Genomic DNA, 72,089 nt, shown 5'->3' with positions numbered 1-72,089 from the left:
GTGTGCATCTTAGTTATGCAGAGACTGGGTGTAATGCTTAAACCTTTTAAGTAATGAAGCGCCCTTTATCGAAAAACAACGGCACATTGGATGCGTTGGAGCCGACCATCTGCTAGCAGGAGGCCGTCCACCCAGCGGCATGCAGGTAGGCCTGTGACGACTCTAGCTTCACCTTCACATGCTCGACCAGGTCTGGTTTGCTGATTCTTTGAACTTTTGTTACTATCGACATCTAGAGTGTTTTCCTAATTTTCGTTGGCCTTTTTTTGCTGCACAGAAGAAATTCACCTCGACCACTGTAGATCATGTGTGTCGGTGTTGAGTAACATATTGTACTAGGTATAGGTCCCCGTGTTTTGTCAGGGTTGTACCTGTAATTGTACATGAGTCCGCCTATATATACATGAGCAGCCGGCCCTATTGGTGTTGTGTAATCTCCAATACTTCTCTACATGGTATTAGAGGCCCTCCGACCCTGACCTAGCTGCCGCCCTTCCCCTTGGGCGCCGCCGGCCCCTCCCCTCCCTAGCCCTAGCCACCGCCCCTCCTTGGGCGCCGCCGGCTCCACCCCACCCCTAGCCCTAGCCGCCGCCCTCCCCACCCCGGGCGCCGCCGCCCTCCACCCCAACCCTAGCCCTAGCAGCCGCCCTCCCCACCCCGGGCGCCGCCGGCCTCCCTCCCACCACCACCACCGCTTCCGCCTCCCACCACCACCACCGCTTCCGCCATGGCCGGTTTCTCCTCCTCCGGCTCCGACCCCTTCAACTCCTCCTGCTCCGGTAGCAGCAACCCCCGGACCCTCCGTCGCCATCATCCGCGACATCCCCATCGCCGAGCGCGTGCCGGTGACGCTCTCCACCACCGCTGCCAACTTCTTCCCGTGGAAGACGTACTTCGGGCTGCTCTTTCGCGAGTATGATCTCCTCGATCGCGTCGACGACACCATCGACCTCCTCGCCATGCCGCACGACCCCGAGTGGCTCGTGATCGACGCCACCATCATCCGCTGGTTCTACCAGACCGTCTCCAACGACATCTTCCGCACCGTTGTCCGCGACGACGACTCCGCACACACGGTCTAGGCTAAGATCACCGTCCTCTTCACCGACAACAAAACCCAGCGGGTCACCTTCCTCCAGCAGGAGTTCTTCGGCACCCACCAGAACGACCAGTCTCTCGACGAGTACGTCCTCAAGCTGAAGAGCCTCTTTGACGAGCTCCGTGACTTGGAGTTCCCGATCGATGACAAGATCATGCTCTCCACCCTGTCGGTGGGTCTCGGCGAGGATCTCAGCAACGCCGCCTCCAACCTCACGCTCCTCACCATGCCCACCTTCGAGCAGGTCGTGGCCTACCTGTGCCTCGAGGAGCGCCGCCTCAAGCATCTCCGGGCTCGGGCGGACCATACCGCCTTCGTTGCCGGCTTCTCCCGCGGTGCCCAGAATCCCGCGCCTCGCGCCCCCGCGCCTCGCCCCACGGGTCCGCCGCCGGGTTTCCCCGCAGCCGATCACCAGGCCGGTCAGACCGGCCCCTGGACCGCCCAGTCCGGTCACCAGGCTGGCCAGACTGGGTCGTGGACCAGTTGTTATCACCAGAATTTGACCGGATCAGAGGTGGGCCGCGATTACAGATGGGTTTGAAGAATATATATGGAAGAAATACATGAATCGGCCTGGTATACAAAATTTGAGCTAGTTTGCCCGTGTATCTGTAACATAGTAGGATACGTGTCGGTTAGATAGAGTTTGGCTCGTGCACGGTTCGGATTATTCCCACGATAGAAAGTCTACGGACTATAAATATGTATCTAGGGTTTATGAAATAAACAACAATCACGTTCACCACAAACCAATCTAGGCGCATCGCCAACTCCCTTGTCTCGAGGGTTTCTTCCGGGTAAGCATCATGCTGCCTAGATCGCATCTTGCGATCTAGGCAGTACACTGATGGCGTGTATTTCACACGTTCGTTGGGGAACCCCAAGAGGAAGGTATGATGCGCACAACAGCAAGTTTTCCCTCAGAAAGAAACCAAGGTTTATCGAACCAGGAGGAGCCAAGAAGCACATTGAAGGTTGATGGCGGCGGGATGTAGTGCGGCGCAACACCAGGGATTCCGGCGCCAACGTGGAACCTGCACAGCACAACCAAAGTACTTTGCCCCAACGAAACAGTGAGGTTGTCAATCTCACCGGCTTGCTGTAACAAAGGATTAACCATATTGTGTGGAAGATGATTGTTTGCAGAGAAAACAGTAAAACAAGTATTGCAGCAGATTTGTATTTCAGTATTAAAGAATGGACCGGGGTCCACAGTTCACTAGAGGTGTCTCTCCCATAAGATAAAAGCATGTTGGGTGAACAAATTACAGTCGGGCAATTGACAAATAGAGAGGGCATAACAATGCACATACATGTCATGATAAGTACAGTGAGATTTAATTGGGCATTACGACAAAGTACATAGACCGCCATCCAACTGCATCTATGCCTAAAAAGTCCACCTTCGGGTTATCGTCCGAACCCCCTCCAGTATTAAGTTGCAAAGCAACAGACAATTGCATTAAGTATGGTGCGTAATGTAATCAACAACTACATCCTCGGACATAGCGCCAATGTTTTATCCCTAGTGGCAACAAAGACAAAGACAACCTTAGAACTTTCTCACATCGTCCTGTGTCAATGCAGGCATGAACCCACTATCGAGCATAAATACTCCCTCTTGGAGTTAAGAGCAAAAACTTGGCCAGAGCCTCTACTAATAACGGAGAGCATGCAAGATCATAAACAACACATATGTAATAACTTGATAATTAACATAACATGGTATTCTCTATCCATCGGATCCCGACAAACACAACATAGAGTATTACAGATAGATGATCTTGATCATGTTAGGGAGCTCACAAGATCCAACAATGAAGCACAATGAGGAGAAGACAACCATCTAGCTACTGCTATGGACCCATAGTCCAGGGGTGAACTACTCACTCATCACTCCGGAGGCGACCATGGCGGTGTAGAGTCCTCCGGGAGATGAATCCCCTCTCCGGCAGGGTGCCGGAGGAGATCTCCAGAATCCCCCGAGATGGGATTGGCGGCGGCGGCGTCTCTGGAAGGTTTTCCGTATCGTGGTTTTTCGCATCAGGGGTTTCACGACGGAGGCTTTAAGTAGGCGGAAGGGCAGAGTCGGAGGGCTGACGAGGGGCCCACACCACAGGGCGGCGCGGGCCCCTCCTTGGCCGCGCCGCCTTGTGGTTTGGCCACCTCGTGGCCCCACTTCGTATGCTCTTCGGTCTTCTGGAAGGTTCGTGGCAAAATAGGACCCTGGGTCTTTGTTTCGTCCAATTCCGAGAATATTTCGTTACTAGGATTTCTGAAACCAAAAACAGCAGAAAACAGCAACTGGCACTTCGGCATCTTGTTAATAGGTTAGTTCCAGAAAATGCACGAATATGACATAAAGTGTGCATAAAACATGTAGGTATCATCAATAATATGGCATAGAACATAAGAAATTATCGATACGTCGGAGACGTATCAAGCATCCCCAAGCTTAGTTCTGCTCGTCCCGAGCAGGTAAAACGATAACAAAGATAATTTCTGAAGTGACATGCCATCATAACCTTGATCATACTATTTGTAAACATATGTAGTGAATGCAGCGATCAAAACAATGGTAATGACATGAGTAAACAACTGAATCATAAAGCAAAGACTTTTCATGAATAGTACTTCAAGACAGGCATCAATAAGTCTTGCATAAGAGTTAACTCATAAAGCAATAAATCAAAGTAAAGGTATTGAAGCAACACAAAGGAAGATTAAGTTTCAGCGGTTGCTTTCAACTTGTAACATGTATATCTCATGGATAATTGTCAACATAGAGTAATATAACAAGTACAATATGCAAATATGTAGGAATCAATGCACAGTTCACACAAGTGTTTGCTTCTTGAGGTGGAGAGAAATAGGTGAACTGACTCAACATAAAGGTAAAGAGAATGGTCCTTCAAAGAGGAAAGCATCGATTGCTATATTTGTGCTAGAGCTTTTATTTTGAAAACATGAAACAATTTTGTCAACGGTAGTAATAAAGCATATGAGTTATGTAAATTATATCTTACAAGTTGCAAGCCTCATGCATAGTATACTAATAGTGCCCGCACCTTGTCCTAATTGGCTTGGACTACCGGATCTTTGCAATGCACATGTTTTAACCAAGTGTCACAATGGGGTACCTCCATGCCGCCTGTACAAAGGTCTAAGGAGAAAGCTCGCATTTTGGATTTCTCGCTTTTGATTATTCTCAACTTAGACATCCATACCGGGACAACATGGACAACAGATAATGGACTCCTCTTTAATGCATAAGCATGTGGCAACAATTATTATTCTCATATGAGATTGAGGATATATGTCCAAAACTGAAACTTCCACCATGAATCATGGCTTTAGTTAGCGGCCCAATGTTCTTCTCTAACAATATGCATGCTCCAACCATTAAGGTGGTAGATCTCTCTTACTTCAGACAAGACGGACATGCATAGCAACTCACATGATATTCAACAAAGAATAGTTGATGGCATCCCCAGAAGCATGGTTATCGCACAACAAGCAACTTAATAAGAGATAAAGTGCATAAGTACATATTCAATACCACAGTAGTTTTTAAGCTATTTGTCCCATGAGCTATATATTGCAAAGGTGAATGATGGAATTTTAAAGGTAGCACTCAAGCAATTTACTTTGGAATGGCGGATAAATACCATGTAGTAGGTAGGTATGGTGGACACAAATGGCATAGTGGTTGGCTCAAGTATTTTGGATGCATGAGAAGTATTCCCTCTCGATACAAGGTTTAGGCTAGCAAGGTTTATTTGAAACAAACACAAGGATGAACGGTGCAGCAAAAATCACATAAAAGACATAATGTAAACATTATAAGACTCTACACCGTCTTCCTTGTTGTTCAAAACTCAATACTAGATGTTATCTAGACTCTAGAGAAACCAAATATGCAAACCAAATTAGCAAGCTCTAAGTATTTCTTCATTAATGGGTGCAAAGTATATGATGCAAGAGCTTAAACATGAGCACAACAATTGCCAAGTATCAAATTATCCAAGACATTTTAGAATTACTACATGTAGCATTTTCCAATTCCAACCATATAACAATTTAACGAAGAAGAAACTTTGCCATGAATACTATGAGTAGAGCCTAAGGACATACTTGTCCATATGCTACAGCGGAGCATGTCTCTCTCCCATAAAGTGAATGCTAGGATCCATTTTATTCAAACAAAACAAAAAACAAAAACAAACCGACGCTCCAAGCAAAGTGCATAAGATGTGACGGAATAAAAATATAGTTTCAGGGGAGGAACCTGATAATGTTGTCGATGAAGAAGGGGATGCCTTGGGCATCCCCAAGCTTAGATGCTTGAGTCTTCTTAGAATATGCAGGGGTGAACCACCGGGGCATCCCCAAGCTTAGAGCTTTCACTCTCCTTGATCATATTGCATCATACTCCTCTCTTGATCCTTGAAAACTTCCTCCACACCAAACTCGAAACAACTCATTAGAGGGTTAGTGCATAATAAAAATTCACATGTTCAGAGGTGACACAATCATTCTTAACACTTCTGGACATTGCATAAAGCTACTGGACATTAATGGATCAAAGAAATTCATCCAACATAGCAAAAGAGGCAATGCGAAATAAAAAGGCAGAATCTGTCAAAACAGAACAGTCCATAAAGATGGATTTTATTAGGCCACCAGACTTGCTCAAATGAAAATGCTCAAATTGAATGAAAGTTGCGTACATATCTGAGGATCATGCAGGTAAATTGGCTTAATTTTCTGAGCTACCTACAGGGAGGTAGACCCAGATTCGTGACAGCAAAGAAATCTGGAACTGCGCAGTAATCCAAATCTAGTACTTACTTTACTATCAAAGACTTTACTTGGCACAACAAAACATAAAACTAAGATAAGGAGAGGTTGCTACAGTAGTAAACAACTTCCAAGACTCAAATATAAAACAAAAATACTGTAGTAAAAACATGGGTTGTCTCCCATAAGCGCTTTTCTTTAACGCCTTTCAGCTAGGCGCAGAAAGTGTAACTCAAGTGTTATCAAAGGGTGGTGCATCTACAGCGGGGTTTGGAGTTTTCTCAACCATGCATAGTATATTAGATACATAAGTTTCAGCGTCTCCCTTTTCATTAGTCTTGGGCTTGCTACTCTCATCAAACAAATTTTCAGGAACAAGCCAAGCATAGTTATTTTCTAGTGCATCATTCATAGCTAGGAGTTTACATGGTATTGGTGCTTTGATCTCCCCACCATCATTAGCATTATTAGTGTACCTTATCCTATCCATGTCCATTTTTTCAAGGAGACCAACAAAATTAGTATGAGAACCAAGCATATTAAATTTAGCGAAGACCTTTCTAGCCTCTCTTGCTAGACCACCAAATTCTCTAAGAAGGGTTTCTAAAACAAAATCCTTCTTTTCCCCCTCTTCCAAATCACCAAGTGTAAGAAACATGTGTTGGATTATAGGATTGAGATTAACAAATTTAGTTTCCAACATGCGAACTAGAGCAGCAGCAGCAATTTCATAAGTAGGAGCAAGTTCTACCAAGTGTCTATCTTCAAAATCTTCAACGGTACTAACATGGGTGAAAAATTCTTCTATATTGTTCCTCCAAATTATAGACCCTTGTCCTACCGGTATGTTTTTTGTGGTAAAATTAAAAGGAAACATGATGAATCAAGTAAAGTAAATGCAAGTAAACTAATTTTTTTGTGTTTTTGATATAGCAAACAAGACAGTAAATAAAGTAAAGCTAGCAACTAATTTTTTTTTGTGTTTTGATATAAGTGCAGCAAACAAAGTAGTAAATAAAATAAAGCAAGACAAAAACAAAGTAAAGAGATTGAGAAGTGGAGACTCCCCTTGCAGCTTGTCTTGATCTCCCCGGCAACGGCGCCAGAAAAAGAGCTTGATGGCGTGTATTTCACACGTTCGTTGGGGAACCCCAAGAGGAAGGTATGATGCGCACAGCAGCAAGTTTTCCCTCAGAAAGAAACCAAGGTTTATCGAACCAGGAGGAGCCAAGAAGCACGTTGAAGGTTGATGGTGGCGGGATGTAGTGCGGCGCAACACCAGGGATTCCGGCGCCAACGTGGAACCTGCACAACACAACCAAAGTACTTTGCCCCAACGAAACAGTGAGGTTGTCAATCTCACCGGCTTGTTGTAACAAAGGATTAACCGTATTGTGTGGAAGATGATTGTTTGCAGAGAAAACAGTAAAACAAGTATTGCAGCAGATTTGTAGTTCAGTATTAAAGAATGGACCGGGGTCCACAGTTCACTAGAGGTGTCTCTCCCATAAGATAAAAGCATGTTGGGTGAACAAATTACAGTCGGGCAATTGACAAATAGAGAGGGCATAACAATGCACATACATGTCATGATAAGTACAGTGAGATTTAATTGGGCATTACGACAAAGTACATAGACCGCCATCCAACTGCATCTATGCCTAAAAAGTCCACCTTCGGGTTATCGTCCGAACCCCCTCCAGTATTAAGTTGCAAAGCAACAGACAATTGCATTAAGTATGGTGCGTAATGTAATCAACAATACATCCTCGGACATAGCGCCAATGTTTTATCCCTAGTGGCAACAGCACAGCACAACCTTAGAACTTTCTCACATCGTCCTGTGTCAATGCAGGCATGAACCCACTATCGAGCATAAATACTCCCTCTTGGAGTTAAGAGCAAAAACTTGGTCAGAGCCTCTACTAATAACGGAGAGCATGCAAGATCATAAACAACACATATGTAATAACTTGATAATTAACATAACATGGTATTCTCTATCCATCGGATCCCGACAAACACAACATAGAGTATTACAGATAGATGATCTTGATCATGTTAGGCAGCTCACAAGATCCAACAATGAAGCACAATGAGGAGAAGACAACCATCTAGCTACTGCTATGGACCCATAGTCCAGGGGTGAACTACTCACTCATCACTCCGGAGGCGACCATGGCGGTGTAGAGTCCTCCGGGAGATGAATCCCCTCTCCGGCAGGGTGCCGGAGGAGATCTCCAGAATCCCCCGAGATGGGATTGGCGGCGGCGGCGTCTCTGGAAGGTTTTCCGTATCGTGGTTTTTCGCATCAGGGGTTTCGCGACGGAGGCTTTAAGTAGGCGGAAGGGCAGAGTCGGAGGGCTGACGAGGGGCCCACACCACAGGGCGGCGCGGGCCCCTCCTTGGCCGCACCGCCTTGTGGTTTGGCCACCTCGTGGCCCCACTTCGTATGCTCTTCGGTCTTCTGGAAGGTTCATGGCAAAATAGGACCCTGGGTCTTTGTTTCGTCCAATTCCGAGAATATTTCGTTACTAGGATTTCTGAAACCAAAAACAGCAGAAAACAGCAACTGGCACTTCGGCATCTTGTTAATAGGTTAGTTCCAGAAAATGCACGAATATGACATAAAGTGTGCATAAAACATGTAGGTATCATCAATAATATGGCATAGAACATAAGAAATTATCGATACGTCGGAGACGTATCATACACGTTTATTCGCTATTCATGCGTTGCTCGTGCTGAAGCCTTGTTGATGGCGAGCAACGTAGTTATCATAGATGTTTTAGGGTTAGCATTGTTCATCGTATCATATGCTATCGTCGTGCGACCCTTAGACGTCTAGCCGCCCTTACACCTATCTTGGATGTAAGGGTGGCACCCCGCTTGATCATTATTTAGTAGATCCGATCCATTATGATTGCTCCTTGTTCTTCAAGGATTAGTTTAATATCTGCATAGTTAGGCCTTACAAACGGGTTGAAGGATCCAGTGGCGCGTAGGGTGTAGTTTGCTAGCCCTAGACAGGATGTTCCGGGGATCAACTTCGTGTTGGTTTTTAGGCCTTGTCTAGGGTCGGTTTACGATCACCGTGCGTGGCCGCCAGGCTCAATCACGAGTAGGATGTTCCGATTATGTGGTGAAAACCCTAAATCGTAGTAGGTCGTTTTAGCTTTATTTTGATCAAGCAGGACCACCATCTGATCGTACACCTCGTACGGATCATGGGTGGATCGGCTCCTTGAGCCGATTCACAGGACAACCTGAGAGCCGATCGAGGCTTGTATTTAATGTTTACATGTATGCCATGCAGGAAACTAAGCGAGGCACATCCAACACCTTCCTGACCAGGTATAGGTCAGGTGGCACGCCCTTGCACCAGCATCGGACGTGCGTGCCAGAGTCTTTGCGGGCCGTCGCTCGGAGGGACCAGGGCCAGCCGCAGCCCTGGGAGCCTCCCGGCTCTACCGTGTTGCCCGTCGCTGCTCGCCGGTGGGTTTCTGACCGCAACACATTCTGGCACGCCCAGTGGGACAGTCTTCGACATCAACTGCATCACCATCTACATCTGAGATGGCGGAAGGCACTCCAGTCACGTACGAGGATCTGACCGAGGAGCTCAAGAAGAAGTATGACGAGGTCAAAGCTATCCTCGAAGCCGACCTCATCGGCTCTTTTCACAGAACCCGCTCACATGGCATCAGGTGGAAAGGGTTCTCACCTGAAGGCGCGCTCGATGGAGTGGACCTGTCCGCCCCGTCAGAAGAACGCACCAGGTCGCTGCATCAGGAGATTAACTTCATGGTAGCTCATTCGCTACACCGCCATTCTGAGAGCCTGGTGAACACTTTGGAGCGTGTCGCTCTTCGCGTGATCCAGGAAATCATGAAGCATCAGCACTCTCCGTCAGGACCAGCTCTAGGGACTCACCAAGGAGAGATGCCACTCCAGTCCCGTCCACCGCTGCCATTCGCGTTGGCAGCACCAGAAGTGCCAAATTCACCGGCATACGTCGTCTACAAGATCGGTGGCGACCCTAGTGACTACCAGTTCTTGCATGAGGCGCCTAAGGAGATCCCTCACGGATACACGTGCATATACGTGCCAGACTGCAGTAACTGGGCACTCACAAACCAGACTGCAATAGCAGGGACTTCTGGAACAGCAGGAGGAACTTTGGGAACAGATCTTGAGAAGCAGACGTGGCTAGCTAAGTATGCCACCCCGATAAACCTCCAGAGCCCAACTCCTGCAGTTGGCTCAGAGCTTGAGAAGCAAGCATGGCTGGCTAAGTATGCCACTCCGGCAAATCTTCAGAGTTCGACTCCTGCAGCTAGCACCGCGGATCAGATCAGTACAATCTTGAGAGACCAGTTCGGCATGGTGCCGAAAAGGAGGGCAATCGGCTATTCCAAGCCGTACCCCACCGATTACGAGTTGATCCCACTACCACCCAAATATCGGCTCCCTGAATTCTCCAAATTTAGTGGATCAGATGGTTCCAGCTCAATCGAGCATGTGAGCCGATATTTGGCACAGCTGGGCACGATCTCAGCATCAGATGAGCTGCGTGTGAGGTTCTTCGCACAGTCCCTCACAGGATCGGCTTTCGGGTGGTACGCATCGCTGCCACCAGACTCAATCCGGACTTGGAAGCAGTTGGAGGAGCAGTTCCACATGCAGTACCACTCAGAGGCTTCCGAGGCTGGCATTGCCGATCTAGCACAAGTACGACAGAAGCGCGGAGAAACAGTGTCAGAATACATCCAGCGCTTCAGAAACGTTAGGAACCGATGCTATTCGGCTCGTGTGACTGAAAAAGAAGCAGTCGAGTTGGCGGTGGTGGGTCTCACATCACCGATCAAGGATGTGGCCTCCCAAGCAGAGTACCCTTCACTGGCGCACATGGTGCAGAAGCTGTCATCATATGAGCAGCGCCACCCAGACGTTTACCAGGATAAATTCAAACGTGCGGTGGTCCTGGTTGAGGCAGATGAAGATGAAGGCTCTGCGGGAGATCAGGAGGTAGCAGTGGCTGAATGGACTCAGGGGGCAAGCCCCGTGTCCTGTAAGTGGGTTAAGCCACAAGGTCCTCCAAGAGGGTTTGACTTCGATGTCACCAAGGCTGAGCAAATTTTCGACCTCTTACTTAAGGAGAAACAGCTAAAGGTACCCGAAGGCCACAAGATCCCCACGGCGCAGGAGCTGAACGGAAAGCCATACTGCAAGTGGCATAACACGTTCACCCACGCCACCAACGACTGCAGGGTGTGGCGCCAGCAGGTCCAAATGGCGATAGAACAAGGGCGTCTAATTTTCAGCCAGTACGCCATGAAGGTTGACACACACCCCTTCCCCGCCGTTAACATGGTGGAGTGCACTTACCATGGAGGGTGCCAGCCAGGATTCTCGTGCAACATCAACATGGTAGGACCTGGGCACCACTCTGGTAAGGACGAAGACGAGGGCAGCTGCTCTCATAGCAAGGACACAGAGGAAGCCGTTCCACGTGATCGGCTCCGTCACGATGGCAAGCGCTACATCACAGAGGGAGAAGTGAGGAACGTGAGATATCAGCGACCTCTCTCTGATCACCTCCTCAACAAGTATGTGAGTCAATATGACCAACGCCGGCGGGGTAACAGCGAGGACGAAAGGGATCGTCAGCTGAGGAGACATCGTCGGCATGATCGCGACGAGGAGAGATATGAGCGCCACACCAAGGAAAAGTCGAGAGAGCAAGACGACGTGGATAGGCACTGGGACTGTCCCTTCTTCAGACACTGCTGGGATTCAGGAATGAGCCGATTGCCTACAATCGGCAACTGCCCAGAATGTAGGCAGAAGAAGAAGGATGCAGCTAACGTGTCCGTGTTCAAACGTCTAGGGCCTCTCCCGCCTCCGAACAAGCACGCTGAGTCCTCTCGGGTGGAAGATCTCGAGGAATTAGAAGACGATGATGAAGAAGAAGATAAGTACCACCGGCCAAGGTGGTGCCCTGATGGACTCAGCCGTTCCCAAAAGCGTAGGGTTCAGCGACTGCGTGGTTTGGAGGAAGCCGAAAGGGTATACCTACACACGTTGAGGAAGGCGCGGTCGGATCTAGCCGCGAAAATTCAGCGAACCCTGGACGAGGAAGGTCGGCCACAAAGGAAAGAGTGGCGTCCCAGACAAAAGAAAGCCGATGATGAAACATCGGCTGGCACAAACATGGTGTTCATCCTTCCGACGGAGTTTAGTGCTCCAGGATTAGACGAAGCACCTGTGGCGCAACTTGACTGCCACAGGTCGTAGTAGGTCGTTTTAGCTTTATTTTGATCAAGCAGGACCACCATCTGATCGTACACCTCGTACGGATCATGGGTGGATCGGCTCCTTGAGCCGATTCACAGGACAACCTGAGAGCCGATCGAGGCTCGTATTTAATGTTTACGTGTATGCCATGCAGGAAACTAAGCGAGGCACATCCAACACCTTCCTGACCAGGTATAGGTCAGGTGGCACGCCCTTGCACCAGCATCGGACGTGCGTGCCGGAGTCTTTACGGGCCGTCGCTCGGAGGGACCAGGGCCAGCCGCAGCCCTGGGAGCCTCCCGGCTCTACCGTGTTGCCCGTCACTGCTCGCCGGTGGGTTTCTGACCGCAACACCAGTCCAGCCGGCGTCCAGGCCAGTGAGACCGGCCCCTGGACCGGGCAGGCGGCTACTTCTGGCGGTGGTCGCCGCGGACGTCATCGCGGTGGCGGTGGTGGCAACGGCGGTGGCAATGGTGGCGCCAACGCCACCGCCCCCGCGCCGCATCCACCTCAGCACACCGCCCCTCCGCCATGGACCGCCGGTCACAATCCGTGGACCGGGGTCGTTCATGCCTACTCCATGCCCGTGCCGCGCGCCCCCTACTCGGGCATCATGGGGCCGAGTCCGGCCACCCACCAGGCCTTATACGCGGCGCCCCAGCCCGCCCCGGCCTATGCCGCCCCCTCGAGCTCGGCCTCGTGGGACCCCGCGCTCCTGACCGCCCTCCAGAGCGTCCCCTCCGCTGGGATGTATGGTGGCGGTGGCGAGTGGTTCATGGACACCGGCGCCTCCGCGCATATGGCTGCGCACCCCGGTGACCTCTCGTTTTCTACACCCGCTTCCAGTTCCTCGCGCATCATCGTTGGCAATGGTCATGTTCTTCCCATTACTCACACCGGTTCCGTCTCTTTTCCTTCCACTTCCACTCCTCTCTCTCTAAATAATGTTCTTGTTTCTCCTGACTTGATTAAAAATCTTGTTTCCGTTAAGTCTTTCTGTCGTGATAATCCTGTGACTGTGGAATTTGACGCCTTTGTTTTTTCTGTCAAGGATGGTCGTACTCGGATGCTCCTCCACCGATGTGATAGCCCCGGCGATCTGTACCCTGTTGGTTCGGCCTCCACCACCGCTGGCAGCCCACTCGCCCTCTCCGCCGGTGTCGATCTCTGGCACGCCCGCCTCGGCCATCCTAGCTCCGCCACTCCGCGTCAAATAATGCAAGGCTTCTCCTTTACTTGTAATAAAACGGATGCCCACTCTTGTGAAGCATGTCGTCTAGGCAAACATGTTCGCCTCCCGTTTAGTTCCTCCTCCACAGTCGCGTCTTTTCCGTTTCAACTCATTCATAGTGATGTTTGGACCTGGCCTGTTCCGAGTAATTCTGGTTATAATTATTATCCAGTGATTCTTGATGATTACTCGCATTTTGAATGGACTTTTCCCCTTCGTCGTAAATCCGATGTTGCCGCCACCCTCACTGCCTTCTTCGCCTTCGTTTCCACTCAGTTCGGTCGCCCCATCCACACCTTACAAACCGACAACGGCAAAGAGTTCGACAACATCACCATTCGCTCACTTCTCGCCGCCCATGGCGCTGTCTTCCGCCTCACGTGTCCATACACCTCTCCACAGAATGGTCGTGCCGAACGGATGCTTTGTACCCTCAACGACTGCGTCCGCACCCTTCTGTTCCATGCATACACGCCCCCACGATTCTGGCCAGATGCTCTAGCCACGACGACTCTCCTCGTCAACATCCGCCCGTGTCGTGTGCGTTGGTCATACACGCCGCATCACCTACTCTACGGTGCTCCGCCCGCCTATGATGACCTTCGCATCTTCGGCTTCCGGTGTTATCCTAACACTGCTGCCACCGCCGCGCATAAGCTTGCGCCGCGCTCTCTCCCTTGTGTGTTTCTCGGCTATCCCGCCAACACCAAGGGCTACCGCTGTTACGACCCAGTCTCCCATCGTGTCCTCACCTCCCGGCACGTGTACTTTGACGAGTTGGTTTTTCCGTTTCAGCAGGGACTTTTGGCGACACCTCCTCCGATGCCCCTGGCGCCTGCTGGCCCTCTTGTGGCCGCACGCCGACGACTGACCGCGGCGGCCCCCTCTGCGCCGGCCCCACCTGGTCCCTCGGCGTCTCCGTCGCCCGTGGCGCCCCCGGCGCCCCCATCGCCCGCAGCGCCCCCAGCGCCCCCGTCGCCCCCGGCGCCCCAGTGTCCCCGCGACGCCCGAGGCGCCTCCGGCGCCCCCGTCGCCCGCGGTGTCTCCTTGGGCCGCCTCTTCATCGGCCGGCTCGTCGCCCGCCTCGCGGCCCGTAGCTGCGCCCCCTGAGACCATGCTCACCCGCGCACGTGCGGGCGTGCGGCGGCCGTCTACACGTTACCCCGCCGACCAGTACGTCTGCACGGCGTCCCCATCCGCCGCGTCTGCCTTCTGGGCCAGCGGCAACAGTGTCCTGCCGCATGATGGCGGAGTACCTCCCAGCCGCCCACCCGGTCACCAGGCCGGTCCAACCGGCCCCATGACCGGCCTGGCCGGACCAGAACCCGGTCGAACCGGCCATGCCACCGGCCGGCCCGGTCAAAACCGGCCCTCAGACCGGTGCCAACCGGAGTGGTGTCCAGGGGCCTCCGCCCCCTCGCCCGGTCGGCCGCCCGGTCAAACCGGACCACGGGCCGGCCCACCCGGCCACCAGGCCGGTCCAACCGGCCCCTCGACCGGCCTGGCACCTGCTGATGCGTCCACCTCCACCCTATCACCGGTGCCCACCTCGGCTCGCGCCGCGTTGCGTGACCCGCACTGGCGCGCCGCCATGCAGGAGGAGTACGATGCGTTGCAGCGTAACCGGACATGGGAGCTGGTTCCCCGGCCTCCTCGCGCCAATGTCATCACCGCCAAATGGGTCTTCAAGCACAAGCTTGGCTCCGATGGTACTCTCGAGCGCTACAAGGCGCGCTGGGTCGTGCGCGGTTTTCGGCAACGCGCCGGTGTCTACTTCACGGATACGTTCGCCCCGGTTGTGAAACCGGGCACGATCCGCACGGTGTTGCCCTTGCCGCCTCTCGCGCATGGCCGGTGCATCAGATGGACGTCTCCAACGCCTTCCTTCATGGCCATCTGTCGGAGCAGGTGTACTGCCAGCAGCCCATTGGCTTCGTCGACGCCGAGCGCCCTGATGACGTGTGTTTGCTCTCTCGGTCCTTGTATGGACTGAAGTAGGCGCCCCGCGCCTGGTACCAGCGCATCGCCGGCTTCCTGCATTAGCTTGGTTTCCGCTCCACGCGTTCCGATGCGTCACTGTTTGTCTACCGGACCTGCAACGACATGGCCTACCTGCTGCTCTACGTCGACGACATCATCTTGACGGCCTCCACCGCTGGTCTTCTTCGACAGCTCACCGATAGTCTTCGCGCTGAGTTCGCGTTGAAGGATCTCGGACCGCTCCACTACTTCCTCGGCATCGAGGTTGTCCGGCGTGCGGACGGGTTCTTCCTTCATCAGCGGAAGTATGCCCACGAGCTCCTCGAGCGTGCAGGGATGCTTAACTGCAACCCTGCCCCGACTCCTATCGACACGAAGGCCAAGCTCTCAGCCAGTGATGGGTCGCTGGCCTCCGACGCACCGTTCTACCGCTCCATCGTCGGTGCCCTCCAGTACCTGACGTTGACACGTCCAGAGCTCCAGTACGCTGTGCAGCAGGTGTGCTTGCATATGCATGCCCCTCGGGATGCTCATTGGGTCGCGGTGAAGCGGATTCTCCGCTACGTTTGTGGCACCATGGGCTATGGCTTGTCGCTGCATGCTTCGCCCTCGACGTCGACCGACCTCGTTGCCTACTCGGACGCGGACTGGGCGGGCTGCCCGGACACGCGACGCTCCACCAGCGGATACTGCGTCTACCTCGGCTCGTCGCTCGTCTCTTGGTCCTCCAAGAGGCAGCCCACCGTGTCTCGCTCCAGTGCTGAGGCCGAGTACCGCGCCGTGGCTAACGCTGTGGCTGAGTGCACATGGCTTCGTCAGCTTCTGTCCGAACTCTCTTGTCCCGTTGACAAGGCTACGGTGGTCTTCTGCGACAACGTGTCGGCTGTCTACCTCTCCGCCAACCCCGTTCATCATCGGCGCACCAAGCACATCGAGTTGGACATCCACTTTGTTCGTGAGCAAGTTGCCCTTGGTCGCGTTCGAGTTCTTCATGTACCGACGTCTCAGCAGTTTGCCGATATCATGACGAAGGGACTGCCATCCACGACTTTTCCTGAGTTTCGCTCCAGTCTATGTGTCGATGCCGACCCTTCGACTGCGGGGGGGGGGAGGGGGGGTCGGTGTTGAGTAACATATTGTACTAGGTATAGATCCCCGTGTTTTGTCTGGATTGTACCTGTAATTGTACATGTGTCCGCCTATATATACATGAGCAGCCGGCCCTATTGGTGGCGTGCAATCTCCAATACTTCTTACAATGTGGTCAAAGGGGCGTGGCGCTCTTTCCTTGCCTTTCTAGAACAGTCCCGTTTCATTTCCAACTCCCGGACGCCCATCTCAGAGAGAAAAAAAAAAAGAGAATTCCCACACAACTCTACCTCTCCTCACCTCTGATTACAAGATGCCACTGTGGCGACATGCAATCATGTTTATATGTACTCCCTCCGATCAAAAAATATGTGTGTATCAACTTTTTTTTAGATACAGATCTATCTACAACTAAAATGCGTGTAGATAGATTTCCATTTAGATAAAAAGTGAAACACTTATTTTTGAACAAAGGTATACTATATATGTAGTAGGAATTGTGGTAAGTACACTTTTCCTAAAGAACAGCTAGCTGTTTTGCAATTGGGGAATAGCCACATTTTGGAGCGTCGGATGTCTATCTCTGTCACCAATCTCCGCACGTCTCAGCTTCCTCCCATTTATCTTTTGGGCTCGTGTGGGCTCAGTCAGCATAACTTTACTGGGGTAATTTTTTATTTTCATTTCTGTTCCTTCTTGCTCTCTCTCCGGATGGGAGACGAGCAAGCAGAGGATCCATGGCGGAGAGGTCAGTAGCTACCCCGCAGACGGTGCAGCCAGTGACGGGCGGAGCAGCGCTTCGGGGGCTGACGCCACCGCCTATGAAGAGAGAGTTCGCCCGGAGCCGGTGACATAGGCATTCCAAATGGGCCTGCCGAAGATAGTACCCGGGGTTTACTGAAGGCCCATTACCCGAAGAATAAGAAGATTCGGAAGCCCAAGATATTATTAAGGAAAGTTAGAGTTGTAATAGAAAGTCTTATTTGTAATCTTACGGGATGAGTTAGAAACCTTCCCGGACTTTGTAACTTGTACAGCACGAATCCCTCGGCTCCGCCTCCTATATAAGGGGGAGTCGAGGGACGCAGAGATCATCGAATCATTGTTTCTCAAACCCTAGTTTCGTAATCGTCGAGTACTTTTCGGCTGAAACCTTCGAGATCTACTTGCCCTCTACTTCCAACTAAACCCTAGTCTACAACTCGTAGGCATTGATAAGTTAATACCTTGTCAATTGGCGCCGTCTGTGGGAATTAGAGGCGTCAAGGATCCGATCTCGATGGCACGTTCAAGATCGTCGACTTCATCAACCGCAAACAACGCAATGGATCGAGGTAAACAGATCGCAACTGGTCTTGTCGATTTTGTTCCTCACCCACCCTCCCGTTTGGATGCATATGCACATCTGGAGGAGCCTATGGAGGTGACGTTCGGAAGGTTTCACTTTCGCGTCGAAAAAGAAGGATCGTATCGTGTCGAAATTCCGATTTCGTCGGGATCGTCGGCGGTCGATTCCGATTTTTCAAGTTATACATCGTCAACCGAATCAGGAGAGGAAGAAACTTCGTCGTCACGCTTCATCAGCACTAGGGCAAGAGAAAAACTCGCCAAGATCTTCAGCGACATGTCGTTTGAGTCATCTGCGGACTCCTATATAAGCGATGGCTCAAGCAGTGTCAACAGCTACAGATTCATCGACAAATCTACCACAATGGGCAAGGTCTTCACCAGTCTAAATGATGGTGTCACCAAACCCAACATAGATCTGAATACAAAGCATCATCAGATTTATGTTATCGGAGAGCCAAGCCGTGACCAGGAGGAAACATCTGAGGCTTTCGACGAATTGGAAAATCCATACGTTGATCCCTCTAATCTACGACAAGGTCTAGGCAGTAAATACGTCGGCCCTGAACCTCGCGATAGAGTTCAGCTTCCGCAGGCAGCATGGGATAGAGCCGCAAGAGCTATGGACGGCTCAGAACCAATGGCTACAACAGCCACGCCAGCAGAGTTGCAAGCATATCAATATAGGCTCGCACGAGCTGCAAGGGAATTGCAAAAACAGATATAAGCTTTAAATAGAAGAAAGGAGGCAGCCTCCGCGTCAAGCAGGCGAAGGGCGGAGTTAAGTCGACAATCTGGAACCTCGGGAGATAGCCATAGAGAAGCTCGGAACAGAGCAAGGTCAAGATTGCAACACATACCTGAAGGAGAAAGAGAGTACCTGGTTCAAAATCTCGACATGTCTTTTATGTCGATAGACACAAGAGGGAATATTATCCCCAAGACACCAGAAGCTGGGTATATGGCGACACAAGCCTTTATCCTTGCATCTAGGCCACCTCCAGGAGATCCAAGGGAGGCATTGTACAACATGGCAGTGGCAGGAGCTGAAGCCATGGGAACGGCGTTTGCATCAACACCGCCAGAAGGAGCAGCAAGGCAAAATAGTCCGCGACCTACGGCAGCAGCAGCAGCAAATGTCGAAGGAACAAGTGGAGCAAGAGACACGGCAGCACAAGCAAGGGTAGACAGAGCACGGCAAAGCAGAAGGGAACATCGGTATTCCCTAGAATTAAACGACGAGGATATGTGCGGTTTGCCGTGCTTCACAAGGAGAGTACGAAAAACTCTAGTCCCTTCGGGATTTAAGTTGCCTGATAATTTCAAGAAGTTCGACGGCCTGCAAGATCCAGAGGATTGGCTAGTTGATTACCTCGAGACGGTGAAATTAACTGGAGGGACCAGGGCAACAGCCATGCAAAGCATCCAAGTGCATTTAAGTGGAGCCTGTTATCACCAGATTTTGGCTAAATCAGGAGATGGGCCGTAGGTGAGATGGGCTTGAAGGTTAAACGTGTGGAGGATCTCTGAAGCGGCCTGACACGAAGAAGTTGGGCTGAATTGCCCATATATCTGTATTATAGTAGATCGTATCTTAATGTAGAAGTTAGAATTTTACCCGTGCACGGTTAGGTGCACGCCTGAATTAGAAAGTCCCTTGGACTATAAATATGTATCTAGGGTTTATGGAATAAACAACAACCAACGTTCAACACAAACAAATCTCGGCGCATCGCCAACTCCTTCGTCTCGAGGGTTTCTCCTGGTAAGCACCATGCTGCCTAGATTGCATCTTGCGACCTAGGCAGCACAAGCTTATTACGTTGTTCATGCGTTGCTCGTGCTGAAGCCTTTTTGATGGCGAGCAACGTAGTTATCTTAGATGTGTTAGGGTTAGCATTGTTCTTCGTATCATATGCTGTCGTAGTGCAACCCTTATACATCTAGCCGCCCTTACACCTATCTTAGGTGTAGGGGCGGCACCCCGCTTGATCATCGTTTAGTAGATCCGATCCGTTACGGTTGCTCCTTGTTCTTCAAGGATTAGTTTAACATCCGCAATAGTTAGGCCTTACAAAGGGTTGGAGGATCCAGCGGCGTGTAGGGTGTAGTTTGCTAGCCCTAGACAGGATGTTCCGGGGATCAACCTCGTGTTGGTTTTTAGGCCCTGTCTAGGATCGGCTTACGATCACCGTACGCGAGCGCGAGGCCTAATCGTGAGTAGGATGATCCGATTATGCGGTGAAAACCCTAAATCGTCGTAGATCGCTTTAGCTTTATCTTGATCAAGCAGGACCACCATATATTCGTACACCTCGTACGAATCATGGGTAGATCGGCTCTTTGAGCCGATTCACAGGATAACCTGAGAGTCGATCGAGGCTCGTATTTAACGTTTACGTGTATGCCATGCAGGAAACTAAGCGAGGCATCATCCAACACCTTCCTGACCAGGTATAGGTCAGGTGGCACGCCCTTGCGACAGCATCGGACGTGTGACCAGAAGGCTTTGCGGGCCATCGCTCTGAGGGACTGGGGCCAGCCGCAGCCCTAGTTGTTCCCGGCTCTACGGTGTTGCCAGTCGCTGCCCGCCGGTGGGTTTCTGACCGCAACACATTCTGGCACGCCCGGTGGGACAATCTTCGACATCCACCGCATCGCCATCTACATCCGAGATGGCGGAAAGCACTCCGGTCAAGTACGAGGATCTGACTGACGAGCTCAAGAAGAAGCATGACAAGATCAAGGCAGTCCTCGAAGCCGAACTCATCGGCTCTTTCCACAGAACCCGCTCCCATGGCGTCAGGTGGAAGGGGTTCTCACCTGAAGGTGCACTCGATGGAGTGGACCTATCCGCCCCGTCAGAAGAACGCACCAGGTCGCTGCATCAGGAGATCAACTACATGGTGGCTCATTCGCTGCACCGTCACTCTGAGAGCCTGGTGAACACTTTGGAGTGTGTCGCTCTGCGCGTGATCCAGGAAATCATGAGCCACCGGTATTCTCCGTCGGGACCAGCTCTGGGGACTTACAAAGGAGAGATGCCACTCCAGTCCCATCCACCGCTGCCGTTCGCGTTGGCAGCACCAGAAGTGCCGAACTCATCGGCATACGTCGTCTACAAGATTGGTGGTGATCCTAGTGACTACCAATTCCTACCTGAGGCGCCCAAGGAGATCCCGCACGGATACGCGTGCGCATACGTACCAGACGGCAGTACCTGGGCACTCTCGAACCAAGCTGCGACAGCAGGGGCCTCTGGAACAGCAGGAGGAACGTCGGGAGCAGATCTTGAGAAGCAAACGTGGCTAGCTAAGTACGCCACTCCGACGAACCTCCAGAGCCCAGCTCCTGCAGTTGGCTCAGAACCGGAAAAGCAAGCATGGCTGGCTAAGTATGCCACCTCGGCGAATCTTCAGGGTTCGACACCTGCAGCCATCACCGCGGGTCAGATTTGTACGATTCTGAAAGATCAGTTCGGCATGATGCCGAAAAGGAAGACGTTCGGCTATACCAAGCCGTACCCCAACGAGTACGAATTGATCCCGCTACCACCCAAATATCGGCTCCCGGACTTCACGAAGTTTAGTGGATCAGATGGTTCCAGCTCCATCGAGCATGTGAGCCGATATTTAGCACAGCTGGGCACGATCTCAGCATCAGACGAGCTGCGTGTGAGGTTCTTCGCACAGTCCCTCACAGGATCGGCTTTCGGATGGTACACATCGCTGCCACCGAACTCCATCCGGACTTGGAAGCAGTTGGAAGATCAGTTCCATGAGCAGTATCACTCAGAGGCTTCCGAGGCTGGCATTGCCGATCTAGCACAAGTACGACAGAGGCGCGGGGAAACAGTGTCGGAATACATCCAGCGCTTCAGGACCGTGAGGAACCGATGCTATTCGGTTCACGTAAGTGAAAAAGAAGCAGTCGAGTTGGCGGTGGTGGGTCTCTCATCATCGATCAAGGACGTGGCCTCCCAAGCAGACTACCCTTCATTGGCGCACATGGTGCAGAAGCTGTCAGCATATGAACAGCGCCACCCAGATGTTTACCAGGACAAATTCAAGCGTGCAGTGGCCCTGGTGGATCACGACGAGGATGAAGGTGCTGCGGGAGATCGAGAGGTAGCAGTGGCTGAATGGACTCGAGCGGCAGGCCCCGTGTCCTGCAAATGGGTTAAGCCACACGGCCCTCCAAAAGGGTTCGACTTCGACGTGACCAAAACTGAGCAGATTTTCGATCTCTTACTCACGGAGAAGCATATAAAGGTACCCGAAGGCCACAAGATCCCTACGGTGCAGGAACTGAACGGAAAGCCATACTGCAAGTGGCATAACACGTTCACCCACACCACTAATGACTGCAGGGTGTGGCGGCAGCAGATCCAAATGGCGATAGAAAAAGGGCGGTTAATTTTCAACCAGTACGCCATGAAGGTCGACACGCATCCCTTCCCCGCCATTAACATGGTGGAGTATACTTACCATGGAGGGTGCTAGCCAGATTTCTCGTGCAATATTAACATGGTGGGACCTGGGCACCACTCTGGTAAGGACGGAGATGAGGGCAGCTGCTCTCATAGTAAGGACACAGAGGAAGCCGCTCCACGCGATCGGCTCCGCCACGACGGCAAGCGCTACGTCACAGAGGGAGAAGTGAAGAACATAAGATATCAGCGACCTCTCTCTGATCACCTCCTCAACAAGTATGTGAGTCAGTATGACCAATGCCGACGGTACAACCACGATGATGAAAAGGATCGTCTGGCTAGGGACGACAGGAGACGTCGTCGGCATGATCACGACGAGGAGCGATATGAGCGCAACGCCAAGGAAAAGTCGAGGGAGCAAGACGACGTGGATAGGCACTGGGACTGCCCCTTCTTCAGACACTGCTGGGATTCAGGAATGAGCCGATTGCCTACAATCGGCAATTGCCCAGAATGTAAACAAAGGAAGAAGGATGCAGCTAACGTGTCTGTGTTCAAGCGTCTAGGGCCTCTCCCGCCTCGGAACAAGCATGCTGAGTCCGCTCGGGTGGAAGATCTCGAGGAACTAGAGGTCGATGATGAAGAAGACAAGTATCATCGGCCAAGATGTCGCCCTGATGGGCTCAGCCGTTCCCAGAAGCGAAGGGTTCAGCGTCTGCGTGGGTTGGAAGAAGCTGAAAGGTTATACCTGCACACGTTGAGGAAGGCACGGCCTGATCTGGCCGCCAAAATTCAGCGAACCCTGGACGAAGAAGGTCGGCCACAAAGAAAAGAGTGGCGTCCCAGACAAAGGAAAGCCGATGATGAGACATCGGCTGGCACAAACATGGTGCTCATCCTCCCAACAGAGTTTACTGCTCGAGGATTAAACGATGCACTCAAGGTGGACGACGGCGAGCGCATCGACATGACAGAGGATGAAGTTAGGCTGGTCGTATCCACTGGCCTAACCATGTAGCTGGAGCAAATCAACGAGCAAACGTGGCGAGGCTGATCCTTGTGATCGGCCCCAAAAATTTATGGAGGGACATTACAAAACCTTCATCGAACAAGCAACGTGAAGGCCGATTCCAGCAATCGGCCAAAATTATCCTCACCATCCATCCTGCCTGGGTTCAACATTTGATCCGACAGAGCCGATACCATCAAATCCCTTGAAAGAATCGGCTCGGGGGGCATCCAGGTGGATAAAACACGAGGAAAGCGTCTTACAAGTGCCCAGCAGCCTAAGATATCCTTTGATGATGGGTATTGAAGTATGGGGCCGATACATAAATCGGCCGTAAAAAATTCAAAATTTTTTTAAGCACAGCCGATGCATGGCCATCGACTCAAGAGGTATAACTGTTATAATCAGAGGGTCAATGGAGCAGAAAGTGGGCCACGAAGAGAGACTCTAATGGAAGAACTCCTCAATGGAGTGGTTTAATGGCTCAGATCCTCTCTTCAAGAACAATGCCAAAAGCAGCATGGATGTGCAGATCAGATTAAGGGTGGGTTGCATCAGATCCACCGAAGGAAAGGAGCCGATCTGGCCAGCAAGGCGCAAGGAGTAGACAGAAGAAGCTCGGGGGGCAGCTCACCCTGAAGGTTCTCTGCTCTGGGGAGCCGGTTTTGTTGAAATCGGCTGGCTCTGCGTTATGATGTGAGGCCAATGGCGGCACATTTGGCTGATTCATTACCGTTCTCGCCTTGACTGAGGCTCGGGGGGCAGCTTGTCCTAAAAGACCCTTTGCTATAGGGAGCCGATTTTGTTGAAATCGGCTGGCTCTGCATCATGACTTGGGGACCGATGGTGACACGTTTGGTTAGCCCACTGCTGTTCTCGCCTTGATGGAGGCTCGGGGGGCAACTGACTGCGTAGATGTTCTGTTCTTAAGGAGCCGATTGAGATTTCATCGGATGGCCCTCCATCATGACCTTTTTCAAGGAGATCGGGCAGGTTTGAAGAGTATCACTGAATATCTGAATGTTCAGAGGTGTCGGCTTCAGCATCAAGTCGTTTCAGCAGCGGTTTTGGGGCTCTCTTGAAGGCGTTGGTCTGCCTCGTTGTCCACCAGGGCTCAAAGTCATCGGTCGAAAAGGGTGAAAGATAGATCGTGAAGGATTGATATGTTAACATCAGCTTTTGAGCCTTGATCAAGTTCACGATCACTCCGACGTCAAGGAGATGAAGAATAGATCAGAAGAGACCGATGCATTGTCATCGGCTCATTGAGCATTGGCTAAGTGACGATTGGCGGGATCAGTATGAAGGGAAATCGGCTAAATTAGCATAAAGGAAATCGGCAAAATCAAATTGGGGAATTTCTTCATTGATAAACGAGATTTCTTACATAGAAGAGCTGGTTGCTCTCAAAAGGGAGTACTAAGGGGATACATTGCCCCGCCTACTACTACTGATCCTATGCTAAGGGTCCTATCTACGGGCCGTCGCTGCCCTCGTCGTCACCTTCATCGCCGCTGTCGGCGCTGCTCCCGGCGGGCTCGTCGTCGCTGCTGTAGCGGCCGCCGGCAGGACCTTCGTTGTCCTCATCCTCCTCGTCGTCGTCGTCGTCGCTGTCGTAGTCACTGAGATTCCCCGGCCAGGGGCAGTGGCGCTTGGCCGGCGGCTCGTCGGAGGGGCTGTCGTCCTCCTCCTCCTCCTCCTCCTCCTCCTCCTCGTTCACCTCCTCGGAGGAGGTGAAGTCATCCCAGGAGAAGCGATCGTCATCGCTCTCCTCCTCCGATTCCCTGTCGGCGAGGAAGCGGAGGTCGCTCTCCCCGTCCGTCGAGGACTTGTCATCCTCGGACCAGATGGAGAAGTCATGGCCGGGCTCCTCCCCGGCCTCTATGGCGCGGCGGGTGTTGGCCGCATGGACCTCTCGTGGGTCCCGTTCTGGCGTCGGCTCGTGGGAGGAAGAGGACTCGAGGGAAAGTCCCGATGAGGTGGAGGAAGAAGAAGACATGGTGCGCGGAAGGGCTTTTGGAGTGCTAATGCGGAGAGGATGAGGAGGAGAACTGTTCGGTGCGGTTAAATAAAAGAAGTGGGGATTTAATGTTCGAACAGTTTTCGAGGAGGTGGTGCCAAAAAACTGTCAAATCGTGCAGAGAAGTTGGGAAGGCAAGTTATGATGAAAAATACTGCGACGGTTCTGCTCGGCCACGACATGACCCCTCGGAGAAAAAACAGAGTGGTTTTGAAATTATCATTACCAAAACCAGGGGGGCATGTGTTATCACCAGATTTTGGCTAAATCAGGAGATGGGCCGTAGGTGAGATGGGCTTGAAGGTTAAACGTGTGGAGGATCTCTGAAGCGGCCTGACACGAAGAAGTTGGGCTGAATTGCCCATATATCTGTATTATAGTAGATCGTATCTTAATTTAGAAGTTAGAATTTTACCCGTGCATGGTTAGGTGCACGCCTGAATTAGAAAGTCCCTTGGACTATAAATATGTATCTAGGGTTTATGGAATAAACAACAACCAACGTTCAACACAAACAAATCTCGGCGCATCGCCAACTCCTTCGTCTTGAGGGTTTCTCCTGGTAAGCACCATGCTGCCTAGATCGCATCTTGCGATCTAGGCAGCACAAGCTTATTACGTTGTTCATGCGTTGCTCGTGCTGAAGCCTTTTTGATGGCGAGCAACGTAGTTATCTTAGATGTGTTAGGGTTAGCATTGTTCTTCGTATCATATGTTGTCGTAGTGCAACCCTTATACATCTAGCCGCCCTTACACCTATCTTAGGTGTAGGGGCGGCACCCCGCTTGATCATCGTTTAGTAGATCCGATCCGTTATGGTTGCTCCTTGTTCTTCAAGGATTAGTTTAACATCCGCAATAGTTAGGCCTTACAAAGGGTTGGAGGATCCAGCGGCGTGTAGGGTGTAGTTTGCTAGCCCTAGACAGGATGTTCCGGGGATCAACCTCGTGTTGGTTTTTAGACCCTGTCTAGGATCGGCTTACGATCACCGTACGCGAGCGCGAGGCCCAATCGTGAATAGGATGATCCGATTATGCGGTGAAAACCCTAAATCGTCGGAGATCGCTTTAGCTTTATCTTGATCAAGCAGGACCACCATATATTCGTACACCTCGTACGAATCATGGGTAGATCGGCTCTTTGAGCCGATTCACAGGATAACCTGAGAGCCGATCGAGGCTCGTATTTAACGTTTACGTGTATGCCATGCAGGAAACTAAGCGAGGCATCATCCAACACCTTCCTGACCAGGTATAGGTCAGGTGGCACGCCCTTGCGACAGCATCGGACGTGTGACCAGAAGGCTTTGCGGGCCGTCGCTCTGAGGGACTGGGGCCAGCCGCAGCCCTAGTTGTTCCCGGCTCTACGGTGTTGCCAGTCGCTGCCCGCCGGTGGGTTTTTGACCGCAACAGAGCCGCACAATCTTGGATCAAAAAGCTTCCTCCAGGGTCTATCGACAGCTGGGATAGCTTTGAGGACATATTCGTCAAGAATTTCCGATCCACCTGCAAGAAACCCGCGTCTCTAGAGGAGTTACGAGCGTGTCGACAGAAGCCAGACGAGCCAATGAGAAAATATATCCAAAGGTGGAACATCATCAAAAACTCGGCAGAAAATATATCAGACGAGAGGGCAATAGATGCATTTGTCGCAGGGATCAGGCGTGGAGATTTTGTCGAAGATTTGGGAAGAACCAATCCAAAGACAGTATCTGCATTAATGGAAATAGCAAACAGATGGGCAGATGGAGAAGATGTTGTCCACAACAAACGGCATAGGTCGCCAGAGGAGGACCGCGGTCGAAATTATCAACCAAGGCGACGATTTCCTCGGCAGTACTCGAGTTATGATGCTCCAGGTCAAATCTCGGCTGGTTTCCGAGCAAGTGCAGGAGGAAACAACAGAGATGATTACCAGAGAAGTAATGAGCAACGAGGTGACAATAGAGATGAATCTCAACACAATAGGCAAAATAGCGGGCCAAGGTTCCAGAGGCCTTTTGTGTCTCCCGAAGAAATGATGAACGGGCCGTGTCAGATGCACTTTTTCCTCGACAGCAACGGAAAAAGACAGTCGGGACATCTGCAGAAGGATTGTCGAAATTTCCAGGCAATGCTGAGATATGCAGGGCATGCTAATGCTCAGGCAGCGCAAAGAAATCCTCGAGAACCCAGAAGTGAGGTTCACCTACCACCTCCTCCCGCGATAATAGATGACAATCGACATCAGCTAAGAATAGCGGCGGCGCCTGCACCACCACCTTACGTTGATCCCAACTCTAATGGAGCGGTCTCGATGATTCAGAAGGGAAGGCCATCCAATAGAACTCAGAAAGTAATCTCGCGACAGGTGTTCATGGCAGAGAAAATGCCCCCACCAACAGTTGAGTACCTTAATTGGTCAGGGCAAGACATTGGCTTCACTATAGCAGATCATCCGCAGCAAGTTCCTCGACCAGGGCAGTCAGCACTCATACTACCAGCGGTCATCGCAGGATTTGACGTGTCTCGCGTGTTTATAGATGGTGGCAGCAGCCTGAACCTTATGTACGCAGATACATTAAGGAAGATGAATATATCCCTAGCAAACTTGAAACCAATAGACACGAGATTCCACGGCATCACACCAGAGAAGCCAAGCTATCCGTTGGGGAACATTAATCTCGACGTTCAGTTTGGGACCCGAGAAAATTACAGAATCGAGAAATTGGAGTTTGAAGTCGTAGATTTCCCGTCACAATACCACGCTCTGTTGGTACGACCAGCATATGCTAGATTTATGGCGGTACCACATTACACGTACCTATTGTGGAGGATGCCCGGACCCAAGGGACCAATCACAATCAAAGGAAGCTTCGCCCTAGCCGATAAATGTGACAAGGATTTTCATCGACTGTCAGAAACTTTCGGGATGCAAGCTGAGTATTTGGCATCAAGGCTCATGACTGACTACGACGTGCTGCCAGACGTTGGAAGGCCAAATAAAGAATCAACTTTCAACACTGAGAAAAATTCTAAGGAGGTGCAGATTCACCCGACAGATCCAAAAAAGACGACATCCATCGCAAAAGACATGGACCTCGCATAGGAAAGCGCTCTCGTCAAGTTCCTCCGTGAGAATTGGAAAATCTTCGCATGGTGTCCAGCTGACATGCCAGGAGTACCCAGGGAACTTGCCGAGCACCACCTAAACTTGGATCCACTAGCGAGACCAATCAAACAACCTTTGCGACGTTTTTCGGAACCAAACCGCAAAGCTATGCTGTCAGAAATTGATCGACTAAGAGAAGCTGGTTTTATCAAAGAGCTGCATACAGAGGCCACATGGGTAGCAAATCCAGTGTTGGTGCCGAAGAAAAACACTAAAGTCCTTCGCATGTGCGTCGATTTTACGTGTCTCAATAAACATTGTCCAAAGGATCACTTTCCCCTCCCAAGGATCGACCAAATTATCGACTCCACGGCAGGATGCGAACGTCTTTCCTTCCTGGACGCGTATTCTGGTTATAACCAGATTAGATTAAAAGAAGAAGACGAAGTAAAAACAGCGTTCATCACACCTTACGGAGTGTTTTGCTACAAAACAATGCCTTTTGGTTTGAAAAATGCGGGAGCAACGTATCAGAGGATGATGCAGAAGTGTTTGGCAACACAGATTGGAAAAAATGTGCAAGTATACATTGATGATGTAGTCATAACGTCAAAAAAGGGGACGACGCTGATCGAAGATCTCAAGGAAACTTTTGATAACCTCGACAAATTCTGCCTCAAGCTAAACCCGACGAAATGCTCTTTTGGCGTCCCAGCAGGAGAACTTCTTGGGTTCCTAGTTTCAGCAAGAGGGATTGAAGCAAATCCTGACAAAATACAAGCCATCGTAACGATGAGGAAGCCAACCAAGTTAAAAGAAATACAGCAATTAACTGGGCGAGTCGCAGCTTTGAGTAGATTCGTCGCCAGGCTGGGAGAAAAAGCACTACCGTTCTACGCCTTGATAAAGCAAGGGGAGAAATTCCAGTGGAACGAAGAAGCCAATAGAGCTTTCGAGGATCTGAAACGCACAATCTCGACACCACCAGTCCTGGTGGCGCCGAAGGAAACGGAACCTCTCCTGTTGTACATCGCAGCCACACCCCAAGTGGTTAGCACGGTGCTAGTTGTCGAAAGAGAAGAAGAAGGAAAACTCCATGGAGTGCAAAGGCCGGTATATTTCATTACTGAAGTTTTATCGCCTTCCAAACAGCGGTACCCGCAGTACCAGAAACTAGCATATGGAGTGATTACAACAGCAAGAAAGTTGCGCCACTATTTTTTGGCACACCCGATAATAGTAGTCAATGAAGCACCTCTCTCAAATATACTGAACAATCCAGAAGCTACAGGGCATGTCTCCCTTTGGGGAATAGAACTTTCCCCTCGGGACATCACGTATGAAAAAAGAAAGGCAATCAAGTCGCAAGTTTTGCCAGATTTCATCGCAGAATGGATGGAGCTGCAAAACACGGGACCCCCAGATTTGTCGAGAACTTGGACAATGAACTTTGACGGATCCAAGAGAGTAGAAGGAGCTGGCGCAGGAGTGATACTCATATCACCTGAAGGCGACAAGTTAAAATATGTCCTACGGATGACGTTCCCAAACGCATCCAACAATGAAGCAGAATATGAAGCCCTTATACACGGGATGAAGATGGCGAAAGCTTGCGGTGCAACTCGACTAAAAATCTTTGGCGACTCACAATTGGTGGCTCAGCAAGTTATGAACCAATGTGATGCAGTCAATGATAGCATGATAGCATACAAGGAGGTGTACAATGAGCTTGAGAAGCTGTTTGATGGATGCGAGGTAAATCATATCAGTAGACTGAGCAATGATGAAGCCGACGTCCTCGCAAACATCGGGTCACAGTGCCTTCCAATCCCGCCAGGCGTATTTTGGGAAGAAATAGCGGAGAGATCAACGAAGCCGAAGAAGATGCAGAAAAAAGCAAAAGAAGAAAAAACTTCGGCGTCTTTCAAAGAAACCGTGGAGGACGAAGAGGACCAAGAACTTGTGATGATGATAGAAGTCCCTTGGATGCAAGCGTACATATCGTATATCCTCAGGAAGGAAATACCCGACGATCCAGTTGCAGCAAGGCGAGTTATTCGACGATCCAAAGCTTTCACAGTGGTCAAAGGGGAGTTATATAAGCGAAGTATTTCAGGTGTCTTGCAAAGGTGTGTCACACCCGAAGAAGGAAGAATAATCCTAAAGGATGTGCATGAAGGAATATGTGGTCACCACGCAAATAGTCGAGCTATTGCAGCCAAGGTTTTTCGGGCAGGATTCTACTGGTTGACAGCAATCGAGGACGCAAAAGAGATAGTACGAACTTGCGACGCGTGCCAGAGATTTGCCGCAAAACCGCACTCTCCGGCGGCAGAACTAATGCCAATACCATTGTCGTGGCCCTTTGCCCAGTGGGGACTCGACATGGTAGGCAAGTTGCACAAAGCTTCGCCAGGAGGATACGAGTACCTGTTGGTTGCTGTCGACAAATTCACCAAGTGGGTAGAAGCGAAGCCAATAAATTCACCAGATGCAGCATCAGCAATAAAGTTCGTGAAGGGCATCGTTTTTCGATTTGGAGTACCTCACAACATCGTCACAGATAATGGCAGCAACTTTACGTCGAAGGAGTTCAAGGCGTACTGTGCAGAAGTAGGCATCAAATTGCACTTCGCGTCAGTTGCACATCCCCAAACTAATGGTCAAGTCGAGAAAGCCAATGGTATCATCTGCAATGGCATTAAAAAACGTCTGCTAGGACCGCTTGAAAAGGCTCGACACACCTGGCCAGAAGAATTGCCAAGTGTTTTGTGGAGCATCCGAACAACACCAAACACGGCGACACAAGAAACCCCGTTCTTCCTCGTCCACGGAGCTGAAGCCGTACTACCAATTGAAATAGAGCACGATTCTCCAAGAGTAACAGAGTATGACGAAGAAACATCACGAAAAGTTCGGGAGGATGATATGGATGCACTCGATGAAGCTCGAGATGAAGTACTGTCACGAGTTACCAAGTACCAGCAAGACCTGAAGAACTACCACAGTCGACGATTGCGGCCGAGATCTTTCCAGGTCGGTGATTTGGTCCTACGGCTCAACCAGCAAAGTACAGAGAAGCTCGAGTCACCATGGTTGGGACCTTACATCGTCACGGAAGTCATCGACGGAGGAGCGTACAGGATCAAGGACAAGAAGACAGGGGTTCCCGAGAAAAACCCCTGGAACGTGGCGCAGCTCAGGCGGTTCTACGCCTAGAGCTGAAATATAGTCCTTCTCTGTAAAAATACAATGTACTGAAACGCCCGCGAGTTTTCAGACGCACTCTTTTCCTTTTCGGGGCACCGAGTGGGGCCGGAAAGGTTTTTAATGAGGCGGGCTCGCGGTGCTGCAATATAATAAAGATAGTGGAGATATACTTCTTATTCTTCGACACGCTCGGGGGCTCAACGCCTTCAAGTCTCAAAATACGTACAATATAGACAAACTAGACTTACCGAAATATTTCGCCTTGGTACACTAATACCTCGCCAAATATAAAAATCGGAAGCTAACAATTATAAATATAGTGTACACGTCAAAAATCTTATTGCTTTGGTCCAAGAACCTCGCAACAAAAATATAGAACTTCGACACTAAGATACTCGAGGGCTTGCAATTCATCAATGAAAAAACAAGGATGTCTTATTACAACAGAAGGAAAAATCTTCGAGATGGAAAAAACAGTACAAACTCTAGCCAGAAGGCTCGGGGGCTCCAACAATATAGAGCACTTTGCAATATACAACAAATTTCTTCGGAAATAAAAAAGAAATCAAAAAAGATAGAGACACAAGGTTTTGCAATATGGTACAAATCAGTCAAAGCCTAAAATACTATCTATGGACAAGCCTCTGGTTGTTTTATGTTCAGCATAGGACCCCTTGACGAAGAATTCTGAGTCCATCCGAAGAAGCTCATGTATCATCGACTCGGCCACAGGAGTTACCATCTCATTGATTGTGTCAATATCATTTTTTCGCCGCGATTTCTTGGCCAGGCAATCAGCAACAATCTTCGTCAGGTCTAATTTTGGATGACAAATATTTATCATAATCATGGCGAACCTTGCTCCAGCAGTCAATTGAGCTCGCACAAAATTATGAATGCGGGGAGCATCTCTGAATATCTCCAGCAATTCAGGAAGAGTTTTGGGAACCTCATTTCGAGGAAACAAAGTCTTGTAAATAAGGGTTAATGTTGTCGTGCAAAAATTGAGAAATTCGCGCACTTGGCAAGCACGATCTTGGAACCTGACAATTTGTTGGGTTCGTTCAGGGGTGGCCCAGAATAAACAGCCATGGTTAAGGGAAAGATTGACAAGAAGATTCGTTCTCTCGTTTACTCTTCGATCTTCGGCGGAAGCATCAAGAACCGAGCCTATTAAGCGACAAGGCAAGAAATTTGAAGGAGGGCACAGCAAAATAAAGAGGAGGCATTGTGAGGTTGGAAAAACATACCTAACATATCTGTGCTAGCTTCCAACATTAGCTCGAGCATGCTATTTTCTCGGGTAGTGGCTCCCTTTGCTTCCAATACAGCAGTATCCTTGGCAGCCATAGCCTTTTTGGCTTGTTGGAGAGCAAGTTTTTCTTGTTCGGACGCTTTCCGAGATTGTTCCATCATTGCCAGAGTTTGTTTCTTCATGGATTGAAGTTGTTGTCGAAGTTCTTGCAAATCTTCCGACAAATGTTTGCTTGAAGAACCTTCGAGGGGATTATCATCGACTAGTATTTTCTTCGAGAAGGAAGACGCAGGTGAAGCATCGGCAGAGCAAGGGTTGGTCGAATAATTATCAAATATTAACTGGAAAAGAAAGTCCCAGGATCAATGATAGTACCAAGAGGAATTTCATTGATTTCTAGAAAGTTTACACGGACATTACAAAAGAAATTCTCCAAAGGGACTAACAGGGTAATTGTTGCCAAGGCTAAAATGGCGACAACAGCAAAAGAAATAGAGAAAGCAAAGGAAAGAAAAAGCAAAGGCATTCAACTAGACCTCCGGCCTTGATGAGCTAGGAGTTGAAGATGGCTTGATCCCGAGATAGGCCAGGATTTTCTTCGTGTTGGGCTTGGATGCCTTGATCAACGACCTCCATTTTGATTGTTCTATCTGCTCGGTGTCGCCTACCTTCAGCCAGTCAACAGTTTGTTGACTGTCAGCAACCAAGGCAATAGTGTTCTCAACAGCAACCTTCATGTTCTCCTGGCGCATCTTCAGTCCAAGATCCTCTGGTGGATTGAAGTCCTTGGCAAGGGCAAGGAAAGTCTTAGGCTCCTCTTTCTTCGGGAAGAAGTAGGGGAACAACTTCGACAATCCTGCGTCAGCATTCACCACGCCTTTGCGAATTTCTTGGCCATGAAACTCCAGATAAGACAGTGCGTCAAGCAGAGGATCATTGGTGGGATTCTCAAGGTCAAAATCTTGGCTTGTTTGACCTGCCATAGAAATTATATGTTAGTTGACAGCAAGTAAAAACAAAAGAAAGCAAGTCTTAAGAAAAATAGAAGGGATCAACAAAGTTACCGAGGAAGCGACGATTTTGTGTGTTCAAGCGCTTGAGAATTCCCTTTTCACGGGTGTCCTGTGCGGCTTTGTGCTCGTTTAAAGCAGCTTCAGCATCATCAAGTTTCTTCTGCAGTTCTTCGACACTAACAGCTTTTGCTTTGGCCTCATCAGCCTCTACTTTTGCTTGGCTAGCATCAAGTTTGGCTTTCCTGCGAGCCGTTTCACTTTGCTCCAATTTCTGAGCAAGAGTGTCGGCAAGCCTGTTGGCCTCTGCAAGTTTCTCTGCCAAAATAGAAAAGAACAGTCAAAATTACGACAAAAATAGGAGCAAGAAGATTAGAAACAATGACAGCAAAAAAGTTGTTACCTTCAGTCCTGCTGGCATATTCACGGTACCCAATGAATTGGGATCCAATGCGAACAAGCTCTTTGATCATGGGCTGTCAAAGAAGAACAGAGAAAGAAAATATCGGTACGAGAAAAATATGAAGGCACAAAAATAAGTAAACAGAGGAAATATAGATACTAGCAGGAAAGTCAAAAACTTACATCATCTAAGAGCGAATGAGAAGAGCTACCCAATTGAGGGGCAGGCTCGATGATCGTTTCAACCCTTGTCCTTTTTGGTAAAGGAGCAAGGGGGCTTGAAGGAGGAGTGGTGGTGACGACGTTTTGTTGAGGAGGCGAGGATTCTTCTCCTCCAATTGGCGTCTCCGAAACAAGTAAAGTATGTGACGCGCTCGTCCGAGGAGCCACGTCACGAGTTGGTACTTCTTCCTCATCATCACTGCGATTAAAGATCGACAACATAAAAAGCAAGATGAGACAAAAAACTTCGACTAAAGAAATAAGGGGAAATCAAGGTGACTTACGAGCTGACGAGGGATGCGAGATATGGATCATAAGTTGCCTTCTGACGTGAAGGATCAACTTCTTCGGCTTTGGAAGTGCCGGAATCTTTGACGTCATTCCTCTTCCTTTTGCCTTTTGGAGAAACAGCGGGAGGAGGAGATAGTGCCGACGCAATGCCTTCGGAAGATCCCGCAGATTTTCGAGAATCCACGGGTTCATTCACAAAAGACGGAGCTTCTTGATTGTCATCAGTGAAAATGGCCCTTTCTTCGACTTCTCCACCTTCAGGAAGAGGAGGAAGCGAGACAAGGTCTGGATGATTCTGTGCAAAATAAAACAGGGAGAGATGTCAGAAAAGAAGTTACAAAAAAGATAGCAAAACAACAACAAGACAATAGACAAAGATTACCTTGGGAAGTGGATTGGCGGCGCTGAATGGTGTCACACGGCAAGAAAAAGGGACAGCATCTTTTTTGCTGAGAGATGAAATTTTTCGGACAAGTCTTTCTAAATCCTTGACCTCCAAATTCACCGACAGCCGATCTACGTCCTTGTCGCCGGCATATTTCCAGAGAGGATATTTGCGAGCCTGAAGCGGCTGCACTCTAGTCCTAAGAAAGTACGCAGTGATTTGGACACCCGATAACTCTTTGCCGCGAGTATTTTGCAAGTCGTGGATACGAGCCATCAAGGTTTCTGTGGACGCCCTTTCTTCTTCGGTGGCCTCCGCGTCCCAGGAGCGGCGGCGAAAGATTTTCTCGGCGCCATCAAAAGGAGGGATGTTGTCCTCTGCACATCCATGGTTCTCCTCCTGAATGTACAACCACTTCTTGCGCCATCCTTGAACTGAGTCAGGAAGCTTGACGTCGAAGTAGTCAACAGTGGGCCGAACAGAAATTACAACGCCGCCTATATTATAGGCGACATTGGGCGAGCCATTACGGCGGCAGAAGAAAATGCGCTTCCATAGCGCCCAGTTAGGCTGGACGCCAAGGAAGGCCTCGCAAAGAGTGATGAAAATGGAGATGTGAAGAATGGAGTTTGGCGTGAGGTGGTGGAGTTGCAGACCGTAGATAAAAAGCAGTCCACGGAGAAAAGGATGAATGGGGGCGGACAGACCGCGGATGAGGTGATCGATAAAACTTACCCGGTACCCCATTGGAGGGGTTGGGTAGCTCTCCTCACTGGGGAAGCACAATGCCTTGGGTTTCTTGCTGATCCCCAGCTTCTTCAGCATGTTGATGTCTTGAGTGGAAATTTTCGATCTTTCCCACTCTGCCGCCCCAAGATCAACGGCGGCCATGGAGGATTCCGGCGTGCTGTGCCTTGTCAATCGACGCGGTGGCATCAACAATGGCGCAGGGTTTGCAGTTTGGAGGCTAGGAGCTTAAGAGGTTGTGGATCGCAGGAGGAAATTTGCAGATGAGAGAAGGAGGACGGCGCGAGCGGAAGTGCTCAAGGAGGAAGAAGACGATCTTATATAGGGGTGCGGTGAAATGACGAACCGTTGGATAAGGAAAATGTGTGACATATGATAGCCACGTGGCAACAAGGGTAAAAAAGTAACTCAACGTTGGGGAAGTTACGGTGCGTGCGCCAGAAAAAGCGGAGGACGTGTGTCCCCCACTTGCACGACGTGTCAAGATAGTGGATCAATTGGGCCCGCATGGCAGCGAGAAAAGACTTGTCGCAAATTTCTGACTAGCAATCGTGGCTATCGTCAGCAATAACGTCACCTTGGCAGAAGAAAAAATTCGACTGAACAGCTTCATAAAAGGCGACACGGAAAAATAATGCTGAGCCTTTGATCAAATACAAGTTTTTGATCAAATGCTCGGGGGCTACTTTGGAAAAAAGGAAAAGATCCAGAATGACAAGATAGAAAAGGCGTGAGCCTATGACCAAATACAAATATTTGTTCATAGCCTCGGGGGCTACTCCCATCGGGAACGCTGCTCGCGTGCCCGATGAAATTATAAAAAAGAAAGAAAGAAAGAGAAAAAGAAAGATAGAAGAGCAAAAAAAGTATATTTCGAGTTATAATTAACTCTACATACACTCCCATCGGGAGGGCAATATAAGTCATTTTTGACTCGATAAAATGTGCCATTCCAACAGCCAAAAAAGCACTCGACAATATATTCTCAGAACGCCGAAGTTGCGATCAATTTCTGAATGCCGCAAATTTGCGAAGGTAAGACCCCAGATCCGTTCTGCTGGGCGTGGCATCGCCAAAGACTGCGCTCTGCTACTTTTATCCGTATCAACAGATACGAAGAAAAATCCTAACGGATGCGTTAGGTACCCGATAAATTTTACTGGGACTCGACAGAATGGTAAGACCTTAAGCGGCACCTGTCGAAGTTTACACCAGTATCCCGAGGTCATGTCCAGGGACGTGATCTTGAAGTAGGTTTTTGCGGATTGCCACTAGAGCAGTTAACTAGTACCTGATCCGTCAGATGAACTAGCCCCAACTACCATCATCCCTGTACAATATAGATGTTTATGAGAAGAAATATAGAAAAAGTCGAAGCTGTCGAATAAAAATAAACAGTAGAGATTTTCCTTGACCCTACGATTCAAGCAAAATCTCGGGGGGCTACTGACATAGGCATCCCAAATGGGCCTGCCGAAGATAGTACCCGGGGTTTACTGAAGGCCCATTACCCGAAGAATAAGAAGATTCGGAAGCCCAAGATATTATTAAGGAAAGCTAGAGTTGTAATAGAAAGTCTTATTTGTAATCTTACGGGATGAGTTAGAAACCTTCCCGGACTTTGTAACTTGTACAGCACGAATCCCTCGGCTCCGCCTCCTATATAAGGGGGAGTCGAGGGACGCAGAGATCATCGAATCATTGTTTCTCAAACCCTAGTTTCGTAATCGTCGAGTACTTTTCGGCTGAAACCTTCGAGATCTACTTGCCCTCTACTTCCAACTAAACCCTAGTCTACAACTCGTAGGCATTGATAAGTTAATACCTTGTCAGCCGGCGCTGGCGGCGTCAGGGAGCGGTGTGGATCGCGAGCCCGCTCGAGTTGCGGAGGACGGCGATTCACGAGCGTGGACGGGATGTCGGCTGCTTGCGAGACTGGTACTCCCCCGCCTTCTTCTTCTATTTCAGTGTGCTACGATTTCAGTTTCTATCTAGCTCGTCTGACCGAGGTTTGATTTCGTGCGGTGTCGTCGGCGGTGCTGTCGGCACTCGATCTGCGAAGATAGTGCCACGTTTTCTGAGGCATCAGTAGCTCGTATTTTTGGCTGTAGTTGAAGAACTCTGCGGCTGTAGTTGGGGAGGTCTGTTGTTTGTTTAGGGATATTTGTTCTTATATTTTGGATTTAGTCCTCATTCTTCTGTTGTGTGAGCTCCCTCTGTAATTTTGGTCCTCAGTTTGGTACATAAGCTTGTATTGATTATACTATGGTTTATTTGATTTCAGGGTATGTTCTTCTGACATTCTGGAACAGATTTTCATTTGTTGTGTGCTCACAGTTCGAACAAGTTAGGTTTTAGTTTTTTGTTCGGTATGAGTTTGTCTGATGTATGATTGTCATGCCCCAGCTATTTCCTATATGGACTCAGTCTGAAATCCATGATTCACGGCAATATTTGGATACATGTAGCAGAAGAGAAAGGAGTTAAGAGAAATAAGTTCATAGAGAGATACAAGGGGTAAGGTTCATAGAAATGAGGGACATGTTTTAGTGGTTTGTTTGTCGATGCCGTTGCCTTTGGCATTGCTGGTATTTAAAAGACCCCCTGCGCTGGGTTCAGCCTGGTGCTTTGCTTGGCGTAGGTGGCGTGATGCTTCACAGTTCACATGCACCTAATGGGGAAGTATGAGGCAAGGTCATGAGAATGCTATTGGAATTATGCACCTAATTGATTGTATTCTAGTCTTGTAATTATTATCTTAAGATTGTTGTTTCACAAGCAAAGTATTTCTTTTTGTGCTCTCAGCTTTGTAGAAGTTAGCTGTTGGTTTTTGCTTTGAGAACTGTAAGTGTGTTTAAACTGATAGCCAGAATGTTGAAGCGATGTCTTCTATTTGGGCACTTTTGCTCTGTGTTCGGCTGCAGAAATTGATACTTTGAGTTTGTCGAGGGTGCTCCTCGGCAATGCCCTCCGATAGGGGCTTAGGGTTGATGGAATCCTGCAAGCTGACACGAGACATTGGTACACAGACAAGCGGGGAGAGCGATTTACCCAGGTTCGGGGCCCTCGATGAGGTAAAACCCTTACGTCCTGCCTGTCTGTTCTTTGATTATGATGAAAACAAGTTACAATGGGGTGCCGAATAGTTCGGCTGTGATCTCGTCGAGATGCTAGTAGCTAGGGTAACCTAGTTCTAAGCTTCTGCTGGCTATTGCTGCTAAGATTGATTGTCTCTCTCGGCAGGCCCTCTCCTGGCCTTTATATAGGAGGCCAGGTCTCAAGGGTCCTACCCGAGGACGATTAGGTTTACAGTAGTTTAGATCTAATCTTTCCTTGTTTGACCGTTTCCTGATCTTGTCCGCCAAGGAATCTTCTGACGCACCGACCTAGTGGCCCATCTCGCCTTCTGGTAGCTTCATGGGCCTCCAACTTGTCAATATTAGATAGGGCAATACTGGTTACCCGAAGGGTAATGCCCACGTCAGTAGCCCCCGAGTGTCTAGCCGAAAATAATTCGGGTAGAGACTGATGCATGTTTTCTTCTGATATTCTTCTCCTTCACTGTTCTTGCTCATCTTAATTGTGCTTCATCTTCTTCTTATCGGGTGCGCGTCAGCGCTCCCGATGGGAGTAGCCCCCGAGTCTAGGTACGGATGCTTGCAATCCGTGCGTAGACTCAAGTTGTACCACTCGAATACTTTCCTCTGCCGAGGTCTTCATAAATCATCTGATACATTTTTACGCAAAGGATAATGAGTAACGTGCCCAACTGTTGTTTAGTTAACTACCGATGGCAAAACACCGTTACCCTACACAGAATCAAGTCCCCGGGCATGATCCTGGAGTGCAAAAAATTTCTATCGGGTGTGCATCACGAACTCCCGATGGGAGTAACAGGCCCCGAGTATCTGAGTGCGAGCGTTTTGCAACCCAGTGCTGGCTCAAAACTTTATCCTTTGACTGCTCATTCTGTCGAGTCCTCATTTATCGGGTGCGCGTCAGCGCTCCCGATGGGAGTAGCCCCCGAGTCTAGGTACGGATGCTTGCAATCCGAGCGTAGACTCAAGTCCTTCAACCGATAACTTTTCATGTTTCCTTCGAATGCTTTCAAATTTTTCTTTATGACGTCATTGTTGACGTGTGTCGTTTGTGACCTGATTGACAAGACTTGACCTGACGGGCCCACCCTAGTTCTGCGCAGGCAGTTTTTAGGGCTTGATCAATGCATGCGTGGCGATTGAGGCGCCTCCTCGATTTTCGCACGACGTGGGAATAATGGGCCGCCGGTTTTACTCCTTATTCAGGCGCCACGTGTACAGCCAGATCTGCCCCACTTCCCACGACTCTTTGGGGAGTTATGGCCACGATTGGGCACAAATTCTTACGGGATAAATAGGGAATCTCTCCTCTTTTTTATCTTTTACCTCGCTTACTGCTCATCTTCTTCCTCAAGCCCCCTTGTTCCTCCGCCTCTTCAACAGGAGCTCCGTTCACCATGGGCAAGAAGAAGAGTGGCAGCACCTCGGAGGCGGTCAAAGTCAGCCGCGATTGGAGCGCCTCCGCCATTTCCAGCCGCGACATCAACAAGCTTCGTGCCCTCGGCTTCATCTCCGCATCTGAGGAAGACATTCGTCTCCCAGGTCCAGTTACTCGCCCAAAACCTCCGAAGGGTTTCACCATTATGTTTGCTGCTTTCCTGTTTCGTGGTCTCTCTCTTCCGGCACACGAGTTTCTTCGCTCCCTCCTTTTCTTCTATGGGATTCAGCTCTGGCAGCTGACCCCAAATTCCATCCTTCATCTTTCCATATTTATTACCGTCTGCGAGGCTTTCCTCGGCATTGAGCCTCACTGGGGCCTTTGGCGGAAGATCTTCTATGTGAAACGTCACAATGACAGCAATGGCCCCCCTGTTGTTGGTGGCGTTGGTTTCGTCGTCAGGAAGGAGGTCGATTATTTCGACTACCCGATGAAGGAATCCGTCCAAGGCTAGCGCAACAAGTGGTTCTACCTGCGAGACCCCGCTGTTCCTGGGCGGCGGTCAAACCTCCCCCCTTTTGACGATGACTTGGTGGCTCACAAGAAGAAATCTTGGAACAACGCCCTTTCTCCCGAAGAAAAGGCAACAGCCGACGAGCTTTTCAAGCAAATTGTCATTTTGAAGAATTCAGGAGGCATGACGATGTGCGGTACTGAAGTAGTTTCAGTTTTCCTACAACATCGAGTGCAGCCGCTGATGTCCCGCCCTCATCAGCTGTGGCTTTTTACCGGTAAGAACGACAAGTCGAGAGTTAATTCTGCCGATCTGTCGGCAGAGGAGCTTCAGAACGAAGTTCGTCGGCTAACATGCCTCAGCACCAGGGACACTATTGTCTTGACGTCGGCACGCCCTCCTTATGATTTGAAGCACCTTCCGTCCGAGGTAACCTTGTCATTCTTCGTTTACTGTCATTAATTCTTTTTTCTGCTTGCGCCTTATGTGTTTTTTAACCTTTCGCAGGCTCTCGCTGTCGCCCGATGTTATCCTCCCTCACCCGAGAGCGGAGTGGTATTAGAAGACGACGATGACGACTCCGAGGGAACCGAGGATGCTCAGCATGCCCTTGAGGACAGCGATGTCCAAGAGGAGGAAACTGCTGAAGATGACGCCTTCTTCAGGAGCAAACGTCGCAAGCAGGTACATGATGATCTTATCGCTTCGGCTGAATCAAGTTCTTCGGGAGGAGATAATGATGCCGACGAAGCTGCTTCGCCTCCTCCTGCTAAGAAGGGTTCAACAAGTTTCTTCGTGGACGAAGATGATCTGGACCTGTGAGCATTTATACTCTTTGTTACTTTTATTTCTTGTCACCGTGTATACTAACTGCTCGCCATACTTGAACAGCTCTGCCGATGACGATGACGATGTTCCTCTCGCAAAGAGGGCTAAACTAGCTTCTGAAAGAGTAGCATCGGCTAAGGAATTGAACCCTTCTCCTGCCAAGTCGACACCTCCATCCCGAACGGGTGTAGAGAAGGTCCCGGTGTCGAGAGTTATTCCTTCCGATGATGCTCCCACCCCGCCGGCTGGCCGTGATCACGTAAGTATTTTAATCTGTCAAGCTTTGCTGAATTTCCATCACCTGACTCCTCTTGACTTTTTCCTGGCTGCAGCCAATTTACGCCACAGTCGATGCTGTAGCGGACTTTGCAAAACAATTTACCCGCCTCGAAGCCGAAAACTCCCAACTTCGGAAGGCCGTCAAATCTTCGGCTGATCAGGTGGTCGAAGCCAACAGGCTTGCTGCCGATGCCAAAAGTGAAAATGCCTTGTTGAAGGAAGAACTAAGTCGACTGAAGCGTCAAATGAAGGATGACCAAGATGCCAGGCGTGCAGCGGCGGCTGTGATTGATGAGAAGGAGGGTGTCCTCCGTGATTCTATCAAGGATTTATTGGGTAGAAATCCTTACGGTGCTCTATCCCTTTCTTGATGCTTTCTCCGTTGATTACTAATACTCTCTTTTTCAGAGGCCGCCGATTTAACTGTCAGCCGACGCCATCAGCTTCGGGAGGATTCTACGGCCGACGCCTTGTCACTGGCTGATGAGTCAAATGTCCAGATCCTCAGATTACTGCAGAAGTCCAAGGGAGCACTGTCGAAGTTATACTCGATGATCTTCCCTAAGGCGAAGTTGGACAAGACTCTCGACGAGATGGCTGAAGCCTTCCTTGTCGATCCCTCCGAACCTATAGAGGTACTGAAACGTCGCAGCCGCTTGATTGGTGCAGTTCTTACTTTCCAGTTGCTTATGGGCCACGGGATGGGGTCGGAATTGGAAGAGTTCTCTAAGGCATTGCCTGTTGATGATGAAAATCACCGAGTCGACCTCGAGCCTTTCAAAAGATCGGCAATTACCTGCGCCAACCGGCTTCTGAAGTTGGTGGATGAAGCACGAGCCGAGCCTGCTCCTGAGTCAGCCCCTGTTTCAACGTCGGCTGATCCTTGAACTGTTATTTGATTTGTTGTACATAACAATTGTTTAAATTCGGCTCTGTTGCCAAACATCCTTTTGCCTGTATGATGTGCACTTAATGCTCCCGATGGGAGTTTCTTTTGTATATGAATGCATTGGTCTGAAGTAAGGACGTATTGCAGATTCCCTCGTCTTCTTCCCGTGCCGAGCTTTTTCCGAATCCTTCGGATAATGATGAATCAGGCCTTGTTCGTCAGTTACGCGACCAGGTGTCTAGTCTAAATAAAGACATTACTTCTCTTCGTGCGATGGCTGCCTTGGTGAAGAAGAAGGGAGAGATAGCGACTGCCATTGAACAATACGCTCTTGATGGTCTTCATGTTGCTACCGAAAGCTTGAACTGTGAGTGTTAGCCCGCCTCCTGTTTCTAGGTATAGCTTGAATGTTCTAACATTCGTTCCTTTTCCAGTCGTGGCTTCGGATGCAGCTGAGGAAAACAGAAAGATCCATGAAGAGGTTGAAGCCATGACTGACGTTGCGCATCCGAATCATGGTTTGTGGTTGCATCGTCCGAAGGCTGTCGTCATGGCGAAGTTTAAATATCGGGTGGGAAAGGCGCATTATTATTTTGATAAGTTCCATGCTCATCTTATGATGGTTTGGAACACCTTGTTTCCTCTAGACCAGGCACCCGAAAACTTATCTGCCTTGTTCACCCGATTCAAGTCTCCCGAAAGGATTCGGCTGTTGGTACGGAAGGAACTCCTGGCTGGTGCAGAGCTTGCTTTTGCTTCAATACTGGCATGCCATCCATCTTTAGATTTGGGAGCCGTGGCGAATACTGAGAGGAGCTTAGGCCAGTACTATGATGCTGCTAGGGGTCCTGCTTTCACCATCGTTTCTCGGATGGAGTCCTGCCTTGAGAAGGACCTGAAGTCTCATTGGGAGCGGGGAGTTCGACCATGAATGTAATAGCCTTATTTCCTGCATGAAATCATTTTGTGTAAATTTATTGCATACGTTGTATGCTATATTAATTCAATTGATATTTTGTTTGTCGGGGGCGGCTGAGTGATCAGTTCAGCCTGCTCTCCTGACGACTTCGTTGGATTATGCAACGTTATTGCGAAGCCTTTGCGTAAGTTTTTGCAAGAGCGAGACCCATCGACTTAGTCGAGGGAATTAGACGCTTGGCATCGTCACGCGGTGCACCGGTTTGAGCCTTGTTTTATGATAATGTAACCATCGACTGCAGCACTCGTATATTTTCTCGAGGCTTGGATTGGTTGTTTTTTTCTTTTGTTGTGCCACTAATCTTAGCTCTCGCTGAGAGTATTTAATTAATGACACTGCGTGTTTCTTGGGCCAACGCTCCCGATGGGAGTAAGAGCCGATGGTAGGGGCCTCAGTCGACCTGTTCGGGTGGTGGGGCCTGAATTTAAGAAAAGAGGCGGAAAACCTGATTAAGACTTTATTTATAAAGTAAAGCAACCTTAAGGGCTGTAAAAAACGAAAAACAATCGCGCCCTATGTATAAAATCGTCGCAGGTGTGCAACATTCCATGGATTGTCGACATCTTTTCCTGAAGTTGGATTTTTGAGCCTATATGCTCCTCCTGGTATCACTTCGGTGATGATGTAGGGTCCCTCCCATGGAGACTCGAGTTTCGAGGGTCTTTTTTGCTTTAGCCGAAGTACCATATCTCCAACGTTAAAGCATCGGTTGCGTATTCGTCGGCTGTGGTAATTCCTCAACGCCTGCTGGTATACCGTGGTTCGGGCTAAAGCAACGTCTCTGGCTTCATCCAGTAGGTCAACAGCATCTTGCAATGCAATGTTGGAGGAAGGTTCTGTGTATGCCGTCACTCGAGGTGCTTCGAATCGAACATCAGCTGGTAGGACTGCCTCGACCCCATGTACCAGAAAGAAAGGAGTGTACTGAGTCGACCTATTCGGCGTGGTACGCAAACTCCAAAGTACTGATGGCAACTCTTCGACCCAAGCTCATGCTGCGCCTGTAAGGCGTTTCTTGAGGCCGTCTCCTATTAGACCGTTGATCCTCTCCACCTGCCTATTAAACGAAACCATCGACTGATGCAAATTTCAACTTTATTCCTCTGTCGTCACAAAATTCTTGGAACTCTTTGGAGTCAAAGTTAGTCCCATTATCTGTGACGATACTGTGAGGTACTCCAAATCGACATGTTATTTCCTTGAAGAATTGGACTGCTGTTGTTGCCTTCTGGTTTCGTACTGGCACTGCTTCGATCCACTTTGTGAATTTATCAACTGCGGCTAGTAAGTACGTGTGTCCCCCAGGCGATGACCTCGGCAGTGGCCCAACTTGATCGAGTCCCCATTGGGCGAACGGCCACGCCAAGGGTATCGGCATTAGATTCGTTGCAGGAGCGTGTGGTTTTGGGGAGAACCGTTGGCAGGGGTCGCACTTCATGACCATATCGCGAGCGTTTGCTGCCCACGTTGGCCAGTAAAATCCTGCCCTGAAGGCTTTTGCTACAAGAGCCCTACTTCCTGCATGATGCCCGCAAGTCCCCTCGTGTATCTCGCGCAGCAATGCCCTTCCGTCGTCAATGGCGATGCACCTTTGGAAGATACCAGATATGCTACGCTTGTAAAGTTCACCATTTACTATGGTGAAAGCTTTCGATCGCCTGACGATTCGTTTTGCTTCTAATGGATCCGCCGGCAGTTCCTGTCTTGCAAGATACGCCAGGAATGGCTTAGTCCATAGCGGTTCGAGGAGGAGGACTTGTGCGGCTGGCGTTTCGTTGGTAACTTGTTGCGGGTTTGGTTCTGCATCCTCGGTCGATGGTTTCAAGGGCGTCAGCGCCTTCTCTTTTATCGATCGCTAAGTAATTACTTCGTAAAATACTCCGTCCGGGATGGGAGAGCACATAGAGCCGATATTCGCTAAGGTGTCGGCTTCCTCGTTGCTGGCTCTGCCGATATGCTTGAGCTCACATCCCTCGAACTTGGCTTCCATATTTTGATACAGCTGCCGATAGGCGACCATGTTGTCACTAACTGCGTCGCACAGATTCATCGACTGTTGTACTACCAAGTTGGAGTCCCCGTAGATTTCCAGGCGAGTCGCTCCGCACGCCTTTGCCATCTTCATTCCGTGTAGCAGTGCTTCGTATTCTGCTTCATTGTTTGTCGGCAGAGAAAAGTTCATACGTAGTATATATTTCATCTTATCTCCTTGTGGTGATATCAGCACCACTCCTGCTGCAGCGCCTGTGCTTCGCTTTGACCCATCGAAATACATTACCCATGATCCCGACATGTCGGGTGCCGCCGGTGTCTGGGATTGGATCCAGTCTGCCACAAAGTCTGGGAGGATTTGAGATTTTATGGCCGTCCGGTTAACGTAAGTTATGTCGTGAGGTGCTATCTCGATGGCCCATTGAGACACTCGACCGGTGGCCTCTGGATTGGTCATTATGTTTTTCAACGGAGCTTCACTCACGACGACGATTGGATGCTCTGTGAAGTAATGCCGCAGTTTGCGGGCTGACCTCCAAACTGCATATGCCAGCTTCTGATGATGAGGGTACCTCTGTCTTGCGGGTGTGAGTACTTCGCTGAGGTAGTAAACGGGCCTTTGTACGCCATGTACTCTTCCTGCCTCTTCTCGTTCGACGACCAAGACGCTGCTGAAGACTTGAACTGTCGCAGCGATGTACATGAGCAGCGTTTCCTTCTCGCGGGGGGTTACAAGGACTGGAGACGTCGACAAGATCCTCTTTAGATTATCGAAGGATTCCTGTGCCTCCTTCGTCCACTCGAACTTTTCCGATTTTTTCATCAAATTGTAGAGGGGCAAAGCTTTTTCTCCTAGCTTGGCAATAAACCTGCTGAGTGCTGCCAAACGTCCTGCCAATTGCTGCACTTGGTGCAGATTCTTTGGCGGCTCCATGTCGAGAATAGCTTTGATTTTCAAAGGATTGGCTTCAATTCCCCTGGCCGAGATGAAGTACCCTAGTACTTGCCCCCTGGTACTCCAAAGAAGCATTTTTTGGGGTTTAACTTGATCTTGTACCTATCCAGGTTATCGAAGGTTTCCCGCAAGTCGTCGACGAGGGTGGCAGCGTGCTTCGTTTTCACTACGATATCGTCAATGTAAACTTCGATGTTACACCCGATCTGCTCACCAAGGCAAGCTTGCATGCAACGTTGGTAAGTTGCTCCCGCATTTTTCAGCCCGAAGGTCATGACGTTGTAACAGAAAACGCCGTGCGGGGTGATGAACGCGGTTAGCTCCTGATCTTCTTTCTTCAATTTGATCTGATTATACCCAGAGTAGGCATCGAGGAAGGAGAGGCGATCGCATCCAGCTGTGGAATCAACTATCTGATCAATCCGAGGCAACGGGAAGTGATCTTTCGGACAGTTCTTGTTAAGGCCGGTGTAGTCGATACACATGCGCAGAGTGGTGGTGTCCTTCTTGGGTACCATGACAGGATTAGCCACTCATTCTGATTCCTTGAGCTCTCGAATGAATCCTGCTTTGCGAAGTCAATTGATCTCTTCGCCAATCGCTCTCTGTTTGGGTTCAGAGAATTGACGCATCGACTGTTGCACTGGTTTGGCTGTCGGGTCAACATTAAGGGCGTGCTCAGCGAGTTCCCTGGGGATACCTAGCATGTCGGATGGTTCCCATGCAAATATCTCCCAGCGCTCACGGAGGAACTCGATGAGCGCGCCTTCCTATGCGATCGCGAGGTCAGCCGATATATTGACCGTTTTCTTCGGGTCATTGGGGTGCACCTGCAGTTTCTTGGCTTCCTTTGTAGCGTCGAACTCGTCGGATCTTACGTTTCGGTTGTCGGCTGGGGGTTGCGTATGATCTACTGCTGCGTCGATTGCGTTGAGTTCCTCCTTGGTGCCGAATTTTGAAGCGATCTTCTGAAACTCCCTATCACAGGTGTCTGACCGAGCAAAACTCCCGTGAACGGTTATTGGGGTCCCGTTGTTGCCTGGCATCTTTAGCTTTAGGTACGCATAATGAGGTACGGCCATAAACTTGGCGAACGCTGGCCTGCCGAGGATGGCATGGTACTGGGATTCCCAGTCGACGACTTCAAACTCGATCTTTTCTTTCCTAAAATTGGTGGGCGTGCCGAAGACTACATCCAACGATGTTTTCCCAAGAGAATAAGCGGGTCGAGTCGGTATAATGCCATGGAATCCTGTATCGGATTCCTTCAACATATCGACTGTTAAACCCATTGCTTTCATTGTGTTGGCAAATAGTAAATTTAGGCCGCTTCCTCCGTCCATGAATACTTTGCTCATGTTATACCCTCCGATCTGTGCCTCAAGGACTAGAGTTGCATGGCCGGGTCTAGGAACGGCTTTCGGGTGATCCGTTCTGTCGAAGGAGATGCTTTGTTCCGACCAGTTGATGAATTCGGGTGTGTCGACCATAGCGACTTCTGCATACTTCACTTCCCGCGAGAATTTCTTGATTTCTCTTTTTGAAAAGCTGGTTTTATGAATCATGCTGACCTGCCCACGCGGCTCTGGGAATACCTCGGCTGGTGCATGCTCGTCCTTCTCCATTGGTTCATATGGCTTCTGCACGTATGGCTCTGGCACGTACGGCTCTGCCCGATAGCTGTAGGATCTCGCTCTCTTCTCCATCATGTGGACTCTTGATATAGCTTCACTCCTGAGGTCATCGCAGAACTGACGGATCTCCAAGAAGTGTCGGCAGTTCCTTAACAGGTGACTGGATTTCTCTCGACCGTCCTTTGGGTCGAAATAGGAGTGGAGATAGCATGGTGCATCGAGTTGCTCCGTGGCCATCAGGTGCGGCGAACGAGCGCGGCCATGGATCGATTGCACGCCCTCCTGTTCCCGTTCGGACTGGCGAGGATGAGGCGCTGCACGTTCTTCTTCTCCATAGCATAATTCCCTTTGCCTTTTCTTCCTTGCTGTCGCGAGGTCAAAACTTCCTCGGCTGTTTCCATGCATGCTCCTGGGCGGAATTCCCGAAGTTGCTGCCAAGGTATCCTCTGCCGAAACCGAGGGCCCAAAATCAGACGTATCTGTCGTTGGAAGACGAAGAAAGCCCTTGGGGTCGATGATAAAGTGGACGCCTCCAAAGGTAGTGGTCATGTTGTCACACGATTTCGTAGGAACTGAGTGCGACGTTTTGAGGTGAGGTACGAACTCGAAAGATCCGCAGCGGATCGAATCCTTCGGGTTTGGGGGTGTTGATGACTCAAGCACGAACGCTGCAGATGTGACTGGTACTGCCGATGCCCTGCCTTGTGCCGACAGGCTTCCCACAGACGGCGCCAATTGTCGAGGGTGCTCCTCGGCAATGCCCTCCGATAGGGGCTTAGGGTTGATGGAATCCTGCAAGCTGACACGAGACATCGGTACACAGACAAGCGGGGAGAGCGATTTACCCAGGTTCGGGGCCCTCGATGAGGTAAAACCCTTACGTCATGCCTGTCTGTTCTTTGATTATGATGAAAACAGGTTACAATGGGGTGCCGAATAGTTCGGCTGTGATCTCGTCGAGATGCTAGTAGCTAGGGTAACCTAGTTCTAAGCTTCTGCTGGCTATTGCTGCTAAGATTGATTGTCTCACTCGGCAGGCCCTCTCCTGGCCTTTATATAGGAGGCCAGGTCTCAAGGGTCCTACCCGAGGACGACTAGGTTTACAGTAGATTAGATCTAATCTTTCCTTGTTTGACCGTTTCCTGATCTTGTCCGCCAAGGAATCTTCTGACGCACCGACCTAGTGGCCCATCTCGCCTTCTGGTAGCTTCATGGGCCTCCAACTTGTCAATATCAGATAGGGCAATACTGGTTACCCGAAGGGTAATGCCCACGTCAGAGTTATTCTGTTTTGATCCTAGGTATGGGATTAAGCACGGGATATGAAATGCATTTCCTGTTAGGATAGGATGCTACCCGCTGATTTTTACTCTACTCCATGTTGGAGAGATGCTTATTGAGGTTGTATATTATCGAACTGTACACTTTTTTTTTTGCTTATTGAGGTTGTATTGTATCTAACTGTACACATATATTTGAGTAATAGCTGAACATGTGATTTTGGTGATGGGCTGAAACCTTCAATGGAACTTGATATATAGTGTTTGATCACTTTCCTGATAAGATTCTACTATAAATTAACCTGATGATGTAACTTCATGTGGGATTTCTTGGTGGCAGTGATAGGTTCAACAGAAATGGAGTAACCTTTTCTTCTTTTCAATCTCCTATGGATGCATGCCTTCCGGTGGTACTCTGTAGTGGATTAGATTTTCTCATGTTCTTGACTATATAGTGTATACTTTGGACATTCACCACAATGCAACATTTTTTCCTCCTGTGGTGTTTGTGCTTGTGCTACTAGTGGGGCGTAGCGATATGGCTTTACATGCATAATAAAACCAGGTCTTTTAGAGGCTTCATGTGGGTATATGTCTTTTTTCCGAATAAATTGACGATTGAAATCATAAAGTATTGATGGTTGAAGATTAGTCTTAGCATTAATCTGGCTTACCACATATTACTAGTTATGTGTTAGAATTGGTCACAAATCTTGTTATGGTGCTGCTAGAGGGATGGCGCGAGAGGGCCGGCCGGGGGCCTTGCCCACGGCCGGTGGCAAGAGGGAAGAGATTTCCTTCTTAATTCTTGCTTGATTAGATTGATACGTTTTCTCTCCTTATATAGAGAGGTTTACTTGACCCCTAAGCAAGCGATCCTTATCTCTAATTAACCCTAAGACTAACGGGCTATACCGCCAGCCCATTACGTACTCTAACAAATATGCTTTAAACTCAACCTCAGTTACATAGAATGGAAGATGTGTTTATCCACAGCTGTCTGCCATGTTCTGAAACCAGGGCTCACTGGAAAAACCAGAAGCATTGTGCTTTACAATTATCATATAAGAGCCTTGATATTTTGTTGACTAAGTCTTTACTTGTGCAGTAATTCAATATTCGGCCTTTCTTTCTTCAGCCAAAATGCTGCTTTCTTTGGACGTCATTTTCTATGTTTTTCTGTCAATTTTCGTAGTCTTATTGTTTAGGTTCGGCCTTTCTTTTTTGTCAGTCTTCCTTTCTTAAATGTCACTTCTTTAGTCACTCGATCTCCGACCTTATTCGGTCAAAATGTTACTTTCTTTGGTTCATTCTTTCTTTATTCCATTTTCTTTAGTCTTTCATTATCAAGTTTCTGAGTGTTTTCAGTCACTAATTCTTCAGCTATTTATGTATTTATTTTCTTCAGTCATTTTTTCTTCTTTCCTCAATCTCTGACCTATGTTTTTTTTAAAGTTTGGAGTCACTTTTTGTTTACTCCATTTTCTCCGGTCTCTAACTATTAAGTATTTCAGTTTTTTAATCACTAATTTCTCAGCTTTCTCAGCTTTTGGTTTACATTTATTTCAGTTCATTTCCTCTTCATTCCATTTATGTTTCTCTGTTTCTTCATGTTTGCATTTTAACACTGTCTCTCTTTCTTCATTTTCGTTCTTTTCAGTTTCTCATAATTTGATTTATTTAGGAATTTTAGTACTTCATTATTTTAGTTCTTGTTCACTTTCCTTTTTAGATTATACTTCTTCATTTCTCCTTACTTACTTTCTTATTTTCTCAGTAACTTATTTTTATTTTCTTAGGTTTTCAACATCATAGTCCATCTTATTAGCTCAGTTTTTTAGTGTTCAGTAATTTTACTATGTTGTCCGTGATGGTTCAGTTTTTTCAGCCTTTATTTTTCAATCTCCGTGTTCTTATTCCCTCTGTCTTCATTCCTCAACGTATTTCAGTCTGAGTTTTTTCTCCTTTACTACTTCATTCGTTCATCTTTTAGTGTTATTTTTTCGGTTTATCTCATATTTTCAGTAATATTTCCTCAGTATACTCAAATAATACTTGTTGAATGCTTTTTTATTTCTTTTCTCTCTGTTTTCAGCCTTTCAGTTCTAAGTTTTTTTAAATTTCATTGATGGTCTGTAGTTTTTCAGTCATCTTCGTTTCTTCATTTAGCCGTCAGCTTAATGTCTTTTAGTCTTCTTCGCTATTTTTCTTATTTTCTCAGCTACTCTCTGCTTGAGCATTGAGGCATTGTCTCTTTTCATTGCCTGAAACTCCCCATTTGCATTCACGACCGGATCCACTCCGACCTACAACCGTAGGCGCTCGTTTCCGTCCGTGTGCCACTTGCACGAATCAGGCGCCAGCAGCAGCCTCTGCACTCCTCCTCGATGCTCTCTCTCTTCGATGCTCTATGTCTCTGTTTATGTCTTTCTCCATATATCTTATGTATCTCTTTGTCTCTTCTCCTTTAGTACTATTTTCTCAGTGCTCTCCATCTCTCAGTTTACTCTTTCGTTTCTAGTTTACTCAGTCATTTCATTCTTCATTTGTCTTAGTCACTACTTCATCTTGCAACTTATTCTCGATGTCAGTTAATTATTTCTCAATTGCTCGGGGTTTTCAGGCATACTTTTCTCTTATAAGGTCAATTGTATTGAAGAGATCCAGTGCTCAATTGTGTGCGCCGATTCAAGTCTTTTCACTCAGTTTCATGCTCCGTCTTTCTCAGTTTATTGGTTCATCTTTTTTGATCAGTTCAATTTGCTTAATTAAACTTACCAGTGTTAAGTAATCTTCAGTTTTTAGTCATTATCTAAGTATTCTTTTCTATAATGACCTTAGTCTTCACCATTTGCTGTCTTTCAGTTTCTCAGATTCTCAGCATTTTATTTATCAGTGATCATTTCCTGGTCAATGCATTTATGAGATGTGGTCATATTTAGTATGTGCGCATTCTTCTGCTTAGCCTTGGTTCACTGTTTTCTGCCCACAGATTCTGTTGTTATTTTGCATAGCTAGATTTTCCTCTCGGCTTTATTATCTTCAGTTATTTAGTCTCGCGTTGCTTCATTTTCATTGTGTCGCTTAAGTTTTCAGTTACGTCAAGTGTCGAGTGGCCTCAGCTCTGTATAGTGTTGATTACATTCAATTATGTCAATTAGTCAACTTACCAATCTTATTTAATGTATAGCCGTTAAGGGATTTACACTTGCCCAAAACCCAGATAGTATTGTGCCACACTGATGGTCGTTTTAATGAAAACTTCTAGCACTATACATCCCATAAGTAGCTAGTCCTTCATCTGGGTAGTGCTCAATTAGAAGCTTTTACAGCAAATCTTTCAGATTTATTTTAGGCTTTTCTTCTAGCTAGTTAGGAAACCTGCAAGGGAACACCGATAAATAAATCTTCAGGAGCAACTTGGCCTGCAATGAAAATTGTAGCAGCTCCCAAATCCGCAGCCACTACCAAATCTGGTATGTGTTACTTGGTTCATCAATTTTTAGTTTACTTTTTCTGGAAGGAGTTTGTCATGTTTGTTTTATTTTACACAAGCACATTGTGTTCTTAAATTTCTCTCTTATTCGGAACTCATTATTATTATTACTAGCGGTAGTGATCACCATATGTTTGATGCCCATGTATTGCACAAATTTCTCACCAATGTGTACATAGACATTGACCATTACTCCCACCTATAGTCCACATAGATTCTATTTCTCTCCCTGTATATGTTCTTTGTTGTTTGAGGCTAAATGTTGTATTTGGTAGGTCACTCCTTCCACCGAGAACAGGACACAGTTTGCAAAACTGTACATGACAAAGCACATCATCCAATGACCTCCAGGACAACGGTTAGTCTCAATCCTAAACTTCATGATTCATATGGTCATATGGTACAACACAAAACAACTCATGCACCTATGTATGTAAATGCTAGTTAGCTTGGTTTCTTCATTTTTTTTTTTTTGCTGAACATTCCTATCTGCATTGGTATCAAAGAGTGGGTTTTGTTCTTCACTTATTTTTTATTGATTGCTGGGAGTAATTTGCATGTAGTGTGTTCCAGGAAAGTGCAGCTAAATAAGAGTGTAGACAATAAGGTCTTAATACAAGTGTCTAGCTCTAGACCTACTTTCAGTTTTGTATTTGCTTGTAGTTTGAATTTGACAGAGCAAAATTCATGTTTTCACATCACATGGAATTCAGGATGATATCTTGGACTGCAGAGAATTTCAAATTGAAGTAGGTCTTCTGTCAAAACCTGCTTGTTCTTCTTATTTGGTGCTTGCACTTCTAGATCTGATTCTTCCCGTCTTTGCCCTCCATTTTTCATGTGGGAGTTCTTGATCTTCATCTTCCAGAGAAGGAACAACATTGTGGCAGTTTTTGCATGGAAGGGGTGGTAGAGAAGGTCGATCAGGTGTTATGGGCTTAAAGTGTTCCATGTTCCAGTTTTGTGTGCTTTGCATGTTCTGGGCATCAGGAAACATGACTTGCGTACACCGCTGCAACGTGGGCTGAGACAGTGAGCCATTGTAACTCATCAACGTGGACTCAAAAGTGAGAATCGCAAACTGAAATCTGTAACGAAGAAAATCTGTCTGTTTCCCATGACTGAAAACAGACACTTTTTGGTTAATTGCATCATTTACATGGAGTTTTTTAGTAGTACAGCTGTCACATTCTGATTGGTTTTGAAAAAGTGTCTGTTCTTCAATTGAAAAACAGACGCCTGTTGTATAGTCACTCCCAAAAAGTATTACAACATTTTTTAACAGGGTCACGCAGGAATTGATTTCTAGTTCTAGAAGCTCGAGAGATTAAAATTTCGAACAGGACTCTCTAGAAGCTCAAGAGATACAGAAATTTAGATTTTCGCACGAGACTCTCGGAGATTTTTCTCAGGGAAAGCAACGTACACGTCAAGGAGCAGGACTCGCACGAGGAAGGAAGGAGTCACGTACGCCTACTCTCCTTCACGCACGCACGAGATCCTTTCCCGGCCGGCCGCATCAGATCAAGCACCGCCGCGCGCGCCTCGCCGGCGGCTTTCCCCTCCGAGCGTCTAGCAAGGCTAGTGTAGCCACCGCAACTAATTCGGCGCGCGGGCGGTCAGATGGCGACCCCGCGCAGCCACAAGCGCCAGGCCGGCGAACCCACTACCCTCATGTCGCTGGGCGACGACATGCTCGCCGAGATCGTAGGCCGCATCACGTCGCTGCCCTCGCTCGCCAGGGCCGCCGTTGCCTGTCGGCGGTTGCGCAACGTCGTCTCCTCCTGTTCCGCTGCCAATTACCGCATTATGGCGCCGGCTCCGCTGCTGTGCTACTTCCTATCGGTTATCGACGGCGACATCCCATCCTTCCACCGCGCGCTAATAGACCGCGATGTCGCTTCCATCCTTCGTAGCGGCGATTTCCTGCTCGCGGGTTTCGAGGCCTACCACTGGCGCCTCATGGACTGCCGCCACGGCCTCCTGCTCCTCGCCAGCGACCGTTGCATGGCCGTGCTCGACCCTGTCGCCAAATCACAATTGCACATACCCCACTGCAGTATGGCCGAGCAACCGCTGCGGCAAGTCGCCGTTCCATTGCTTCCTCCTGGCCGGCGCTCAAGCCGATGCGACGACCGCATTCCGCGTGCTTTGCCTGGAGATCACGGGCGGCGCCGGCAGGGTGCGCCCGCACGTGTACTGCTCGCGCACCGCCAAGTGGCACTCCCACTCGCTCGCTCCCAAAGGCATCAAGCCGCCGCGGAGAGTCGATCCACACTCGAACCACAACCTGCCCATGCACGCAGGCGGCGGGCGCATCTACTGGAGGACCCACGCGGCGGTGCTCACCTCGTTCAACGTCGCCTCCATGGAGTTCTCCCACGTGCCCCTCCCCGACGACCTAAACCACCTGTCGTCCTACGCCCTAGGGGATACGGAGGATGGCACGACTTGCCTCGTAGCCGTCTCAGCCCAGCATCACCAGAAGCTCGACATGCGTGTTTGGTTGCTCAAGGAGGACGCGTCGTCGCCGCCATGGGAGCGGCAGTGGAGGGTGGACGCTTCGGATGAGGTGGATCTGCTGCCCGTCCCGGCGACTCGCAGCCATGTGCGCAAGATCTACGATGTCACCGCCGGTGTCGTGCTGCTCTCCGTGGGCTACAAGCACAACGGCATCCGCTACCTTGCCGTTCGCATCAAGGACACGCTCCGGGAAGGCAACAACACCAAGCGCCACTCACTAATCTTGGCAGACTTCTGCAGCTCCAGTGGATGGCTGCACCCCTACTTCATGGCATGGCCACGCCCTACCCTAAAGGTGCCCTATTTTTTCTTATCAAGCATCTTAATTCTTAGTTGGACTACTCCATGCACATATACTTCTTGCATATATATATAGATATATACTACCTCTATATAAAAGGGGTGTCACAAGTTTTTCTAAATTTAGATGTATCTAGACATACTTTTGTGTATAGATATATCTAAAATTTTTTTGAGAAAAGATATATCTAAATTTAGACGACAAATCTCCGACATTATTTTATGGATCAAGGGAGTATATCTTTTCTACTGATTAATTATTAATTTGAACCAGTTTTAACCTGTATGTTGATTGGGCATGCTTGTTGCCCTTTCTTTCAATTCTAATATTCCGTTTTTCGTAAGCTGGAGTCATAGTGACTAGTGAGTAAGACAAGTAATCTAGCTAGCTGGTATGTAGAGTAGATCTCAAAGCAGCAGTTGGGTATTGCGGGTAACATGTTCCATCACGAGACAAGTAATCAGAGACGGTCATGCATGGATGCCTTCATATTGACCAGCGTGCCAACTAGCGAGCTCAAAGCTTCAATGAAACGATTGGCAGCTCTGAATCAGGGGCACAGTACTACGTAGGATCATGCATTCTAATAATTCTTTGTCATTTGCCATTTTCAGGCTGCAGGTAGCGCTGAGAATGCCTCCAAAAATGAAAGTGAGCAACAAGCTGATGCTGGTTCTAACAAGAAGAAACAAGTCTGATGGATCAAGAAGCTTATGTGTTTAAATCATGTTTGCCTTCTTTAAAGTGGAATTCTAGACAACCTTACAGTAACGACATATTTGCAAGGATCCTTATCCTGTAGAACAAACAGTATTTTTCCTGAGAAAAATTGGATCTACCTGAGAGCTTGCATGAAGAAATTGTTTAATTAGAATGGAGACTTCTAGGATAGATCTATCATAGCAAAGTTCAAATTCTAATGCTAGATATTATCACAATTTTCTCAACGAATAGATAGTTGATTGATGTGTACCGAAGTACTATTGCACAACGGGCAACTTAAGTGGAATCACTGCATGCCATTCTAGTTTATAACGTGCTCTTATTTTCATTCTAGTAAGTTTAGTTATGATTAACAGAGCACATAGAGGATACACGGGGAGAAGATTCTCACCGAAGTAATACTATTGTTAAAACCCTTGGTTTCCTTGCACTGCATCTCTGCAATGGCAAAAAAATTTCTGCATGAATCAAAACTGCATTTTCCTAAGATGAGAACTCGGTCGATACAAATTACCACTTCTCACAGTAGATAAAGCAAAGCTATAATAAAGCATCCCAACAATTACCATGGTCTGCAACATACAAGAAACTCTACGCATGAACTCAGAACTGCTAATCAAGATATCCTAGAGAGATAGCTAGATATCCTGGAGAGGTAGCAATCCAACTACAAGCAGCAAAACGTTGTTGTTTGATACACAGTAGCCCAGCAAGGATGATGCTTCGTTAATTGTCGTCATCTTGTCATTTGCAGCAACTAAATGCGCCGCAAAGCTTGTAGACGAGGGTTCCACCATGTTTTTGGTGTTCCTGCAAGGTTTTCTTTAGCCCCACTAAGATTTGGAATGGTTCCACCTGAAATTTGACCGCCACGCACCTAGAAACGAGTAACTTTCCCCTCCCTTCGCCAAAATCCCCCCATTTCCCTACTTTACACTAATCCCACACATTGAGTTTGCTTTCTTCACTCTGAGAAAAGCAACATTACATTAGTGGATACTTAGATATATCAATCGATCCTATCGGGAGCAGGTGACAAAAGACTTGAGGAAGATGCAGACGGTTAGGTTCAGGTTTTTTTTCGATAAAGGAGCATAGCCCCAGCCTCTGCATCAATAGATGCACACGGCTTGCTTCATAGGTTCAGGTAGGTGATGCTTGCCTTTCTGGTGTTACAAACAAGGACAACTTGTCTCTATTCTACTCTTTTCAGTTCCTTGCTTACTCTGTACTCTTAAACCTCTTCAATCCTTTCCCTCCTTTTTGCACTATATCATGTTGGTTTAAGTTGTTCTGATGCTTGGGGCATGATGCTCTCGCCATATCCATGTTGCATATTTCCAGAAGCGGTAGCAGGCCAGGAGTTCATCGTTGGAGTTCTTCTGTGGGCAGGAGCTAGAGATTCGCAATGCCGCTAGTGAACGGTGGTGCTGCCGGACCAAGCACAAGCATGGATGGTGCGGCAGCCATCGCTTCAACGAAGCGCAACAAGCCTCGGTGTAATCTCCCCCCTGTGAATCAGATTCATATTATTATTTTCTCTTTTTTTGAGAATATTATCATTTTCTCATAATTGAATTGTTCCTTCCTTTGATGAGAAACTTGAAATGTTCTTAGTAGCGGCAGCTGCTTGATTCTTGACGTATATCCTTTTAGTTGCCTACTTTGAATCTTCAACTATTCCATTGGATGATTAATGCTACTATGACACAGGGTCTATGAGAAATTATTATGGGGATAGACTTGTCTTGATCAATTCTGTCTTGACAAGTTTGCCAATGTTTATGTTATCCTTCCTGGAGATTCCAAAAGGGGTTCTGAAGAGACTTGATTTTTATCGATCGAGGTTCTTTTGGCAAGAAGATGAAGAAAAATGAAAATATAGACTAACTAGGTGGAATATAATTTGTAGGCAAAAAGATCAAGGGGAGGCTTGGTATTGAGGTGCTAGATTTAAAAATAAATGCCTTCTTAGTAAATGGCTTTTTAAGTTGTTGAATGAGAAAGGGGTATGGCAGGAGTTACTCCAAAATAAGTATCTATCACAAAAAAACATTATCTCGAGTTCAAGTGAAACCATCTGATTCACATTCTTGGAAGGGGATTATGCATGTGAAAGATGATTTCTTTGCACGAGGTCATTTTAAGGGGGGTGATGGTTCAAATACTAGATTTTAGGAGGATGTTTGGTTGGGTGATAAGACATTACGCAGCAATATCCATCTTTATATCATATTGTGCAACATAGGGGCCAGAGGAGTGAGTGATTTGGTGCCTATGCCACTGTTCCATGGGGTACTCGGTGATAGACAAGACAGCCATGGTTTCATGTTCAAAGACAAACCGATTGTCAGATTCCTCATGGCGCTCAAAAAATACAGAGACATCTCTTCCCAGATAAGGGCCATGAGCCACGGCCATCTCACGATCAAAGTTGGAGGAGAAAACAGCGACGCGTGCACCTCGAGAGGAAGGGTAGAGGTAGACTTGGTTGGGACCACAACCAAGATCTGCTGCTTGCAGCATGAGGTCATGAGGATTGGGCAGGGGTGGGTCGACAAAGGCGTAGGAGAGGTTGTCAAAGTGTCGGAGGTCTACGAACGGCATGTACACATCCATGTAATCCGGCCTGACATGATCCTCCAGGTGTTCAGCATCCAGGACATCCATGAGAGGGTCTGGGGCATGCAGGTAATCCTCCTCAGCCACGACATGGAAGGCCGCAACGTCAGCAGCATCGTCAGCCAGCAGCGGCCCTTCCTCATCAGAGGAACCGTCGCCAATGACCAGCATCTCCGGCAGCTGTTGGCCAGCAGCACCCAGGGCCCCAAAATCCTCCTCAACGAGGAGTGGGATGAAGTCATTGGCCGCCGCAGCTGGCGGAGCCTCATCCCACAAGGAGCCTTCCTCGAAGACCAGCTCCTCGGGGTCTTCCTCTTCTTCCTCATCAACAGGTAAGGCAGCGGCCTCCGCAGCTATCTCCTGCAGGACCGCCGACACAACAAGCCGGCAGGCGGAGCGTGAGTGGTCGCGGGAGAAACAGAGGTTGCAGAAGAGGACCGGGGCCACAGCCCCAGCTTGAGAAGCACGGTTAGCACCTGGGTTGTCCATGCGGGACCTAGCATGCAAGGAAGAAGAGGACCGAGAAGGGGATCTCAAGGCGGCGGGAGCAGAGAAGGAAGGGGAGAAGGGGGGCATCTTACATTTCTTCTCAAAATGGCCGGAGCAACGGCACCGACGGCAGTAGCGGGGGTCCCGGCAGGCGGCCACCAGGTGATCCGGAGCAAGGCACGGAAGCAGCGGCGGGTGGATTTGCGCAGAGGTGGTGGAGTGAAGAAGGTGGAGTGGAGAAGGTGGAGGGAGGCAGAGGCTTAGAAGGGGAGGCTGCCATCTCGGAATAGGAAGGTCTCCAAGGGCCATCCATGGTGGCGCAAGGTCCGATGATGCCTGGAATGGCAATTTGACCTTGGAGATGCTCTGGGAGCGAAAGGGGAAGGGGCTCAGGTAGCAGAGGAAGGGTTGGGGAGGGTGTAGGAGGTTCAGAGAGGGGGGGGGGAGGGTTGATCACGGGCGTGGTGCACCGGCCATGGCATCGGTCCCTTGGGCAGAGGAAGGATACCAGGCGAGATTAGGTCTAGGCACAGGGGAACGCGCCATCTCCTAGCGCGAGGAAGGGGAAAGTGGGAGGAAGAATCCAGAGAAGGGGGCACGCGTTGACTGCGACGGCTGGAGGCACAGAAGACCGAGCCAGCGATAGAGGCCCAGACAAGGCAGGGGGCAGGTTAGACGTCATCAACGACACGGGTGGGCTGGACGGCCCAAAAGATAGAGACGCGGAACGGTCCAAAAGAGCGGATGGGCGGGAGAGGAAGAACTTGGCAACGAGTTGACCATGGCGGAGATCACCAAGCGAGACCAGGAACCTAGCGATCGGAGGCGACGCCACAACAAAGCGGAAGATATTGTTTGCAAGCTCAATAACAGAAAAACATTCGAACGGAGATCCAAGCCAATACCGAAGCAATACTATGGACAAAGGAAGCTGGAGTAGGTTGGTGGTCGCCATGAGTCACTGCGATGAACACCGGGGACGGTGCAAACAGCAGAGAACCAGGGGTGACCGGAGAGCATACCAGGGAAGAGAAGTTTTCCAGCATGAACTGTAGGAACGCGTCGCCCGGAGTCGAGAAGGGGTGCGGCAGAGCTTGAGGATCCAACGCCAGAGACCCAGGGACCCGCTTGGTGAGGAAGCCTTGCGTAGGGGTCAACTTGGCGACAACCTTCAGAGGAGCAGCAGACGAGGCTGGCGGTCGCCTTGACGGCGAGGCAAAGGCTGGGCGCCCCAAGCTGGCGTCACGGAGGACGACCGCCGACCAAAGCGGACCTCCGGCCTGAACACACAGCCCACCTGGCCGTGGAGCATCAGAGGTCGCCGGGGTTCCAGCAGCAGGGGGCGGCGTCGGGGTGCAGGCAGCCAGCGACGAGGATGCCAAAGGGGGTGGTGGCGGCAGGGGCGTTGGTGGGTTGGTTTGGTGGCTAGTCCTAGGGCTAGGGAGGCAGCTACCGGCGGCCGAGAGGGCGGCGGGCACAGGGGCGCCTTGGTCGCCATGGGCGTCGCGGGAGCCCATCCGTCAGACACACACACACAATCGTATTCTCCCTCTGACCAACATAACTGCACACAAACACCATCTTCAAATAATAGTATTCAGCTCAACAATACATTAGCAGAAAAGTGAACAATATACAATCTCTTAGTACTAGAAAATGGGTTAAACAATGAAAATTTGATACATATAGTGGTGTCGGCGTCGGCATCCAAACTCCCGCGATTTTATTTTCCCTTTCTATGAGTTTTAGGGCATCTTCAGCGGGGCGACCCATCTTTTTCTCATCGCGTCTAAAACGGTCCGCGCGATCAGACTGACCGGCCGCGCACACTCTAGCGGAGCGACACAAACATATCAACCCATCTGATTAAACATCCCTTACGCAAAGAGAGGTCGTGATGATATCATCTACGCCGTGGCTCCATGCGTCCTCCCATGTCCGGCCCGCATGGCAGTGGCCTAACGAAGGATGGCAATGGAGCGGGTTTTGACGGATATAGGAAAACCAGATCCATGCCCAAATCCATCATCCTCGCTCTGCCCCGCCCACGAAAGTATCCATGGGCATGGATATCGCCCCAAATCCAAATCCGGTGGATACCCGAATATCCATGGGTATCCATGCCCATAAAATTTGAGTACCATTTCAACAATATTTCACGTGCATTTCATCAATAATAAGCTAACTTGAATATTTTGGCAGCATTTCGACAATATTTCATTAGCATGGCAGCCATAATTATGTTGACAATTCATAGGAATATTAAAGCAACAATATATCAATCACATAGTACTTATAATATGTTAAATCTCACACAATCACACCATACAATAGGTGTCTCATTTCAATCTCACGGAACATATATAGACAGTGCTTTTTATTACAAGATCCCAACACAACATCTAAAGCGTTAAAGCTATATAGCAAAAGATAGTAGAAAGGTTGAGTTGAATCTTGGATTATTGTAGCCTCATTCAATCATTCTTCAGTGACAATGGATTCATTGGAATCCTACAATTGAAAAAGCACCAAAGCTTAGCAAAGTGACACATCAAAAGAATAAATATTTAAAGAAAGTAAATAAGAGCTTTTTGGACAGTACCATTTCTTCTTGTTCATCTTCAAGAACATTCTGGACAGCAAGGAGATCACCATGAATCTCACCTAATACAATTTAAAAATTATAAAGAACTTAGATTTCATATCTTACTGTAGTCACAGAACATAGTGGGAATGTAGAAATGAATTACCTAACATGTTCGACCATGATTGCATACACATAAGAGCTTCTGCTATTTTTGGTGCAAGTCGACTACGATGTGCACTAATTGATCTCCCGCTAGCACTAAAGACACACTCCGATGCTACTGAAGTGACAGGAATACGTAATATATCATGAGCAATCATTTGCAAAGTAGGGTACTTAATACCTCCAAACTTCCACCAACCAATGATGTCTAGCTCTTGTGTTCGAGGGAGAGGGTCCTCTTCCAAGTACAAGTCCAACTCTGTGCGCACTTGGGAAGCGGAGGCAGCAGGCTTTGAATTCATATATTCATCAAATATCTCATAAACTTCATCCACACCACCACCACCAGTAGAAGTACTTTCAATATTTGGCATCGCAACATCGGAGGGTTGTTGGTATTCATCCAATAAAGATAACATTAGTTGCCTTTTATATTTGCAACTTCTTTGACCGCATGCTCATATCCATATAAGTTCTGAAATAAAGCCTGCAACATTATCAGAAACTCAATTCGGCTCCCGGGTGCATATAATCCCTCTACCATAAAAACATATTTGCAAGTGTTAAAAAAATTTGACAAAAAAAATTACATGTACATCTCCATAATATATGCGTATTCGTCAAGTTTCATGAAAAAATGTTATTTTTTGTAGTCTAAGCAAAAAAGAGAAAATTTATCTTGTGACAAGCCTTTGTTTCAGCACTGAATTTTGTCTTTTTTACACACGCCACATGACATGTCGATTTTTCATGAAACGACTTTGTGAGCGCGTAGCACATGAAGATGTACGTGCGAAATTTTTGTTTCAATTTTTTTGACATTTTAAAATATATCTAACATGTATTTCAAAATAAAGGGATCATACGCACCCATGTGCCAAAACATCACTCCCGCAACATTATAACATACTAACATAAGAAACTAAGAAGTAAGAACATGCATGAAAAAATATCAACAAATGAAAATTCCGTACCTGCAGTATGTGAAGCTTAAACCGTGGATCAAGGACGGTTGCAACAGCCATGAGACCATGAACATCTGTCCAATACTTCTCAAATTTATCCTTCATTTCATCAGACATAGCTCTTATAAGTTGATTGTCACTAGAATGCCATTTACGTATTGCCAAACGAATACCACAGATTTTAGGGAAAAGATGTTTGCTGTAACATATTTCTGGCCTGACAACATCTCTGTTACATCAAAGAATACTTTCAGCCTCTCACAAACCTCTGTTGCAAACTCCCAATTTTCATTAGTTGGACAATTAAACTTTTTTTCACGTATACTAAGTCTTGCAAAAACATCTCTGTATTGCAATGCACAAGTTAGCATAAGGTAGGTTGAATTCCATCTAGTTTTGCAATCAAGAGATAGCCTAGATGTTATTCCGTGTTCATCAGAGACATGTCATTTTTTCAAATTTCTCATGCCTTTTAGGTGTAGCCGACCAAAATGCAACACTATCACATACCCTCTCAATCCCAAACTCCATGACATCCAAACCATCTTTTACAATCAGATTTAATATATGTGCGGCACAACGCATATGCAAATATTTACCCTCCAACATAAGAGATTTAGTATCCAACTTATCTGGCAGAATTTGCATGGCTTTATTATTTGATGTGCAATTATCCAACGTTACTGTGGATATCTTCTTCTCAAGGTGCCATTCAACAAGACATGCATGTAGAGCTTCGCATATCACTTCAGCGTTATGTGGACATGAGACATACATGAACCTACGATAAAAAAATATACAAATGGATCAGCCATGAATAAATAAATTTCATCAGGAAATGAAAATAACTAAACATTATTTGATTTTACCTCAAAAGAAAGCTCTTTAGATTCCATGAACCATCAATGTAATGCGCAGTAACAGCCATATACCCTTTCTTTTGATGGTTAGCTGTCCACAAGTCCGTCGTTATGGCAACACGGTTTTGAAAATTTGCAAAGAACTTCACCATGCTATCTCTTTCAACTTGATGCATATTAATAATATCCTGCCTAATAGTATTTCTCGACACCACCTTGAACAATGGTTGCAAACAATTGCAGAACTTACGGAAGCGGGAGTGATCAACAATTGACAAAGGGTACTCATGCACACATATCATCAATGCAAGCTCTTTTCTAGCCACTTCTTGATTGAAATTAGTATTCTCTAAACTTACACTTCCATCAATATCTTTCGAAAACTTCAATTTCTGTTGTTTAGGGCCCATTGGTGCATGCCTAGCAGGACATGTGCTGCGGTGGTTTCGTAAGTGCGTTGTACCGGAGTTTGATTCTCCAGCAAAATCATGATGACACCAATTACATATAGCTATGTTCTTCCCATTAATTAATTCTTTTGTGAAATCTTCCCACACATCAGATGTAAGCTTTCTCTTATTAGACCCCCTACTAACAACAGCTTGGTCTACTGTCGCCTCAACATCAACAATACCTTGTGACGACTGTGGATTTGCAAGAGGAGCATCGGCAGCTGAGTTCTCTACAGCTTGTGAAGCGTTGCTGCCCGGAGTTGTTGTTGAGTCATTCGCTGCAAATGTCCCTGTTACAAATAACATCATGAGGCGACGAAATTAAACAGACAGAAAAATACGTCGTGTGGCTCAAATAACATCATGAGGCTGCTGCGAGACGCCCATCCCCATCGGCCGCCCCTCCTACGTCGTGTGGCTCAAGCCGCTGGACTTGAATTAGGAGATGGACGGTGTGGCGCCCATCACGGTGCACGTCGCCGAGACGGGCTGGTTCGAGGGCGCCTCCGCCGTGCTGCTCAACGACCCCTCCCGTGAGTCTTCAGGCCGGACGGCTATCCCCGTGGTGCTGGAGTGGGCGGTGAATTCGGCGCGGCTCGTGTACCAGGCGCCTACGACGCTGGGCTGCCCCGACGACGCGGCGACGAAACTCGTGTGCCGGAGCAGCCTCAGCTCATGCCACAACGTGAGCGGCAACTACCGGAGCGGCTACGTGTGCCGGTGCCAGGGCAACCCGTACATCATAAACGGATGCCAAGACGTCGACGAGTGCGCGCTGCCCGACACTTGCTCCGGCGGCGAGTGCACGAACACGCCCGGGGACTACACATGCCACTGTCCGCGCGGCTCCCGTGGCAACCCCCACATCAAAGATGGCTGCGTCAAAACATCCCTAGGTGAGCATCACTAGCTATATATGTGAGATTTGGGAGATATAGATCGACTGGGTTCTTGCTCTGCTTCACATCACATAATTCTCTCTCACACTTTCAGGTTTGAGTGCCGGCATAGGAATCGGCAGTGGTGCTGGCCTCCTGCTCCTAGCCCTCGGTGCCATTTTTGCGATCCGGAAGCTGAAGCATCACAGGGCAAAAGTGTTGAAGCACAAATTCTTCAGGGAAAACAGGGGACACCTGCTGCAGCAACTGGTGTCGCAGAAGGCGGACATCGCAGAGAGGATGATCATCCCCTTGGTGGAGCTGGAGAAGGCCACCAACAACTTCGACAAGGCTCGCGAGATCGCCGGCGGAGGCCATGGCATGGTGTACAAAGGGATCATGTCCGATCAGCACGTTGTGGCCATCAAGAAGTCCAAGGTCACGATCCGGAGGGAGATCGACGAGTTCATCAACGAGGTGGCCATCCTCTCGCAAATTAACTGTAATATCCCAGGTAATGGGGTTACAAAAATAGAGGAAATAGATGTGTGCATTGCATTCATGCATAGAAAATCTGGGGAATTTTCGCGCTTTAAAGTAAAAACGATCCACAAGAATCGAAGTTTCACTTGACCTTGGTGGAATTGAAGTAGCTCATCAGGTTAAGCGCTATAAACCTCAATGTGACTTTGTTAAAACCTTGTTTTGGGTAGAGATGATTTGATCTAATGGGTTAGATCAAATGGAACTAACACAACAACACTTTAATTCAATTGCTTGATCTTATAAAAGATCATAACATGGTATTCCTTGCCATAACATAAGAACATCTATCCAACTGGAAATCAAGTAACAATAAATGGAGAATCCATTCTTCACTTATCTTTTCCATGTCTTAAACTAACCCATGTTCTTACCATGAACCTCATGGTAATTTTTGAACTAAATTCTTGAACTTAACACCAACAAAAGCTTATCATTAAACCCTAGAGATGGGAGAGGTATATAACCATTAAAGAGATAAGAAGCACACTCTAAATTATTAACACTTAAAAGTTAAACAACTACCTTGAGGTACAATTGAATTCACTTTAAAACTAAATACCAAATATAGCAAAACACAAGGACCTAAGTGCATAAAAGCCCCACATTCTTATTTTAAGCATAACTATTTAAATATGTGGAATATCACAAAACTAAATTCATTTACATTACGAATTATAGTTCAAACTATTTGAATAAAATAAACTATGAGTACTTTGAAACTCATATAATCCTGCCTTGGTGAAATCAAACAACATCATCCAAAATTGGGGTATAATCCTTATCTTTGACATTTTGATCCCAATAATGATATAAATACCATCACATATGATATAGTGACTCAACCACAAGCATAAAATCATTCACAAGATATTTAGTAACAAAAGCCACTTGGCTATCCAAAAATAAATCACATGAGAGGATAATCTCAATGCCACATAGGATGAAAATATCTACATAGCTTGAATCCTAAGCTATGCCACCTCATGCTTTAAGGATTGCTATGGATAAGAGCATGACAACCAAGCACCTTACTCATCAAATTAAAGCAAGAGTCATCCACCCATGTGTCATGTTACTAGAGCATGCTCAAGACTATAAAAGGGAGTCTCACACTCCATTCATTCCATCATCTTGCACCATGATGCAAGAAGACCAACACATTGAGCCACTCCATAAAATGGTTAGGATCAAGATGAAGCAGCTAGGAGGTGGAGGCATGCCACAAGATGTAGGTTTATCAGATTTCCTGAAGAACAAGCTACAGAAGCTAGCAAGGTAGAATTCTTAGGCAAACCACATATTTAGTTAATCACATCATCATTCCTTGAGTAGAACCATAGATTATAATCCAAGACCTTGTGAAGTGAGAGGGGTAATTGGAATAACCATATCTAAATACTTTTAGTGATACTTAAGGAAGCCCATACCATGCATGATCATCACCATTGGGTAGTGATCATATACTCTAAGAATTGGGAGTACAAGCCATTGAGAACAAATTACTCATGATAGTGCCATGACCATACTTTGGAGAAATAGAAGAATAAGCCATAAGTTAAATTCTATATGATAAGTAAATATCATTCACCACTTGAAATGATAGAAAAATCATGAGTAAGCAAACCTAGGTTATATCTCAACCCTAACTTGTGAATCACTTGGTGATCATAAGTAGAATCCTATCTACATTTCATTTATTCCTCAATCAAAGAAAACAAGAAAACCTTTAGAGTTAAACTCTATACCTTATATGGTGAGAAACCATTCATCCATATAACCAAGGTTAACTATAAAAAGAATCTATGACCATATCACAACCTAACTTGTGAATTAATTGATGATCAGAAGTAAAACCCTAAACTACATCTCAATCTTAGTTGGTGCATCACTTAGGTGATCACAATTAAAACCTAGAACATATTTGATAATTAAACCATGGTATTGATCAACCACCTACCACTATAATTAAGACCAAACCATGATGGAAGTAATGTCTACTCCAAGTCATTCAAGGTGTTATTAAATATAATCCTAGTGCCACCTTTGAAATATGGCTATAATAAAATCTACAAAACCTTAACAAGCAAGTGCTCACATAAAATTATGTGCAAGTGACAACATTCCCAAATAAGAGGTCAAATCCTTAGACACATTTTAGCACATGAAATCATGCCATTAAAACCACCTTCTTATTTGCAATTCAGTAATAAATATTACCATGAAATTGTTTCTTGCAAAGTAATAACAAATAAAACCTACATATCACTAAGTGAGAAAAATATCATTGGAAAATAATTTGAATATTTTCAAGATGATATTCAAATTCATGTCAATAGTAATAATTAAATCCAAATACCAATAGTAATTAAGAAACCTATGTTTTAGTACTTATTAAATTTGTTAATACACAACAACAATCTTTTAAGTGCCTGGAATGAACATTACTTGAATTCAATCAATCAAATTTACAAAATATGATTGAATTCAAAATAGTATTTAAATTAACAAAATGGAAAATAGAAAAAGAAAACAGATAAAAGAAAAAGAGGGAAAAGAGCCTTACCTGGCCATGAAGCAGCGCAGCAGCCCAGCAGAAGCCCCCAACACGGCCCAAGTCTCGGCCCAAAACCAACCCACGTAACGTTTCGTCCAAAAAAAAATATATGGAGAGGGTCGTCCTCGTCCTCTCCGTGAGCTGGAGGCCAGCACGACGCCGTGCCTCCTTTCTCCACGGCGCTGGCAGCTCCTCCTCGCTCGGCGTGGTGACGAGGCTCACTCCTGGCGCCGTATAAAGCCTCCCGACGAACCCTAGCTCGGTTCTCTTCCTCCTCTGTTTAATTTCTCCCCAGACGAAACCCTAACCGGCTCGGTCATTGACCATCGCCGCCGGTGTAGACCCCCTCGAGCCACACCGTGGACACCATCGTGATCGCCATCTTCGACGTGCCCAGCCTACAAAAGGAATCGAGCGGAGGCATCCCGTAGCACCGCCGCCGAGCTCGTCTTCTCCGACGATGGGAGCAGGCAATTCCGGCGAACCAGACCTCCTCTTGCTCCACCGCCAAGCTCTGCGTGCTCCTGGTGAGCTCCTGATCCTCCTGGCATGCCTAGCCCGTTCGATTGCTTCCCGAATCATCGCCGCGCCGTTAACCCGTGAGCACCACCGTGCGGCATCGCCGGCGAGCTTGCTCGGGCGACCAAATAAGGGCGGCGATGGTACCTGCGTGTTCACCTCGGCGCGCTGAGCCTCACTGTATGGGTAGTTTGCCCGCGCGAGCGCCGTATCGCCGGCGATCACCGCCACTGGCCGCCGGTGGTGGCCATAGTTGCCACCTCGACGCCACCGTGGCAGCTGACTCAGCCGGGCCCACCTGTCGGTGTCTGTGAGTACCACAGGCACGGGTGTGTCTAGTGTTTTAGTTTAATTTCATTTACAGAAAATGTCAGAAACTTCAAATAAATGTAGAAAATTCACAAACGCTCAGAAAAATACAAATGAGATATCAAAATTCTTATAAGAATTAAATCTATCCAAATAAAATATAATATGAAATTTTTATTTTTAATAAAAATTAAATTATTTAATACTTGTTAATTAAGCCTTTTCTTTAATTCTAAATTGAATTAAAATTCAATAAATAGTAAGACCTTCTAAAATAAATAAAAACCAGTAAGAAAAATAAAGAAAACATTAAAGGCATTTTCTTTATTTGTTATTTTGTTAAATCTTTATTAGTGGAAATTTAAACCCTAATTAATAATTACCTTAATTATTAATTGTATAAAAATAATAAAATGCCAAATTCAGTATTATTTTTATTTCAAAGTTATTAATAACTTCAACTTTAAAAATGAAGTTATTAATCTTAGAACTATGTGGTAAATAGCAAACCCTAATTTCTTATTAAATGGTAATACAACATTATCATTGCTTGTGAAACCCTAAAACCCTAACACCATTAGGAACCCTAGCTCCATTAAATCATATGAACCCTAATTTGCTTCTAACCTAAAACCCTAGGTTAGAACTTGTGATCATGGTACCTACTTTCAGATCATAGAACCATACTAGCAAATAAATACTTGACTTGGCCACATAAAATGTAGAAGACCTATCACTAATATATGGGTATCCCATGTGTTCATCCTCATCAGACCTAATTGATCAAGTAGGGTTAAACAAGTGTAAACCCTAGATCCTATTACCAAAGCCATCATCCTTATTTATCCCTATTTAGCATCACACCATGGTGATGATCCCTAATAGCAACCATGCCCATTATCTTGCATTACCTAACCATACTCCACTTAACCCTATCTGTGTGAGATAATTATTAATCATCCTATTTAGGAAACCACCATTCTTTACTTAGTAAATCCAATAACAAAACCTAGACAACCTCAACCTTAATTGTTATACTTCTTATTACTTAAGAAGTATGTTCTTCAAAAGTTATTCTTTTGAAGAAAATAAGGAATTCTCATCAACCCTGCTTATAAGGACCTATAAACCCTAGCTAGCAATCACCAGCAAGATGAATCAACCTTGATAGCAACTATTGGTAATTAGGATGCCTAGGCTTAACTCAAACTTACAAGCCCTAGGTGTTGATGAATCCAACATTGTTGGGATCCATCTAATACTTACTCCAACAACTACATGAAACCATAGTCAACCATAGAACCCCCAACTTAATTATCATACTTGTCCTTTATTAAAGAATATGTTCTTCAAAAGTTATTCTTTTGAAGTATATAATAATCAATCATTAACCATGACATATAGTGCTAAAACCAACCACTATTCATTACAATGTTACGATTTTACCAAATGTTATCGTTGTGTGCTATTAATGCTATTATTATGATATATTGCAGCACATGTTTAGGATACCATGTAACCACACCTGAATAAGAACCTTGTATGAGAATCATTCTAAAAGTGCAACACACCCGAAACTAATCATTACCACTCACTAATCCTAAATCATCGGGGTTAGGTCACGCTTAGAGCGATTGCATCTCATACTTATGCATTATTGCATCCTTGCCAATCTTTTAAACATCGTCCTTACTGGACGATGATGTTATTTCAGAATTTGGAGTTATTGCGTATCGAAGACCTTGCCTGCATAATCTTGCAGTCAAGAAAGGCAAGTTCATCGCTTGCTCATGTCATTTGAGTATTTCTATCAAATTAATTGCAAAGTACTATGGTTATCACTATTGCATAAAAACCAAAACCACTACTTTCATAACTATGAATATGACTATGTGGTGGGCAATGGAACCATGGATTGTGTTGATATGGTGGAGGTTCCATTGCACGGGTTTATATCCATCTAGGATTAAACAACAAATGTCGCCAGTGATTCTTGTGCCGTAATACCCGTGTTAACCATAAGATCCGGAGTGGGACGGAGTAGTCAAAAGTGTTTCCACCTCTCGTTCATCAACGGATGCGCCTTACCGTAGACACTTGTATCTGTCGGCGGCAAGCGGTAGGCTGGGGAAGCCTTAAGTCCCCACGGCACAGTCCGTAGACACTTGTCGTTCGAAGAACAAGCGGTAGGTTGGGGAAGCCTTAAGTCCCCACGGTATTGCGGTCTATGATGGGTTGCAGCCACCGGCGTAGGAGTGTATGGTAGAGCCCAAAGATCGTTGTCGTGGTCGGGGTCCACCCTGAAATACGGGAATAATGGGACCGACGTGGACCCAGGGTCGGCGCATGCAACAAAGGGTG

The 72,089-nt window shown here is 47.7% G+C and overlaps 3 protein-coding genes across 3 annotated transcripts; all 3 read left to right on the top strand.

Annotated features, from left to right (window-relative positions):
- The first annotated feature begins 15,530 nt into the window (after positions 1-15,530).
- Positions 15,531-42,384, top strand: LOC127321597 (uncharacterized mitochondrial protein AtMg00810-like). Its single transcript, XM_071824828.1, has 2 exons — positions 15,531-16,313; positions 42,175-42,384. Exons 1-2 carry the CDS (start codon positions 15,531-15,533, stop codon positions 42,382-42,384), a joined length of 993 nt encoding a protein of 330 aa, XP_071680929.1.
- Positions 42,385-54,861: 12,477 nt separating this feature from the next.
- On the top strand, positions 54,862-56,936 carry LOC127310820 (uncharacterized). The gene is made up of 3 exons (XM_071824827.1): positions 54,862-55,240; positions 55,299-56,056; positions 56,677-56,936. Exons 1-3 carry the CDS (start codon positions 54,862-54,864, stop codon positions 56,758-56,760), a joined length of 1,221 nt encoding a protein of 406 aa, XP_071680928.1. The 3' UTR covers positions 56,761-56,936.
- An 8,371-nt stretch (positions 56,937-65,307) lies between these two features.
- On the top strand, positions 65,308-66,314 carry LOC127310819 (wall-associated receptor kinase-like 6; the record flags this gene model as incomplete). The annotated part of the gene is made up of 2 exons (XM_051341456.2): positions 65,308-65,818; positions 65,916-66,314. Coding segments are annotated over exons 1-2 (850 nt in total), but the record flags the coding sequence as incomplete, so codon positions are not given.
- Positions 66,315-72,089: the final 5,775 nt, after the last annotated feature.

Source organism: Lolium perenne, unplaced genomic scaffold, assembly GCF_019359855.2.
Source record: "Lolium perenne isolate Kyuss_39 unplaced genomic scaffold, Kyuss_2.0 unplaced42, whole genome shotgun sequence".
Classification (NCBI taxonomy): Eukaryota; Viridiplantae; Streptophyta; class Magnoliopsida; order Poales; family Poaceae; genus Lolium; species Lolium perenne.
Note: the sequence above shows the minus strand (reverse complement) of the source record. Positions and strands in the feature narration are given on the sequence as shown.

What these genes read in the sequence shown, in the direction of transcription:
- LOC127310820 (XM_071824827.1), top strand. Translation starts at nt 54,862, where the DNA reads ATGGCGACCCCGCGCAGCCACAAGCGCCAGGCCGGCGAACCCACTACC. An exon ending in CCTGCTCCTCGCCAGCGACC is followed by an intron (nt 55,241 to 55,298) that starts GTTGCATGGCCG and finishes ACCCCACTGCAG; the next exon opens with TATGGCCGAGCAACCGCTGC. An exon ending in GGCCACGCCCTACCCTAAAG is followed by an intron (nt 56,057 to 56,676) that starts GTGCCCTATTTT and finishes TGCCATTTTCAG; the next exon opens with GCTGCAGGTAGCGCTGAGAA.
- LOC127321597 (XM_071824828.1), top strand. Translation starts at nt 15,531, where the DNA reads ATGGCCTACCTGCTGCTCTACGTCGACGACATCATCTTGACGGCCTCC. An exon ending in TCTACCTCTCCGCCAACCCC is followed by an intron (nt 16,314 to 42,174) that starts GTTCATCATCGG and finishes TCGGCTGATCAG; the next exon opens with GTGGTCGAAGCCAACAGGCT.